This window comes from Coregonus lavaretus (assembly GCF_964263955.1).
Source record: "Coregonus lavaretus genome assembly, contig: HAP1_SCAFFOLD_261, whole genome shotgun sequence".
Classification (NCBI taxonomy): Eukaryota; Metazoa; Chordata; class Actinopteri; order Salmoniformes; family Salmonidae; genus Coregonus; species Coregonus lavaretus.
In genome coordinates, this window is record NW_028164878.1 from 578,414 (window position 1) to 650,082 (window position 71,669).

Sequence of the window (71,669 nt, forward strand, 5' to 3'; positions counted from 1 at the left end):
CTGTCCAGTATTGAGTCTGCCTCGTCTGTCCAGTATTGAGCCTGTCTCCTCTGTCCAGTATTGAGTCTGCCTCGTCTGTCCAGTATTGAGTCTGCCTCCTCAGTCCAGTATTGAGTCTGCCTCCTCAGTCCAGTATTGAGTCTGCCTCGTCTGTCCAGTATTGAGTCTGCCTCCTCAGTCCAGTATTGAGTCTGCCTCGTCTATCCAGTATTGAGTCTGCCTCCTCAGTCCAGTATTGAGTCTGCCTCCTCTGTCCAGTATTGAGTCTGCCTCCTCAGTCCAGTATTGAGTCTGCCTCCTCAGTCCAGTATTGAGTCTGCCTCCTCTATCCAATTTCACTGTAGAACCCCAAGTCCCTCTCAAACTGCCTCAAATAGCTCCTTTGTTCCACCCACAATACACGCGGAGACCAGCTCAATCGGTGCCTCCAGTGATGCTATCTCTTTCATTGTTACCCAACGCTTAGGTTTACCTCCACTGTACTCATATCCTTCCATATCCTTGTCTGTACATAATGCCCTGAATCTATTCTACAACGCCCGGAAATCTGCCCCCTTTATTCTCTGTACCCAACGCACTAGAAGACCAGTTCTTAAAGCCTTTAGCCGTATCCTTATTCTAGTCCTCCTCTGTTCCTCTGGTGATGTAGAGGTTAACCCAGGCCCTGCAGCCCCCAGTATCACTCCTACTCCCCAGGAGCTATCATTCGTTGACTTCTGTAACCGTAGAAGCCACCTCCCTAAGTTTGAGTTATTCACTGCGTTAGCACACTCCGCCAACCCTGATGTTCTAGCAGTGTCCTGGCTTAGGAAATGTCCATCCCCAACTACAACATTTTCTGTCTAGATAGAACTGCCAAAGGGGGTGGAGTTGCAATCTACTGTAGAGATAGCCTGCAGAGCTCTATCATACTATCCAGGTCTGTGCCCAAACAGTTTGAGCTCCTACTTCTAAAAATCCACCTTTCCAGAAATGTCTCTCACTGTTGCCGCTTGCTACAGACCCCCCTCAGCCCCCAGCTGTGCCCTGGACACCATATGTGAATTGATTGCCCACCCATCTATCCTCAGAGTTCGTACTGCTTGGTGACCTAAATTGGGGTATGCTTAACACCCCGGCCATCCTACAATCCAAACTAGATGCCCTCAATCTCACACAAATTATCAAGGAACCTACCAGGTACAACCCTAAATCCGTAAACAACCCTAAATCCGTAAACATGGGCACCCTTATAGATATCATCCTGACTAACTTACCCTCTAAATACACCTCCGCTGTCTTCAACCAGGATCTCAGCGATCACTGCCTTATTGTCTGCGTCCGTAACGGGTCCGCGGTCAAACGACCACCCCTCATTACTGTCAAACGCTCCCTAAAACACTTTAGCGAGCAGGCCTTCCTAATTGACCTGGCCCAGGTATCCTGGATGGATATCGATCTCATTCTGTCAGTAGAGGATACCTGGTTGTTCTTTAAAAGTGCTTTAATAAGCATGCCCCATTCAAAAAATTCAGAACTAAGAACAGATATAGCCCCTGGTTCTCCTCAGACTTGACTGCCCTTGACCAGCACAAAAACATCCTGTGGCGTACTGCATTAGCATCGAATAGCCCCCGCGATATGCAACTGTTCAGGGAAGTTAGGAACCAATATACACAAGCAGTTAGGAAAGCAAAGCAAAGGCTAGCTTTTTCAAACAGAAATTTGCATCCTGTAGCACTAACTCCAAAAAGTTTTGGGACACTGTAAAGTCCATGGAGAATAAGAGCACATCCTCCCAGCTGCCCACTGCACTGAGGCTAGGAAACACTATCACCACCGATAAATCTACAATAATCGAGAACCGCTTCTCCTTCACACAAATTCAGACAGCTGATGTTCTGAAAGAGCTGCAAAATCTGGACCCCTACAAATCATCTGGGCTGGACAATCTGGACCCTTTCTTTCTAAAATTAGCCGCCGAAATTGTCGCAACCCCTATTACTAGCCTGTTCAACATCTCTTTCGTAACGTCTGAGATCCCCAAAGATTGGAAAGCTGCCGCGGTCATCCCCCTCTTCAAAGGGGGTGACACTCTAGATCCAAACTGTTACAGACCTATATCCATCCTGCCCTGCCTTTCGAAAGTATTTGAAAGCCAATATAACAAACAGATCACCGACCATTTCGAATCCCACCGTACCTTCTACGCTATGCAATCCGGTTTCCGAGCTGGTCATGGGTGCACCTCAGCCACGCTCAAGGTCCTAAACGATATTATAACCACGACCGATAATAGACAGTACTGTGCAGCCGTCTTCATCGACCTGGCCAAGGCTTTCGACTCTGTCAACCACCGCATTCTTATTGGCAGACTAAATAGCCTTGGTTTCTCAAATGACTGCCTCGCCTGGTTCACCAACTACTTCTCAGATAGAGTTCAATGTGTCAAATCGGAGGACCTGTTGTCTGGACCTCTGGCAGTCTCTATGGGGGTGCCACAGGGTTCAATTATTGGGTTGACTATTTTCTCTGTGTATATCAATGATGTCGCTATTGCTGCCGGTGATCCACCTCTACGCAGATGACACCATTTTGTATATATCTGGCCCTTCATTGGACACTGTGTTAACAAACCTCCAAACGAGCTTCAATGCCATACAACACTCCTTCTGTAGCCTCCAACTGCTCTTAAACACAAGTAAAACTAAATGCGTGCTCTTCAATCGAACGCTGCTGGCACCCGCCCACCCGACTAGAATCACTACTCTCGAAGGGTCTGACCTAGAGTATGTGGACAACTACAAATACCTAGGTGTCTGGTTAGACTGTAAACTCTCCTTCCAGACTGATATTAAGCATCTCCAATCCAAAGATAAATCTAGAATCGGCTTCCTATTTTCCAACAAAGCCTCCTTCACTCATGCTGCCAAACATGCCCTCGTAAAATTGACTATCCTACCGATCCTTGACTTTGGCGATGTCATTTACAAAATAGCCTCCAATACTCTACTCAGCAAATTGGATGTAGTCTATCACAGTGCCATCTGTTTTGTCACCAAAGCCCCATATACTACCCACCATTGTGACCTGTATGCTCTCGTTGGCTGGCCCTCACTACATATTTGTCGCCAAACCCACTGGCTCCAGGTCATCTATAAATCACTGCTAGGCAAATCTCCGCCTTATCTTAGCTCATTGGTCACCATAGCAACACCCACCTGTAGTATGCGCTCCAGCAGGTATATCTCACTGGTCATCCCCAAAGCCAACACCTCTTTTGGCCGCAATTCCTTCCAATTCTCTGCTGCCAATGACTGGAACAAACTGCAAAAATCTCTGAAGCTGGAGACTCTTATCTCCCTCACTAACTTTAAGCATCAGTTGTCAGAGCACCTTACCGATCACTGCACCTGTACACAGCCATTCTGAAATTAGCCCACCCAACTATCTCATCCCTATATTGTTATTTATTTTGCTAATTTGCACCCCAGTATCTCTATTTGCACATCATCTCTTGCACATCTATCATTCCAGTGTTGATACTAATTGTAATTATTTTTGCACTATGGCCTATTTATTGCCTTACCTCCATAACTTGCTACATTTGCACACACTGTATATATATTTGACTTTATGTTTTGTTTACCCCATATGTAACTCTGTGTTGTTGTTTTTATCGCACTGCTTTGCTTTATCTTGGCCAGGTCGCAGTTGTAAATGAGAACTTGTTCTCAACTGGCTTACCTGGTTAGATAAAGGTGAAATAAATAAATAAAAATTAAAAACTCATCCAGAACTCTTTGACTTCTGGCAGAATGCCATCAGATATCTTATAATGGCTAACATTTAGTAGTTGCTCAGTCCCCTCCTGTACTCCCTGTTCACCCATGACTGCATGGCCAGGCACGACTCCAACACCATCATTCAGTTTGCCAATGACACAACAGTGGTAGGCCTGATCACCGACAACGATGAGACAGCCTATAGGGAGGAGGTCAGAGACCTGGCCGTGTGGTGCCAGGATAACAACCTCTCCCTCAATGTGATCAAGAGAAAGGAGATGATTGTGGACTACAGGAAAAAGAAGAGGACCAAGCACGCCCCCATTCTCATCGACAGAGCTGTAGTGGAACAGGTTGAGAGCTTCAAGTTCCTTGGTGTCCACATCACCAACAAACTATCATGGTCCAACCACACAAAGACAGTTGTGAAGAGGGCACGACAAAGCCTATTCCCCTCAGGAGACTGAAAAGATTTGGCATGGGTCCTCAGATCCTCAAAAATTCTACAGCTGCACCATCGAGAGCATCCTGACTGGTTGCATCACCACCTGGTATGGCAACTGCTCGGCCTCCGACTGCAAGCACTACAGAGGGTAGTGCGTACGGCCCAGTACATCACTGGGGCCAAGCTTCCTGCCATCCAGGACCTCTATACCAGGCAGTGTCAGAGGAAGGCCCTAAAAATGGTCAAAGACTCCAGCCACCCTAGTCATAGACTGTTCTCTCTGCTACTGCACGGCAAGCGGTACCTGAGCGCCAAGTCTAGGTCCAAAAGGCTCCTTAACAGCTTCTACCCCAAGCCATAAGACTCCTGAACAGCTAATCATGGCTACCCAGACTATTTGCATTGTTCCCCCCAACCCACCCCCTCTTTTACGCTGCTGCTACTCTGTTTATTATCTATGCATAGTCACTTTAACTCTACCCACATGTACATATTACCTCAATTACCTCGACAAACCGGTGCCCCCGGACATTGACTCTGTACCGGTACCCCCTGTATATAGCCTCGCTATTGTTATTTTATTTTACTGCTGCTCTTTAATTATTTGTTATTTGTATTTTTTAGTAATCAATTTTTTACTTAACACTTATTTTTCTTAAAACTGCATTGTTGGTTAAGGGCTTGTAAGTAAGCATTTCACTGTAAGTATTCGGCGCATGTGACAAATACAATTTTATTTGATTGGAATTGCATAGAAGTATATAGAACACTATGGACTCACTGATAGATATAGAACACTATGGACTCACCAGCAGAGACTCACTGATATATATAGAACACTATGGACTCACTGATAGATATAGAACACTATGGACTCACCAGCAGAGACTCACTGATAGATATAGAACACTATGGACTCACTGATAGATATAGAACACTATGGACTCACTGATAGATATAGAACACTATGGACTCACTGATAGATATAGAACACTATGGACTCACTGATATATATAGAACACTATGGACTCACTGATAGATATAGAACACTATGGACTCACTGATAGATATAGAACACTATGGACTCAGTGATAGATATAGAACACTATGGACTCACTGATAGATATAGAACACTATGGACTCACTGATAGATATAGAACACTATGGACTCACTGATAGATATAGAACACTATGGACTCACTGATAGATATAGAACACTATGGACTCACTGATAGATATAGAACACTATGGACTCACCAGCAGAGACTCACTGATAGATATAGAACACTATGGACTCACCAACAGAGACTCACTGATAGATATAGAACACTATGGACTCACTGATAGATATAGAACACTATGGACTCACCAGCAGAGACTCACTGATAGATATAGAACACTATGGACTCACCAACAGAGACTCACTGATAGATATAGAACACTATGGACTCACTGATAGATATAGAACGCTATGGACTCACTGATAGATATAGAACACTATGGACACAGTGGTCCTCTGTAGCTCAGCTGGTAGAGCACGGCGCTTGTAACGCCAAGGTAGTGGGTTCGATCCCCGGGACCACCCATACACAAAAATGTATGCACGCATGACTGTAAGTCGCTTTGGATAAAAGCGTCTGCTAAATGGCATATTATTATTATTATAACACTATGGACTCACCAACAGAGACTCACTGATAGATATAGAACACTATGGACTCACCAACAGAGACTCACTGATAGATATAGAACACTATGGACTCACTGATAGATATAGAACACTATGGACTCACCAGCAGAGACTCACTGATAGATATAGAACACTATGGACTCACCAGCAGAGACTCACTGATAGATACAGAACACTATGGACTCACCAGCAGAGACTCACTGATAGATATAGAACACTATGGACTCACCAACAGAGACTCACTGATAGATATAGAACACTATGGACTCACTGATAGATATAGAACACTATGGACTCACTGATAGATATAGAACACTATGGACTCACCAGCAGAGACTCACTGATAGATACAGAACACTATGGACTCACCAGCAGAGACTCACTGATAGATATAGAACACTATGGACTCACTGATAGATATAGAAACACTATGGACTCACCAGCAGAGACTCACTGATAGATATAGAACACTATGGACTCACCAGCAGAGACTCACTGATAGATATAGAACGATATGGACTCACTGATAGATATAGAACACTATGGACTCACTGATAGATATAGAACACTATGGACTCACTGATAGATATAGAACACTATGGACTCACCAGCAGAGACTCACTGATAGATATAGAACACTATGGACTCACTGATAGATATAGAACACTATGGACTCACTGATAGATATAGAACACTATGGACTCTCCAGCAGAGACTCACTGATAGATATAGAACGCTATGGACTCACTGATAGATATAGCACACTATGGACTCACCAGCAGAGACTCACTGATAGATATAGAACACTATGGACTCACCAGCAGAGACTCACTGATAGATATAGAACACTATGGACTCACCAGCAGAGACTCACTGATAGATATAGAACGCTATGGACTCACTGATAGATATAGAACACTATGGACTCACCAGCAGAGACTCACTGATAGATATAGAACACTATGGACTCACTGATAGATATAGAACACTATGGACTCACTGATAGATATAGAACACTATGGACTCTCCAGCAGAGACTCACTGATAAGATATAGAACGCTATGGACTCACTGATAGATATAGAACACTATGGACTCACCAGCAGAGACTCACTGGTAGATATAGAACACTATGGACTCACTGATAGATATAGAACACTATGGACTCACTGATAGATATAGAACACTATGGACTCACTGATAGATATAGAACACTATGGACTCACTGATAGATATAGAACACTATGGACTCACTGATAGATATAGAACGCTATGGACTCACTAATAGATATAGAACGCTATGGACTCACTGATAGATATACAACACTATGGACTCACCAGCAGAGACTCACTGATAGATACAGAACACTATGGACTCACCAGCAGATACTCACTGATAGATATAGAACACTATGGACTCACCAGCAGAGACTCACTGATAGATATAGAACACTATGGACTCACTGATAGATATAGAACGCTATGGACTCACTGATAGATATAGGACACTATGGACTCACTGATAGATATAGAACACTATGGACTCACTGATAGATATAGAACACTATGGACTCACTGATAGATATAGAACACTATGGACTCACCAGCAGAGACTCACTGATAGATACAGAACACTATGGACTCACTGATAGATATAGAACACTATGGACTCACCAGCAGAGACTCACTGATAGATATAGAACGCTATGGACTCACTGATAGATATAGAACACTATGGACTCACTGATAGATATAGAACACTATGGACTCACCAGCAGAGACTCACTGATAGATATAGAACACTATGGACTCACCAGCAGAGACTCACTGATAGATATAGGACACTATGGACTCACTGATAGATATAGAACACTATGGACTCACTGATAGATATAGAACACTATGGACTCACTGATAGATATAGAACACTATGGACTCACTGATAGATATAGAACACTATGGACTCACTGATAGATATAGAACACTATGGAATCACTGATAGATATAGAACACTATGGACTCACTGATAGATATAGAACACTATGGACTCACTGATAGATATAGAACACTATGGACTCACTGATAGATATAGAACACTGTGGACTCACTGATAGATATAGAACACTGTGGACTCAATGATAGATATAGAACACTATGGACTCACTGATAGATATAGAACACTATGGACTCACTGATAGATATAGAACACTATGGACTCACTGATAGATATAGAACACTATGGACTCACTGATAGATATAGAACACTATGGACTCACTGATAGATATAGAACACTATGGACTCACTGATAGATATAGTACACTATGGACTCACTGATAGATATAGAACACTATGGACTCACTGATAGATATAGGACACTATGGACTCACTGATAGATATAGAACACTATGGACTCACTGATAGATATAGAACACTATGGACTCACTGATAGATATAGAACACTATGGACTCACTGATAGATATAGGACACTATGGACTCACTGATAGATATAGAACGCTATGGACTCACTGATAGATATAGAACACTATGGACTCACTGATAGATATAGAACACTATGGACTCACCAGCAGAGACTCACTGATAGATATAGAACACTATGGACTCACCAGCAGAGACTCACTGATAGATACAGAACACTATGGACTCACTGATATATATAGAACACTATGGACTCACTGATAGATATAGACCACTATGGACTCACTGATAGATATAGAACACTATGGACTCACTGATAGATATAGAACACTATGGACTCACTGATAGATATAGAACACTATGGACTCACTGATAGATATAGAACACTGTGGACTCACTGATAGATATAGAACGCTATGGACTCACTGATAGATATAGAACACTATGGACTCACTGATAGATATAGAACGCTATGGACTCACTGATAGATATAGAACACTATGGACTCACTGATAGATATAGAACACTATGGACTCACTGATAGATATAGAACACTATGGACTCACTGATAGATATAGAACGCTATGGACTCACTGATAGATATATCTGATCAGTCCCTACACCCAAACGAGGGCATTGCGCTCATCCACCTCTGGCTTGCTGGCTCCCCTTCCTCTGCGGAAGCATAGTTCCCGCTCAGCCCAGTCAAAACTGTTCGCTGCTCTGGCACCCCAATGGTGGAACAAGCTCCCTCACGACGCCAGGACAGCGGAGTCACTCACCACCTTCCGGAGACATTTGAAACCCCACCTCTTTAAGGAATACCTGGGATAGGATAAAGGAATCCTTCTACCCCCCCCCCCCCCTGATAGATATAGAACACTATGGACTCACTGATAGATACAGAACACTATGGACTCACTGATAGATATAGAACACTATGGACTCACTGATAGATATAGAACACTATGGACTCACTGATAGATATAGAACACTATGGACTCACTGATAGATATAGAACACTATGGACTCACTGATAGATATAGAACACTATGGACTCACTGATAGATATAGAACACTATGGATTCACTGATAGATATAGAACACTATGGACTCACTGATAGATGTAGAACACTGTGGACTCACTGATAGATATAGAACACTATGGACTCACTGATAGATACAGAACACTATGGACTCACTGATAGATATAGAACACTATGGACTCACCAGCAGAGACTCACTGATAGATATAGAACACTATGGACTCACTGATAGATATAGAACACTATGGACTCACTGATAGATATAGAACACTATGGACTCACTGATAGAAATAGAACACTATGGACTCACCAGCAGAGACTCACTGATAGATATAGAACACTATGGACTCACTGATAGATATAGTACACTATGGACTCACTGATAGATATAGAACACTATGGACTCACTGATAGATATAGGACACTATGGACTCACTGATAGATATAGAACACTATGGACTCACTGATAGATATAGAACACTATGGACTCACTAGCAGAGACTCACTGATAGATATAGAACACCATGGACTCACTGATAGATATAGAACACTATGGACTCACCAGCAGAGACTCACTGATAGATATAGAACACTATGGACTCACCAGCAGAGACTCACTGATAGATATAGAACACTATGGACTCACTGATAGATATAGAACGCTATGGACTCACTGATAGATATAGAACAGTATGGACTCACTGATAGATATAGAACACTATGGACTCACTGATAGATATAGAACACTATGGACTCACTGATAGATATAGAACACTATGGACTCACTGATAGATATAGAACACTATGGACTCACTGATAGATATAGAACACTATGGACTCACTGATAGATATAGAACACTATGGACTCACTGATAGATATACAACACTATGGACTCACCAGCAGAGACTCACTGATAGATATAGAACACTATGGACTCACCAGCAGAGACTCACTGATAGATATAGAACACTATGGACTCACCAGCAGAGACTCACTGATAGATATAGATCACTATGGACTCACTGATAGATATAGAACACTATGGACTCACTGATAGATATAGTACACTATGGACTCACTGATAGATATAGAACACTATGGACTCACTGATAGATATAGAACACTATGGACTCACTGATAGATATAGAACACTATGGACTCACTGATAGATATAGTACACTATGGACTCACTGATAGATATAGAACACTATGGACTCACTGATAGATATAGGACACTATGGACTCACTGATAGATATAGAACACTATGGACTCACTGATAGATATAGAACACTATGGACTCACCAGCAGAGACTCACTGATAGATATAGAACACCATGGACTCACTGATAGATATAGAACACTATGGACTCACCAGCAGAGACTCACTGATAGATATAGAACACTATGGACTCACCAGCAGAGACTCACTGATAGATATAGAACACTATGGACTCACTGATAGATATAGAACGCTATGGACTCACTGATAGATATAGAACAGTATGGACTCACTGATAGATATAGAACACTATGGACTCACTGATAGATATAGAACACTATGGACTCACTGATAGATATAGAACACTATGGACTCACTGATAGATATAGAACACTATGGACTCACTGATAGATATAGAACACTATGGACTCACTGATAGATATAGAACACTATGGACTCACTGATAGATATACAACACTATGGACTCACCAGCAGAGACTCACTGATAGATATAGAACACTATGGACTCACCAGCAGAGACTCACTGATAGATATAGAACACTATGGACTCACCAGCAGAGACTCACTGATAGATATAGATCACTATGGACTCACTGATAGATATAGAACACTATGGACTCACTGATAGATATAGTACACTATGGACTCACTGATAGATATAGAACACTATGGACTCACTGATAGATATAGAACACTATGGACTCACTGATAGATATAGAACACTATGGACTCACTGATAGATATAGTACACTATGGACTCACTGATAGATATAGAACACTATGGACTCACTGATAGATATAGAACACTATGGACTCACCAGCAGAGACTCACTGATAGATATAGAACACTATGGACTCACCAGCAGAGACTCACTGATAGATACAGAACACTATGGACTCACTGATATATATAGAACACTATGGACTCACTGATAGATATAGACCACTATGGACTCACTGATAGATATAGAACACTATGGACTCACTGATAGATATAGAACACTATGGACTCACTGATAGATATAGAACACTATGGACTCACTGATAGATATAGAACACTATGGACTCACTGATAGATATAGAACACTGTGGACTCACTGATAGATATAGAACGCTATGGACTCACTGATAGATATAGAACACTATGGACTCACTGATAGATATAGAACGCTATGGACTCACTGATAGATATAGAACACTATGGACTCACTGATAGATATAGAACACTATGGACTCACTGATAGATATAGAACACTATGGACTCACTGATAGATATAGAACGCTATGGACTCACTGATAGATATATCTGATCAGTCCCTACACCCAAACGAGGGCATTGCGCTCATCCACCTCTGGCTTGCTGGCTCCCCTTCCTCTGCGGAAGCATAGTTCCCGCTCAGCCCAGTCAAAACTGTTCGCTGCTCTGGCACCCCAATGGTGGAACAAGCTCCCTCACGACGCCAGGACAGCGGAGTCACTCACCACCTTCCGGAGACATTTGAAACCCCACCTCTTTAAGGAATACCTGGGATAGGATAAAGGAATCCTTCTACCCCCCCCCCCCCCCCCCCTGATAGATATAGAACACTATGGACTCACTGATAGATACAGAACACTATGGACTCACTGATAGATATAGAACACTATGGACTCACTGATAGATATAGAACACTATGGACTCACTGATAGATATAGAACACTATGGACTCACTGATAGATATAGAACACTATGGACTCACTGATAGATATAGAACACTATGGACTCACTGATAGATATAGAACACTATGGATTCACTGATAGATATAGAACACTATGGACTCACTGATAGATGTAGAACACTGTGGACTCACTGATAGATATAGAACACTATGGACTCACTGATAGATACAGAACACTATGGACTCACTGATAGATATAGAACACTATGGACTCACCAGCAGAGACTCACTGATAGATATAGAACACTATGGACTCACTGATAGATATAGAACACTATGGACTCACTGATAGATATAGAACACTATGGACTCACTGATAGATATAGAACACTATGGACTCACCAGCAGAGACTCACTGATAGATATAGAACACTATGGACTCACTGATAGATATAGTACACTATGGACTCACTGATAGATATAGAACACTATGGACTCACTGATAGATATAGGACACTATGGACTCACTGATAGATATAGAACACTATGGACTCACTGATAGATATAGAACACTATGGACTCACCAGCAGAGACTCACTGATAGATATAGAACACCATGGACTCACTGATAGATATAGAACACTATGGACTCACCAGCAGAGACTCACTGATAGATATAGAACACTATGGACTCACCAGCAGAGACTCACTGATAGATATAGAACACTATGGACTCACTGATAGATATAGAACGCTATGGACTCACTGATAGATATAGAACAGTATGGACTCACTGATAGATATAGAACACTATGGACTCACTGATAGATATAGAACACTATGGACTCACTGATAGATATAGAACACTATGGACTCACTGATAGATATAGAACACTATGGACTCACTGATAGATATAGAACACTATGGACTCACTGATAGATATAGAACACTATGGACTCACTGATAGATATACAACACTATGGACTCACCAGCAGAGACTCACTGATAGATATAGAACACTATGGACTCACCAGCAGAGACTCACTGATAGATATAGAACACTATGGACTCACCAGCAGAGACTCACTGATAGATATAGATCACTATGGACTCACTGATAGATATAGAACACTATGGACTCACTGATAGATATAGTACACTATGGACTCACTGATAGATATAGAACACTATGGACTCACTGATAGATATAGAACACTATGGACTCACTGATAGATATAGAACACTATGGACTCACTGATAGATATAGTACACTATGGACTCACTGATAGATATAGAACACTATGGACTCACTGATAGATATAGGACACTATGGACTCACTGATAGATATAGAACACTATGGACTCACTGATAGATATAGAACACTACTGATTCACTGATAGATATAGAACACTATGGACTCACTGATAGATATAGAACACTATGGACTCACTGATAGATATAAGACACTATGGACTCACTGATAGATATAGAACACTATGGACTCACTGATAGATATAGAACACTATGGACTCACCAGCAGAGACTCACTGATAGATATAGAACACTATGGACTCACTGATAGATATAGAACACTATGGACTCACCAGCAGAGACTCACTGATAGATATAGAACACTATGGACTCACCAGCAGAGACTCACTGATAGATATAGAACGCTATGGACTCACTGATATAGGACACTATGGACTCACTGATAGATATAGAACACTATGGACTCACTGATAGATATAGAACACTATGGACTCACTGATAGATATAGAACACTATGGACTCACTGATAGATATAGAACACTATGGACTCACTGATAGATATAGAACACTATGGACTCACTGATAGATATAGAACACTATGGACTCTCCAGCAGAGACTCACTGATAGATATAGAATACTATGGACTCACCAGCAGAGACTCACTGATAGATATAGAACACTATGGACTCACTGATAGATATAGAACACTATGGACTCACTGATAGATATAGAACACTATGGACTCACCAGCAGAGACTCACTGATAGATATAGAACACTATGGACTCACTGATAGATATAGAACACTATGGACTCACTGATAGATATAGAAAACTATGGACTCACTGATAGATATAGAACACTATGGACTCACTGATAGATATAGGACACTATGGACTCACTGATAGATATAGAACACTATGGACTCACTGATAGATATAGAACACTATGGACTCACTGATAGATATAGAACGCTATGGACTCACTGATAGATATAGAACACTATGGACTCACTGATAGATATAGAACACTATGGACTCACTGATAGATACAGAACACTATGGACTCACTGATAGATATAGAACACTATGGACTCTCTGATAGATATAGAACACTATGGACTCACTGATAGATATAGAACGCTATGGACTCACTGATAGATATAGAACACTATGGACTCACTGATAGATATAGAACACTATGGACTCACTGATAGATATAGAACACTATGGACTCACTGATAGATATAGAACACTATGGACTCACTGATAGATATAGAACACTATGGACTCACTGATAGATATAGAACACTATGGACTCACCAGCAGAGACTCACTGATAGATATAGAACACGATGGACTCACTGATAGATATAGAACACTATGGACTCACTGATAGATATAGAACACTATGGACTCACTGATAGATATAGAACACTATGGACTCACTGATAGATATAGAACACTATGGACTCACTGATAGATATAGGACACTATGGACTCACTGATAGATATAGAACACTATGGACTCACTGATAGATATAGGACACTATGGACTCACTGATAGATATAGAACACTATGGACTCACTGATAGATATAGAACACTATGGACTCACTGATAGATATAGAACACTATGGACTCACTGATAGATATAGAACACTATGGACTCACTGATAGATATAGAACACTATGGACTCACTGATAGATATAGAACACTATGGACTCACTCGCTTTCTCCTGTTGTGCTATTTACAAACACATGACTGGCTCAACTGTTCTGGGGAACTACGGTGAGCTTCATAATGTAAATGTGACCAAATGTAATGTGACCAGTGAAATGAAGAACACAATCTGCTTTACCTCCTAACATATTGCACAAGTTGACTGCAGGTGTTAACTTCAAAAGTAGTTGATAATATTGAAAAATCATCCTGTGTCTTTTCCCAAATACCCTGGTATATGGTATACAGCCCAAGCCGATAAAAACACGTGAATTCCCTCTGCATATAGTGGGATCAGCATTTTAGCTTAAAAAACTCCAGGTCGGGAGAACAGTTTTCAACTTCGGTACATCAGGAAATGTTGATGAGGAAACATCCCCCCCCCCCACGCTTTCCAGAAGCCGCCGTTCGATCCAAAAGCCGTCTGGTTGAATAGCAGAGTCAAGTGTTTCGTCCGTAAGCCATGTCTCTGTAAACACAAAGACAGCATTCCCTGATGTCCCTCTGCGATTGAAGCCTTGCTCCGAGTTCACAAAGTTTTCCAGCGATTGGACATTACATTTACATTTACATTTACGTCATTTAGCAGACGCTCTTATCCAGAGCGACTTACAAATTGGTGCATTCACCCTATAACCAGTGGGATAACCACTTTACAATTTTTAGTTTAATTTTAAGAGGGGGGTGGGGGGGGGGGGGGGGGTAGAAGGATTACTTTATCCTATCCCAGGTATTCCTTAAAGAGGTGGGGTTTCAAATGTCTCCGGAAGGTGGTGAGCGACTCCGCTGTCCTGGCGTCGTGAGGGAGCCTGTTCCACCATTGGGGTGCCAGAGCAGCGAACAGTTTTGACTGGGCTGAGCGGGAACTATGCTTCCGCAGAGGAAGGGGAGCCAGCAGGCCAGAGGTGGATGAACGCAATGCCCTCGTTTGGGTGTAGGGACTGATCAGAGCCTGAAGGTACGGAGGTGCCGTTCCCCTCACAGCTCCATAGGCAAGCACCATGGTCTTGTAACAGATGCGAGCTTCAACTGGAAGCCAGTGGAGTGTGCGGAGGAGCGGGGTGACGTGAGAGAACTTGGGAAGGTTGAACACCATTAGCCATCAGGATCTTTTTCCGTCTTTTCAGCCTGGAGTCCCCCTTCCTGTTCTTTGTCGCTGGCGTTGCCTTCGGTCATCATGGTCGGTCGGTTGACTCTTATGACACCAAAAATGTCTCTGAGAACAAAAACAGCTCAACCCTGGAATGTAAATGGAACGTTGAGGAATAGTTGTTCAGAACCAGAACTGGTTACCAGGGTTACAGAAGACGCTAGCTTGGAATTTCAAACCAAACATTTTATGTATTTCAGCTCATCCTGAAGCTAAACTACAACGACGTGTTTGAAGAAGATATTGGACTATTTCAACCTCAAAGTGAGTATCTATGCATTGCATCTCTGAGACCTAGTTTGACGCCTTGTTTTTCCTCTGTTTTTAAACATACAAAAAACACGCACTACTTTAAGCCACCGTGTTGGAAGATAACCTCCATTTTATTTCCACATGCAGATATACCTAATTATTTAGCAGCAGCCTATTGTCTTCAGTGTAGTTGTCAATTCCTTGATCAATCTCAGGTGAAGAGAAGACTTTACTACAATGGCGTCATCAGCAGGTATCCCCAAGGATCTCTCCTAGCTGTATGAGAGGCTGATCTCCAAGCTGGCAGACAAAGTCTTCCGTGATGTCTGGAGCATCGCAGGCGTCGTCGTTGTTTCTCATCTGTACCGTCACCATAACTCTGAGCCTGGCTCTGAACAGCCAGCAAGAGACAGCAGAGTCCACATGAAAGTAGATCCAGCCTCGTCTAAAGAACCAGACAGTGACAGCCCCAAACCTCCAGTCAAAACAGAGGTAGGACCTGAAAATGATTCAGAGATAACACTCCTAGTAGAAGAATCTCTTCTGCAGAAAGCCCAGAAGTCGAACGTCAAAGTTGGGAGGGCGAGAACTCAGTCCAAAGACACCAAACCCCAGACCAGAAACTCATTCAAGAAACATGTTCTATTATTTACCGATTATGAATCCCCTGTTTCTGATATTATTACTTTTGTTATTGTGCTGATGAGGATGTAGATAAACTAAAATATGAAAAACCACAGGAAGATTTTCATTTTATTTTTCACAACATTGAAATGAAGTAACATGATAATGTACTGCAGCCCTACAAGTGGCATTGTTAATTTGTTGTATCTGAAAGAGGATGGTCATTCAGTCTTAACTTTGATGATCAGAGTCCTGGGGAGATCTGTTTTGATGATCAAAGTCCTAGGGATCTGTCGTCTGAGGACTGAGTGGATCGCAGACTGGTGTCTGATCACCTGTAATATGAAGAAGCAGGATCAACTCACCAGAATGCAGTTCTTTACCTTCAGCACAGGTTTAGATCACTTATTCGATATATTGAGCACCATCACTATCTTACCTTCCCCTTCTGTGCTTGTGACACTAGGTGTGTCTGACGTGGATGTGGCCCGCTCAACATGTTCTTGATGGCTCTCTGGACTTCCTGATTCAACATGTTCTTGATGGCTCTCTGGACTTCCTGATTCAACATGTTCTTGATGGCTCTCTGGACTTCCTGATTCAACATGTTCTTGATGGCTCTCTGGACTTCCTGATTCAACATGTTCTTGATGGCTCTCTGGACTTCCTGATTCAACATGTTCTTGATGGCTCTCTGGACTTCCTGATTCAACATGTTCTGTCATTTCTGCAGTTGTACAACCTGATTTGTCTGAAGCCATGAGATCTGCAAAACTATCCTGCTGTTTTCCTGAAAGAAAACATTTGACATGTTTACTGTTGAAAAGGTTGTTCCTTGTTTATCAGTCTTGACATGGTTCATGGAGCCAGATAGACCAGTGGGGATTCAACACTACACTGGCACCTAACAGCTCTCCTGTAGTGGCCCTGTTTTTCATGGTCCTTCTAGTCGGATAGATCTATACTGAAAGAAAATAGAAACGCTACATGCAACAATTTCAAAGATTTTGCTGAGTTACAATTCATATAAGGTAATCACTCAATTGAAATAAATAAATTAGGCCGTAATCTATGGATTTCACATGACTGGGCAGGGGCGCAGCCATTGGTGGGCCTGGGAGGGCATAGGCCCACCCACTTGGGAGCCAAGCCAACCCACTGGGGAGCCAGGCCCAGCCAATGGGGAGCCAAGCCAACCCACTGGGGAGCCAGGCCCAGCCAATGGGGAGCCAGGCCCAGCCAATGGGGAGCCAGGCCCAGCCAATGGGGAGCCAAGCCAACCCAATGGGGAGCCAGGCCCAGCCAATGGGGAGCCAAGCCAACCCACTGGGGAGCCAGGCCCAGCCAATGGGGAGCCAAGCCAACCCACTGGGGAGCCAGGCCCAGCCAATGGGGAGCCAAGCCAACCCACTGGGGAGCCAGGCCCAGCCAATCAGAATGAGTTTTTCCCCACAAAAGGGCTTTATTACAGACATAAATACTCATCCTCTGGCAAAGGAGAAATGCTCATTAACACTAACAGGGATGAACACATTTCTGCTAAAACAATTAAGAGAAATAAGCTTTTTGTGTGTATGGAACATTTCTGGGATCTTTTATTTCAGCTCATAAAACACGGGACCAACACTTTACATGTTGCGTTTTATATTTTTGTTCAGTGTAGTTACTGAACTGTGATTGGTTACCTAGCGGTGTGGGATCCATTTTCCCATTGCTGGTCAGGTCTCTGTCTGAGGTGATGTCACCAAACAGGAAGTGTATCTTCTCCTGGGCATGCTCCTGATTGGAGGAGCCGTGGAGGGCGTTGTGGAGGATGTCTGAGGCGAAGCGGGCCCTCAGGGACCCCGGGGCCGTCACCTTGGCCAGGACAGGGTCTGTGGGGCCCATCATGGACCTCCACTCCTCCACAGTATTTTCCTTGGTCAGCACCAGCAGCATGCAGGGGCCGCTACAGAGACAGGGAGAGAATGTGGGGTTTTAGATTCTTCATCTTCTTCATCTTCTTCCCTGAGCATTACTAACGGTTCCTGTTTAAAGAGGGTGGTGACAATTACAATTGAAGCACATGTTCAGATGATGCTGCATGAGACTGACAGCACAGGAAGCTTCTGACGTTACAGTCTCCATCTTTACCCAGAGCCATAGGCCTGCCCATCTCTCCCCAGAGCCATAGGCCTGCCCATCTCTAGGTCAGTCTTTACCCAGAGCCATAGGCCTGCCCATCTCTAGGTCTGTCTTTACCCAGAGCCATAGGCCTGCCCATCTCTACCCAGAGCCATAGGCCTGCCCATCTCTAGCCCTGTCTTTACCCAGAGCCATAGGCCTGCCCATCTCTAGGTCTGTCTCTGTCTTTACCCAGAGCCATAGGCCTGCCCATCTCTAGCCCTGTCTTTACCCAGAGCCATAGGCCTGCCCATCTCTAGGTCTGTCTTTACCCAGAGCCATAGGCCTGCCCATCTCTAGGTCTGTCTTTACCCAGAGCCATAGGCCTGCCCATCTCTAGCCCTGTCTTTACCCAGAGCCATAGGCCTGCCCATCTCTAGGTCTGTCTTTACCCAGAGCCATAGGCCTGCCCATCTCTAGGTCTGTCTTTACCCAGAGCCATAGGCCTGCCAATCTCTAGGTCTGTCTTTACCCAGAGCCATAGGCCTGCCCATCTCTAGCCCTGTCTTTACCCAGAGCCATAGGCCTGCCCATCTCTAGGTCTGTCTTTACCCAGAGCCATAGGCCTGCCCATCTCTAGCCCTGTCTTTACCCAGAGCCATAGGCCTGCCCATTTCTAGGTCTGTCTTTACCCAGAGCCATAGGCCTGCCCATCTCTAGGTCTGTCTTTACCCAGAGCCATAGGCCTGCCCATCTCTAGCCCTGTCTTTACCCAGAGCCATAGGCCTGCCCATCTCTAGGTCTGTCTTTACCCAGAGCCATAGGCCTGCCCATCTCTAGGTCTGTCTTTACCCAGAGCCATAGGCCTGCCCATCTCTAGCCCTGTCTTTAACCAGAGCCATAGGCCTGCCCATCTCTAGGTCTGTCTCTGTCTTTACCCAGAGCCATAGGCCTGCCCATCTCTAGGTCTGTCTCTGTCTTTACCCAGAGCCATAGGCCTGCCCATCTCTAGGTCTGTCTTTACCCAGAGCCATAGGCCTGCCCATCTCTAGGTCTGTCTCTGTCTTTACCCAGAGCCATAGGCCTGCCCATCTCTAGGTCTGTCTCTGTCTTTACCCAGAGCCATAGGCCTGCCCATCTCTAGGTCTGTCTCTGTCTTTACCCAGAGCCATAGGCCTGCCCATCTCTAGGTCTGTCTTTACCCAGAGCCATAGGCCTGCCCATCTCTAGGTCTGTCTCTGTCTTTACCCAGAGCCATAGGCCTGCCCATCTCTAGGTCTGTCTCCATCTTTACCCAGAGCCATAGGCCTGCCCATCTCTAGGTCTGTCTCTGTCTTTACCCAGAGCCATAGGCCTGCCCATCTCTAGGTCTGTCTCTGTCTTTACCCAGAGCCATAGGCCTGCCCATCTCTAGGTCTGTCTCTGTCTTTACCCAGAGCCATAGGCCTGCCCATCTCTAGGTCTGTCTCTGTCTTTACCCAGAGCCATAGGCCTGCCCATCTCTAGGTCTGTCTTTACCCAGAGCCATAGGCCTGCCCGTCTCTAGGTCTGTCTCTGTCTTTACCCAGAGCCATAGGCCTGCCCATCTCTAGGTCTGTCTCTGTCTTTACCCAGAGCCATAGGCCTGCCCATCTCTAGGTCTGTCTCTGTCTTTACCCAGAGCCATAGGCCTGCCCATCTCTAGGTCTGTCTTTACCCAGAGCCATAGGCCTGCCCATCTCTAGGTCTGTCTTTACCCAGAGCCATAGGCCTGCCCATCTCTAGGTCTGTCTTTACCCAGAGCCATAGGCCTGCCCATCTCTAGGTCTGTCTCTGTCTTTACCCAGAGCCATAGGCCTGCCCATCTCTAGGTCTGTCTCTGTCTTTACCCAGAGCCATAGGCCTGCCCATCTCTAGGTCTGTCTCTGTCTTTACCCAGAGCCATAGGCCTGCCCATCTCTAGGTCTGTCTTTACCCAGAGCCATAGGCCTGCCCATCTCTAGGTCTGTCTTTACCCAGAGCCATAGGCCTGCCCATCTCTAGGTCTGTCTTTACCCAGAGCCATAGGCCTGCCCATCTCTAGGTCTGTCTCTGTCTTTACCCAGAGCCATAGGCCTGCCCATCTCTAGGTCTGTCTCTGTCTTTACCCAGAGCCATAGGCCTGCCCATCTCTAGGTCTGTCTCCGTCTTTACCCAGAGCCATAGGCCTGCCCATCTCTAGGTCTGTCTCCATCTTTACCCAGAGCCATAGGCCTGCCCATCTCTAGGTCTGTCTCCATCTTTACCCAGAGCCATAGGCCTGCCCGTCTCTAGGTCTGTCTCTGTCTTTACCCAGAGCCATAGGCCTGCCCATCTCTAGGTCTGTCTCTGTCTTTACCCAGAGCCATAGGCCTGCCCATCTCTAGGTCTGTCTCTGTCTTTACCCAGAGCCATAGGCCTGCCCATCTCTAGGTCTGTCTCTGTCTTTACCCAGAGCCATAGGCCTGCCCATCTCTAGGTCTGTCTCTGTCTTTACCCAGAGCCATAGGCCTGCCCATCTCTAGGTCTGTCTTTACCCAGAGCCATAGGCCTGCCCATCTCTAGGTCTGTCTTTACCCAGAGCCATAGGCCTGCCCATCTCTAGGTCTGTCTTTACCCAGAGCCATAGGCCTGCCCATCTCTAGGTCTGTCTCTGTCTTTACCCAGAGCCATAGGCCTGCCCATCTCTAGGTCTGTCTCTGTCTTTACCCAGAGCCATAGGCCTGCCCATCTCTAGGTCTGTCTCTGTCTTTACCCAGAGCCATAGGCCTGCCCATCTCTAGGTCTGTCTCTGTCTTTACCCAGAGCCATAGGCCTGCCCATCTCTAGGTCTGTCTCCATCTTTACCCAGAGCCATAGGCCTGCCCATCTCTAGGTCTGTCTCCATCTTTACCCAGAGCCATAGGCCTGCCCATCTCTAGGTCTGTCTCTGTCTTTACCCAGAGCCATAGGCCTGCCCATCTCTAGGTCTGTCTCCATCTTTACCCAGAGCCATAGGCCTGCCCACCTCTAGGTCTGTCTCTGTCTTTACCCAGAGCCATAGGCCTGCCCATCTCTAGGTCTGTCTCTGTCTTTACCCAGAGCCATAGGCCTGCCCATCTCTAGGTCAGTCTCTGTCTTTACCCAGAGCCATAGGCCTGCCCATCTCTAGGTCTGTCTCTGTCTTTACCCAGAGCCATAGGCCTGCCCATCTCTAGGTCAGTCTCCGTCTTTACCCAGAGCCATAGGCCTGCCCATCTCTAGGTCTGTCTCTGTCTTTACCCAGAGCCATAGGCCTGCCCGTCTCTAGGTCTGTCTCTGTCTTTACCCAGAGCCATAGGCCTGCCCATCTCTAGGTCTGTCTCTGTCTTTACCCAGAGCCATAGGCCTGCCCATCTCTAGGTCTGTCTCTGTCTTTACCCAGAGCCATAGGCCTGCCCATCTCTAGGTCTGTCTCTGTCTTTACCCAGAGCCATAGGCCTGCCCATCTCTAGGTCTGTCTCTGTCTGCACCGTCTTTCTGTTTGCTGTGTAATTTGTATTTGTATTTATTATGGATCCCCAATCACAGTTCTACTCTTCCTGGGGTCCAGCAAAATTAAGGCAGTTCATACAATTTTAAAAACATTACAATACATTCACAGATTTCACAACACACTGTGTGCCCTCAGGCCCCTACTCCACTACCACATATCTACAGTACAAATTCCATGTGTACGTGTGTGTATAGTGTGTATGTTATCGTGTGTGTGTATGCATGTGTCTTTGTCTATGTTTGTGTTGCATCACAGTCCCCGCTTTTCCATAACGTGTATTTTTATCTTTTTTTTTTAAAATCTGATTTTACTGCTTGCATCAGTTACTTGATGTCGAATAGAGTTCCATGTAGTCATGGCTCTATGTAGTACTGTGCGCCTCCCATAGTCTGTTCTGGACTTGGGGACTGTGAAGAGACCTCTTGTGGCATGTCTTGTGGGGTATGCATGGGTGACCGAGCTGTACGCCAGTAATTCAAACAGACAGCTCAGTGCACCCAACATGTCAACACCTCTCATAAACACAAGTAGTGATGAAGTCAATATCTCCTCCACTTTGAGCCAGGAGAGATCGACATGCATATTATTAATGTTAGCACTCTGTGTACGTCCAAGGGCCAGCCATGCTGCCCTGTTCTGAGCCAATTGCAAAAGTCCTTTTTTGTGGCACCTGACCACATGACTGAACAGTAGTCCAGGTGCGACAAAACTAGGGCCTGTAGGACCTGCCTTGTTGATAGTGCTGTTAAGAAGGTAGAGTAGCGCTTTATTATGGACAGACTTCTCGCCATCTTAGCTACTGTTGTATCAATATGTTTTGACCATGACAGTTTACAATCCAGGGTTACTCCAAGCAGTTTAGTCACCTCAACTTGCTCAATTTCCACATTATTTATTACAAGATTTAGTTGAAGTTTAGGGTTTAGTGAATGATTTGTCCCAAATACAATGCTTTTAGTTTTGGAAATATTTGGGACTAACTTATTCCTTGCCACCCATTCTGAAACTAACTGCAACTCTTTGTTAAGTGTTGCAGTCATTTCAGTTGCTGTAGTAGCTGACGTGTATATTGTTGAGTCATCCACATACATAGACACTCTGGCTTTACTCAAAGCCAGTGGCATGTCATTAGTAAAGATTGAAAAAATTAAGGGGCCTAGACAGCTGCCCTGGGGAATTCCTGATTCTACCTGGATTATGTTGGAGAGGCTTCCATTAAAGAACACCCTCTGTGTTCTGTTAGACAGGTAACTCTTTATCCACATAATAGCAGGGGGTGTAAAGCCATAACACATACGTTTTTCCAGCAGCAGACTATGATCGATAATATCTAAATCCGCACTGAAGTCTAACAAAACAGCCCCCACAATCTTTTTATCATCAATTTCTCTCAGCCAATCATCAGTCATTTGTGTAAGTGCTGTGCTTGTTGAATGTCCTTCTCTATAAGCATGCTGAAAGTTTGTTGTCAATTTGTTTACTGTAAAATAGCATTGTATCTGGTCAAACACATTTTGACTATCATTCTTTATGTCATTTGTAATAAATCAATGGAGGAGCTCATCTGAGAGGAAGACATGTCTAAATTCTACATGTACAGTACTTTGGCTGAAGATCCTGGCTTGAGTTTGCATGAAGATTTGTGCTAAAAGGTCAACTGCAGCAGCTTTAGAAACAAGCCATGGTTGTGAGTGAGGTCAGCTTGGCTCCAGCACTAACCCAGAGCTGACCTCTAACCCAGAGCTGATCTCTAACCCAGAGCTGATCTCCAACCCAGAGCTGATCTCTAACCCAGAGCTGACCTCCACCTCTAACCCAGAGCTGACCTCTAACCCAGAGCTGATCTCTAACCCAGAGCTGACCTCCAACACTAACCCAGAGCTGACCTCTAACCCAGAGCTGACCTCCAACACTAACCCAGAGCTGACCTCTAACCCAGAGCTGACCTCTAACCCAGAGCTGACCTCCAACCCAGAGCTGATCTCTAACCCAGAGCTGACCTCCAACCCAGAGCTGACCTCTAACCCAGAGCTGATCTCTAACCCAGAGCTGACCTCTAACCCAGAGCTGATCTCTAACCCAGAGCTGACCTCCAACCCAGAGCTGATCTCTAACCCAGAGCTGACCTCCAACCCAGAGCTGATCTCTAACCCAGAGCTGACCTCTAACCCAGAGCTGACCTCCAACCCAGAGCTGATCTCTAACCCAGAGCTGACCTCCAACCCAGAGCTGACCTCCAACCAAGAGCCAGATATATAGGATTCTGTAGCTCTAGTATCTATCAGTACTAACCTGCACATGAAGTCAACCAGCTGTCTGTAGAAAGGTTTGTCTCTGTGCTCTCTGTAGAGCTCCTCAGCCATGTCTCTGGACAACACCGCCTCCTTCAGCTGGGAGATAGAGAAACCTGCAGCACGGATCTCCCCCAGGATCTCCTCTGAGAGGGGGAGGAAGGGAGGTTGAGTAGAGAGTACATGTGCTCACTTTATACCCTGCTGTACAACTGACTAAGGACCGGTTTGGATAACGGGTACATAGTTCATGAACTTACAGTATATTGTGTATTGATTGATTGACTGATTTAGAGAATGTACCTCTATGTTCGGCCATGGCATCAGGCTTAATGATGGCCAGAGTCTGCTGTTTAGGGAAGAAGAAGTGGATCTCCTCCTCTGCCTCCTCCCTGCTGGCACTGCCATGGAGCTGGTTCATCTGGTCCTCCTCACTGGCCACTATGAACTGGGCCCTGAGGCTGAGGGGACAGTGAGCGAGAACAGTGAGAGAGAACAGTGAGAGAGAACAGTGAGAGAGAACAGTGAGAGAGAACAGTGAGAGAGAACAGTGAGCGAGAACAGTGAGCGAGAACAGTGAGCGAGAACAGTGAGAGAGAACAGTGAGAGAGAACAGTGAGAGAGAACAGTGAGCGAGAACAGTGAGATAGAACAGTGAGAGAGAACAGTGAGAGAGAACAGTGAGAGAGAACAGTGAGCGAGAACAGTGAGCGAGAACAGTGAGCGAGAACAGTGAGAGAGAACAGTGAGAGAGAACAGTGAGAGAGAACAGTGAGAGAGAACAGTGAGCGAGAACAGTGAGATAGAACAGTGAGAGAGCACAGTGAGAGAGAACAGTCAGAGAGAACAGTGAGAGAGAACAGTGAGAGAGAACAGTCAGAGAGAACAGTGAGAGAGAACAGTGAGAGAGAACAGTGAGAGAGAACAGTGAGAGAGAACAGTGAGAGAGAACAGTGAGAGAGAACAGTGAGCGAGAACAGTGAGCGAGAACAGTGAGAGAGAACAGTGAGAGAGAACAGTGAGCGAGAACAGTGAGAGAGAACAGTGAGAGAGAACAGTGAGAGAGAACAGTGAGCGAGAACAGTGAGAGAGAACAGTGAGAGAGAACAGTGAGAGAGAACAGTGAGAGAGAACAGTGAGAGAGAACAGTGAGCGAGAACAGTGAGAGAGAACAGTGAGAGAGAACAGTGAGAGAGAACAGTGAGAGAGAACAGTGAGCGAGAACAGTGAGAGAGAACAGTGAGAGAGAACAGTGAGAGAGGCACTACAAAGGAGAGGGGACACAGGCAATGTTTTCAACACAGTATCACATTTAGGGAAACAAGGTTATAATGGCTGAAAAGTGTTTTCTTGTCCAGGGACATGTCTCAAATGGTACCCTGTTCCGTTCTGTAGACACTGAGTGTATAAAACATTCAGAACAGTTGCACCCTTCCCTTTCGCCCTCAGAACAGCCTCAATTCGTTGGGGCATGGACTCTACAAGGTGTCGAAAGTGCTGGCCCATGTTGACTCTAGGGCTGACCCCATTAGTCCACCTCTAAAGCTGACCCCATTAGTCGACCTCTAGGGCTGACCCCATTAGTCGACCTCTAGGGCTGACCCCATTAGTCGACCTCTAGGGCTGACCCCATTAGTCGACTGGTCGATTGTTTGGTCGATAGGCTGTTGGTAGACCAATATCTTTTTAGTTGAGCAGTGGCAAATATATTTAAAATGTTATGGCACATGAGACAGCTGTCTGATCCACGTCTGTCTTAGTAGACTAATAGATTATGGAGGAACACCAGTATCCCCAGTAGTAGTATATTTACTGTTAATTACCATCATTTATCATCTACAATGTTTGTTTTAAATTACTGTCATTTCTGTTTATGCATTGAATATATTATTATTATTAGTCTGACCGTTGTCATGGACACGTTGTTGGCAGAGCGCACAATCTAGGCTACACAGTTTTGGTTTATTTCATTATATTTACAAGTTCTCAACTGATTCATTGTCTTTTGTTTGGAGCGCTCCTTGTCAATCTTGAGTAAGGACACGCACCTGATTACGCATAGAAGTAGGCTACCTGGCCTGTGTGATAATGTAGGCTTATAAATGTGCCCAATTGAGGATCTGATACTATTTCTGATTGTCTTAACTCGCCATCACTGTGGAGCTTCTCAAAGTAATTTTTTCTTCACCTCAAACAGCAAGTAAACAAAGTCTGTTTTTACATCCATTGAGAATAATAGTTCCTTAGCGTAGCCTATTGGAAAAATCTTTCCAGGGCTTTCCCTTTCGATAACCAATCAGCATGAAAAGGGAAAATAATGTCACGCTCTGATCTAGTGGAAACGTCATAAAAAAGGCCTACCTGATTACTTCTTATCCTTGTGCAAATAGCCTACAGCTGTGTCTGTCTGTCCAGAGCTCACTGGCACAGGAAACTCTGAGGGCCCAGAATATGTTGTACAATGTTGCAAGGTTGCTAGCATGAGCTTGGGCCGGACAAAGGTAATAGTTTTAAGTTCCTTGCAGACAGGCCATGCGTAGCCAATGTGATTTACTTATAGGATATTCATTTTTTATCAGGATATTTTCTACCTGCAGGTTGCAATGTTTTTTATTTGTTGGATTTGTATCATTTTCATTTCTATGTAATTTTTATTAACCACGACATTGATTTTAAGATATGAAGACTTTATTATAAATTAAATTAAACTGTTCCACGAAAACGTGCATATGAAAATCATAATTGGCACGCAGATCAGTAGAAATGTTACGATAAATTGGCACTCCAAACGGAAAAGGTTTCCGACCGCTGGTGTAGCCTATTACCGGCAACTTCAGGAGCGTAACGGCCGAATCTGCAACGACCAGAAGCAGCGTGAGGAGGGTCGGGAGGAGGAGGGTCGGGAGGAGGAGGGTCGGGAGGAGGAGGGCCGGGAGGAGGAGGGTCGGGAGGAGGAGGAGGGCCGGGAGGAGGGGGGCCGGGAGGAGGAGGGTCGGGAGGAAGAGGGCCGGGAGGAGGAGGGTCGGGAGGAGGAGGGTCGGGAGGAGAGTCGGGAGGAGGGTCGTCGGGAGGAAGGGGGTCGGGAGGAGGAAGGCCGGGAGGAGGAGGGTCGGGAGGAGGGGGGTCGGGAGGAGGAGGGTCGGGAGGAGAGTCGGGAGGAGGGTCGTCGGGAGGAAGAGGGCCGGGAGGAGGAGGGCCGGGAGGAGGAGGGTCGGGAGGAGGAGGGTCGGGAACAGGTTTTTTTTCTTCTGGTTAGGCTATTTTGATCTCTGGCTCACTCTTTAGTAATTTGTGTGTCTTCATTTTTAATCGCAGTGCTTAAAAGCAATAGACAAGCTCAGTAGCGTACATACATTGCCTTGCAAAAGTATTCATCCCCCTTGGCGTTTTTCCTATTTTGTTGCATTACAACCTGTAATTGAAATTGATTTTTATTTGGATTTCATGTGATGGATATACACAAAATAGTCCAAATTGGTGAAGTGAAATGAAAAAAATAACTTGTTTCAAAAAATTCTACAAAATAAATAACGGAAAAGTGGTGCGTGCATATGTATTCACCCCCTTTGCTATGAAGCCCTTAAATAAGATCTGGTGCAACCAATTACCTTCAGAAGTCACATAATTAGTTAAATAAAGTTCACCTGTGTGCAATCTAAGTGTCACATGATCTCAGTATATATACACCTGTTCTGAAAGGCCCCAGAGTCTGCAACACCCATAAGCAAGGGTCACCACCAAGCAAGTGGCACCATGAAGACCAAGGAGCTCTCCAAACAGGTCAGGGACAAAGTTGTGGAGGAGTACAGATCAGGGTTGGGTTATAAAAAAAATATCCGAAACGTTGAACATCCCACGGAGCACCATTTTTTAAAAATCCATTATTAAAAAATGGAAATTATATTGCACCACAACAAACCTGCCAAGAGAGGGCCGCCCACCAAAACTCACGGACCAGGCAAGGAGGGCATTAATCAGAGAGGCAACAAAGAGACCAAAGATAATCCTGAAGGAGCTGCAAAGCTCTACAGCGGAGATTGGAGTATCTGTCCATAGGACCACTTTAAGCCGTACACTCCACAGAGCTGGGCTTTACGGAAGAGTGGCCAGAAAAAAGCCATTGCTTAAAGAAAGAAATAAGCAAACATGTTTGGTGTTCGCCAAAAGGCATGTGGGAGACTCCCCAAACATATGGAAGAAGGTACCCTGGTCAGATGAGACTAAAATTGAGCTTTTTGACAATCAAGGAAAATGCTATGTCTGGCGCAAACCCAATACCTCTCATCACCCCGAGAACACAATCCCCACAGTGAAGCATGGTGGTGGCAGCATCATGCTGTGGGATGTTTTTCATCGGCAGGGACTGGGAAACTGGTCAGAATTGAAGGAATTATGGATGGCGCTAAATACAGGGAAATTCTTGAGGGAAACCTGTTTCAGTCTTCCAGAGATTTGAGACTGGGACGGAGGTTCACCTTCCAGCAGGACGATGACCCTAAGCATACTGCTAAAGCAACACTCAAGTGGTTTAAGGGGAAACATTGAAATGTATTTGAATTGCCTAGTCAAAGCCCAGACCTCAATCCAATTGAGAATCTGTGGTATGACTTAAAGATTGCTGTACACCAGCGGAACCCATCCAACTTGAAGGAGCTGGAGCAGTTTTGCCTTGAAGAATGGGCAGAAATCCCAGTGGCTAAATGTGCCAAGCTTATAGAGACATACCCCAAGAGACTTGCAGCTGTAATTGCTGCAAAAGATGGCTCTACAAAGTATTGACTTTGGGGGGGTGAATAGTTATGCACGCTCAAATTGTCTGTTTTATTGTCTTATTTCTTGTTTGTTTCACCCAAAAAAATATTTAGCATCTTCAAAGTGGTAGGCTTGTTGTGTAAATCAAATGATACAAACCCCCAGAAAATCCAATTTAATTCCAGGTTGTAAGGCAACAAAATAGGAAAAATGCCAAGGGGGATGAATACTTTGGCAAGCCGCTGTATAGTTGATTTTATTCTAACATTTGGTGTGTCTAAATATGGAACAATACGTTTTAAAATTCAGACCAATTGGTCAAAAGAACAGACGACTCTCGGTCGACTAAGATTTATTTTAGTCCCTAGTTGACTCTGCGTTCCACAGGGATGCTGGCCCATGTTGACTCCATTGCTTCCCACAGTTGTGTCAAGTTTGCTGGATGTCCTTTGGGTGGTGGACCATTGTTGATACACGCTGGAAACTGTTGAGCGTGAAAAAAGGTATTGATACAAACCGGTGCGCCTGGCACCTACTACCAGACCCCTTTCAAAGGCACTTAAATATTTTGTCTTGCCCATTCACCCTCTGGAATGGCACACATACACAATCCATGTCTCAATTGTCTCAAGGCTTAAAAAATCCTTCTTTAAAACTGTCTCCTCCCCTTCATCTACACTGATTGAAGTGGTTTTAACAAGTGACATCAATAAGGGATCATAGCTTTCACCTGGATTCACCTGGTCAGTCTATGTCATGGAAAGAGCAGGTGTTCTTAATGTTTTGTCCACTCAGTGTACATGGTCCAGCACATTGATTCCTCTTGTGGGGCAGGACACATGTTGGGGATATTTTGGGAACATATGTTTTAAACATGCTTGGTTAAAGTCACCAGCGACAATAAAGACTGCTCTTAATGTACACTCAGTGTACATACACACTACTTACGACCAGAGTCCTATGGGACCAGAGTCCTACGGGACCAGAGTCCTACGGGACCAGAGTCATATGGGACCAGATGGGACCAGAGACCTATGGGACCAGATGGGACCAGAGACCTATGGGACCAGAGTCCTATGAGACCAGATCGGACCAGAGTCCTATGGGACCAGATGGGACCAGAGTCCTATGGGACCAGAGCCCTATGGTACCAGAGTCCTATGGGACCAGATGGGACCAGAGTCCTATGGTACCAGAGCCCTATGGGACCAGAGTCCTATGGGACCAGATGGGACCAGAGACCTATGGGACCAGAGTCCTATGGGACCAGAGTCCTATGGTACCAGAGCCATATGGTACCAGAGTCCTATGGGACCAGAGTCCTATGGTACCAGAGTCCTATGGGACCAGAGCCCTATGGGACCAGAGCCCTATGGGACCAGAGTCCTATGGTACCAGAGCCATATGGTACCAGAGTCCTATGGGACCAGAGCCCTATGGTACCAGAGCCCTATGGGACCAGAGCCCTATGGGACCAGATGGGACCAGAGACCTTTGGTACCAGAGTCCTATGGGACCAGAGCCATATGGTACCAGAGTCCTATAGGACCAGAGTCCTATGGTACCAGAGTCCTATGTTACCTAGTCAAAAGTAGTGCACTTTATAAGGGCTAGTGGTACCAGTGGGGTTGCTCCTCCCTGGCCCTGCTGACGTCTTTCGGACCCAGAAGTTGCCTCCAGTGGTCCACAGCTCCTGTCCTGGCCAGGGCCAGAGCCAACAGAGGACCACTGTAACAGAAAAACAGTCAACAGAGCCACACAGGACCACTGTAACAGACATGGGGGGAATAATAGACTAGGGGGAATAATAGACTAGGGGGAATAATAGACTAGGGGGAATAATAGACTAGGGGGAATAATAGACTAGGGGGGGAATAATAGACTAGGGGGAATAATAGACTAGGGGGAATAATAGACTAGGGGGGGAATAATAGACTAGGGGGGGAATAATAGACTAGGGGGAATAATAGACTAGGGGGGGAATAATAGACTAGGGGGGGAATAATAGACTAGGGGGAATAATAGACTATGGGGGGAATAATAGACTAGGGGGGGAATAATAGACTAGGGGGAATAATAGACTAGGGGGGGAATAATAGACTAGGGGGGGAATAATAGACTAGGGGGAATAATAGACTAGGGGGAATAATAGACTAGGGGGGGAATAATAGACTAGGGGGGGAATAATAGACTAGGGGGAATAATAGACTAGGGGGGGAATAATAGACTAGGGGGAATAATAGACTAGGGGGGGAATAATAGACTAGGGGGGGAATAATAGACTAGGGGGAATAATAGACTAGGGGGGGAATAATAGACTAGGGGGAATAATAGACCAGGGGGAATAATAGACTAGGGGGAATAATAGACTAGGGGGAATAATAGACTAGGGGGGGAATAATAGACTAGGGGGGGAATAATAGACTAGGGGGAATAATAGACTAGGGGGAATAATAGACTAGGGGGGATAATAGACTAGGGGGAATAATAGACTAGGGGGGGAATAATAGACTAGGGGGAATAATAGACTGGGGGGGAATAATAGACTAGGGGGGAATAATAGACTAGGGGGGGAATAATAGACTAGGGGGGGAATAATAGACTAGGGGGGAATAATAGACTGGGGGGGAATAATAGACTAGGGGGAATAATAGACTAGGGGGAATAATAGACTAGGGGGAATAATAGACTAGGGGGGGAATAATAGACTACGGGGAATAATAGACTAGGGGGGGAATAATAGACTAGGGGGAATAATAGACTAGGGGGAATAATAGACTAGGGGGAATAATAGACTAGGGGGAATAATAGACTAGGGGGAATAATAGACTAGGGGGGGAATAATAGACTAGGGGGAATAATAGACTAGGGGGAATAATAGACTAGGGGGGGAATAATAGACTAGGGGGGGAATAATAGACTAGGGGGAATAATAGACTAGGGGGAATAATAGACTAGGGGGGGAATAATAGACTAGGAGGAATAATAGACTAGGGGGGGAATAATAGACTAGGGGGAATAATAGACTAGGGGGAATAATAGACTAGGGGGGGAATAATAGACTAGGGGGAATAATAGACTAGGGGGAATAATAGACTAGGGGGGGACTAATAGACTAGGGGGAATAATAGACTAGGGGGGGAATAATAGACTAGGGGGGAATAATAGACTAGGGGGAATAATAGACTAGGGGGGGAATAATAGACTAGGGGGAATAATAGACTAGGGGGAATAATAGACTAGGGGGGGAATAATAGACTAGGGGGAATAATAGACTAGGGGGGGAATAATAGACTAGGGGGAATAATAGACTAGGGGGGGAATAATAGACTAGGGGGAATAATAGACTAGGGGGAATAATAGACTAGGGGGAATAATAGACTAGGGGGGGAATAATAGACTAGGGGGAATAATAGACTAGGGGGGGAATAATAGACTAGGGGGAATAATAGACTAGGGGGGGAATAATAGACTAGGGGGGGGATAATAGACTAGGGGGGGAATAATAGACTAGGGGGGGAATAATAGACTAGGGGGAATATTAGACTGGGGGGGGAATAATAGACTAGGGGGAATAATAGACTAGGGGGGGAATAATAGACTAGGGGGAATATTAGACTGGGGGGGGATAATAGGACCCTGAGTTTCGAGGTCACTGATTCTGTTTGAGTGCCCAGTTGGTAGTTGATTTGTGATCTTGCTTTGATATTGTAGTTCTCTAGTGTTTCATTTGTCAGATGGTTACCTGGTCATGTTGTGCAGTAGGACAGGGAAGTGTCAGATGGTTACCTGGTCATGTTGTGCAGTAGGACAGGGAAGTGTCAGATGGTTACCTGGTCATGTTGTGCAGTAGGACAGGGAAGCAGATGGTTACCTGGTCATGTTGTGCAGTAGGACAGGGAAGCAGATGGTTACCTGGTCATGTTGTGCAGTAGGACAGGGAAGTGTCAGATGGTTACCTGGTCATGTTGTGCAGTAGGACAGGGAAGTGTCAGATGGTTACCTGGTCATGTTGTGCAGTAGGACAGGGAAGTGTCAGATGGTTACCTGGTCATGTTGTGCAGTAGGACAGGGAAGTGTCAGATGGTTACCTGGTCATGTTGTGCAGTAGGACAGGGAAGTGTCAGATGGTTACCTGGTCATGTTGTGCAGTAGGACAGGGAAGTGTCAGATGGTTACCTGGTCATGTTGTGCAGTAGGACAGGGAAGTGTCAGATGGTTACCTGGTCATGTTGTGCAGTAGGACAGGGAAGTGTCAGATGGTTACCTGGTCATGTTGTGCAGTAGGACAGGGAAGTGTCAGATGGTTACCTGGTCATGTTGTGCAGTAGGACAGGGAAGTGTCAGATGGTTACCTGGTCATGTTGTGCAGTAGGACAGGGAAGTGTCAGATGGTTACCTGGTCATGTTGTGCAGTAGGACAGGGAAGTGTCAGATGGTTACCTGGTCATGTTGTGCAGTAGGACAGGGAAGTGTCAGATGGTTACCTGGTCATGTTGTGCAGTAGGACAGGGAAGTGTCAGATGGTTACCTGGTCATGTTGTGCAGTAGGACAGGGAAGTAGTCCTGGTCTACCTGTCGTCTGTAGAACCGTCTGGCCTGTTCCTCTGTTAACATCACCTCTTTCTGGAGAGACACAGTGAAGCCAGCCTCGTGGATACGAGACAAGATCTCATCTGGAAAACACAACAATACTGAAGCCAGCCTCATTGAGACCAGACCAGATCTCATCTGGAACACAATACTTTAGAAAAGGCAAACAAAAGTATGTTTAAATTTGCTTCAGGACTATTTCTGATATTTATTTGTTGAGGAATCGCTAATAAACGGTGTGAGGATGAAACGTTGAATATCTCAGAACGCGAATGACTTCTTCACTAAATACAGGCCTGGCCTGTGATGCTGATGTCCTGGTATTTGTATTTGTGTCCAGTAATTGGCAGGCCCCCACCTCTGCTCTCCCTGGCGAGGTCGGGCCGGATGATAGCCAGTGTCCTCTCCACTCGCCCTTCCTCCTCGTGCTGCTCTGCCCGGGAAGAGGTCCTGAAGCTGGGGAAGAAGAAGGCCAGCTCCCTGCTGGCCTGGTGGCTGTCGTCACTACCGTGGAGCGCGTTGAACAAGGTTTCACTGCCATACTGGGCACGTAGGCTAGGGGAGGGAGGAGGAGAGGGGGAGAGGGGAGAGGAAGGAGAAGGAGGGGGGGAGGGGAGACAGAGGAGGAGGGAGAGGAGGAGGGGAGACAGAGGGGAGAGGAAGGAGAAGGAGTGGGGGAGGGGAGACAGAGGAGGAGGGAGAGGAGGAGGGGAGACAGAGGGGAGAGGAAGGGAGGAGGAGGGGGGAGGGGAGACAGAGGAGGGGAGGAGGAGGAGGAGAGAGGGAGAGAAGAGGGGAATAGGAGGGCAGATGGTTACTCTGCTGGTGACCAGTGAGCATAGTGAGGAGAGAAACGTTACCTTGGGTGTGTCTGTTCTGTTGGAGCAACAATCTGTGTAGATACATTCAGTGAAGTGAATGTCCACACAGGCCTAAAACTAAGCACTTATGTGTTGTACACATATTAAAAGCCATCAAATGTTTGTAATGAATATTGAATTTATGTCCCTTTAATATTATGATCATTGAGCATTGTACCCTTGTGCTGTTTCTGGATTAGGAGTCTGTTTCTGGATTAGGAGTCTGTTTCTGGATTAGGAGTGTGTTTCTGGATTAGGAGTGTGTTTCAGGATTTGGAGTCTGTTTCTGTATTAGGAGTCTGTTTCTGCATTAGGACTGTTTCTGGATTAGGAGTCTGTTTCTGGATTAGGAGTCTGTTTCTGGATTAGGAGTCTGTTTCTGGATTAGGAGTGTTTCTGGATTAGGAGTCTGTTTCTGGATTAGGACTGTGTTTCTGGATTAGGAGTCTGTTTCTGGATTAGGAGTCTGTTTCTGGATTAGGAGTCTGTTTCTGGATTAGGAGTCTGTTTCTGGAATAGGAGTGTGTTTCTGGATTAGGACTGTGTTTCTGGATTAGGAGTGTGTTTCTGGATTAGGAGTCTGTTTCTGGATTAGGAGTCTGTTTCTGGATTAGGACTGTTTCTGGATTAGGAGTCTGTTTCTGGATTAGGACTGTTTCTGGATTAGGACTGTGTTTCTCATTTAGGAATCTGTTTCTGGATTAGGAGTATGTCATGTTTTTAACTGTACCTCTCAGGTTTATCCCTCCTGGCTTCCTCTATGTCTGCTGGACCAATGAACTCCCTCCATGCTGGCACCACATGACCTGACCCCTCACCCTGAGAGATCACCAGGACGTGGGAGGGGCCGCTGGACATGAACTGGATCAGGTCCTCAAAACAGGCCTGGGAATACACAGGTAATAGTGATGGGCATTCTGAATATTTTCAGGTGAGCCAGATCTTTTAGCTCTGTTCACCTAAAAGAGACGTTTGGCTCCCAAACTGCTCTTTGTTCAGTAGTGCTTAAAAATGAATGAAAAACCATGAAAAATAAATAGCAAATTTTTATTATAAAGCCAAAAAAAGTTTCCTATCATGATCTCAGATCGTGAAACGTGAGTTCAAATCTATTTTTTTACCTGACGAATGAAGAATACAAAAATAACACATTGCAAAAATGAGCAGAATGAGTCTCTCTCTCTCCTCACTACATTTACATCTATCCAGAGCGACTTACAGTTAGTGAGTGCATACATTACTTTATTTTTTTCATACTGGCCCCCCGTGGGAATCGTACCCACAACCTTAGCGTTGCAAACGCCATGCTCTACCAACTGAGCTACATCCCTGCCGGCCATTCCCTCCCCTACCCTGGACGACGCTGGGCCACTTGTGCGCCGCCCCATGGGTCTCCCGGTCGCGGCCGGCTATGACAGAGCCTGGATTCAAACTAGGATCTCTAGTGGCACAGCTAGCACTGCGATGCAGTGCCTTAGACCACTGCGCCACTCAGGACTACCTATGGTTCCTGCAGTGAGGAGTTATCATCTTCAGACAATGTTTTTTAAAATAATTTATTTACAGATAATCGTTTCCTGTAGCTCAAAAAGCAGTAATAGCAGTATGCAAATCAGGGTGCCAAATTAACATCTCTTTCACAGATGCGATTCGGTTCCAGACGTACACCAGAAAGATCTGTTCAAAAGGAGCTGTTAGTTTGCGAACGACCCATTACTAACGGGTAACACACAGGCAATGATGACTGAATCTTGAGTTAGGCTAAACATATAAAGCCAGGTTCCCGGACACAGATTAAGCCTAGTCCTAGCCTGGAAAGCATACTCAATGGTAAATTATAAAATGTAAATCTCCATTGAAATAACTTTTTAGTGTATGATTGGGCTTAATCTGGGGCTGGAAAACCAGCTCACAGTGTAATGTACACATGTTGTAGCTCTTCCTATGATTTACAACACATTTTCCACCTATTTCTAAATCTCTTAGCTATAATTGGCTACAGCCATGAACTGCTTGGTGAACGGAAACAGAACCCTTAGTCAGCATGTCTATTTGGGGCATGTTGTATGGAATACTGCATCTACGTGAGAGTGTGATGTCCAACAACATGCTTTGAGAAGGATGTGTATCCACTACTATCGGTGTGATGTTATGTGCTGCTGAGTGAATGTATGTTTGGCTGGGAGGCTGCCAAGATGGTGAATATGTGTACCTCTGTAGGAGCAGCACAGTATCTGTTTTTAACATAACATAACACTCTGACATCTTCAGCAGATTTAAACATTCTCCTCTTTGGTTCTCTGTACTGTACCTCTCCTGCTTTGTTCTGGTAGAAATCTACTGACCTCTCCTGCTTTGATCTGGTAGAAATCTACTGACCTCTCCTGCTTTGTTCTGGCAGAAATCTACTGACCTCTCCTGCTTTGTTCTGGCAGAAATCTACTGACCTCTCCTGCTTTGTTCTGGTAGAAATCTACTGACCTCTCCTGCTTTGTTCTGGTAGAAATCTACTGACCTCTCCTGCTTTGTTCTGGTAGAAATCTCGTGCTTCAGAGTCGCTCAGCGTTCTCTCCTCGTGGGCTAGGATCTCAAACCCGGCATCCTGAATCTTCATGATAATCTCACTAGCTTTGCCGTGACCCACAGCGTTTGGTTTGATGATGGCCACCGTGTATGATTTACTGGCTGGAACTACAGACAGAGAGTTCCTTGGCTGTAAAACACTGGTTAAAGTTGACAGAAAATGATTAAAAGGACCACATAAGGTGTATAAGTAGCTACAGTACCAAGTACATCTTCATCACTCTGATCCTCCTCCTCTTCCTCATCTATCAAACCGTCATCTTTCACCTGAACAACACAAAGCAGAGTGATTTTTTTAACTCTCAAGCAATCAGCATGTTTGAGTGTACCTTGCTGTTTGCAAGTGCATGTGTGTGTTTGTGTCTGTCTGTCTGTCACCACTCTGCGTTCCCCTCCCTCCTCCAGGACAGTCTTCTCCCTGGCCAGTTCCTCCAACACCATCCTCTGGAGAAGAGGTGCGTTAGCCCCCCGCAGCACACACACCATCTCACCCCCCTGAACCAGATACAGAGGTTAGGGTCATCATCCTCTGGAGGAGAGGATCATTAGCCCCCCACAGCACGAGAGAGAGAGAGTGAGAGTGAGAGTGAGAGAGAGAGAGAGAGAGAGAGAGAGAGAGAGAGAGAGAGAGAGAGAGAGAGAGAGAGAGAGAGAGAGAGAGAGAGAGAGAGAGAGAGACTTACCCCATAGAACAGGAAGGTGGGCTCACACTTCCCCCTGTACCTTTCTAGAGCATCAATACTGTCAGATTTTGCCTGCAAGGAAAACCAGTTCAATTTAAACAAAAGCCTTTTTAAATATAATGTTTTCAGAAATGTAATTCTAAATGTAATGATATTTGTCTGTTGTGTTCACCGTGGCAAAATGTAACAGGTCATCTCCCAGTTCATTTTTGATCTTCCTCAGTAAGCTGACAACAGCACGGCATGGACCACACCACTGCTGGTACACATCTACAACTGAAAGGGACAGAGACACAGGACAGGAGTCAGTACTATGTAGGCACATCCTGCAGTAACCAGCATGAACACATGGGGGCAGCAGCATGCAGTGGAAGTCAATCATACATTTCTCTTTGAATAACCGAGTAAGAGGAACGTTTTCATTGCAATAATGAAACAAACAAGTCACAACATACAGCCAGGGAGAAACGGCTACGTGTAAGTAAGTATATGCAAACAAAGCACATCATTCTTACCTGTTAACCCTTTAGTTGCAAGCATCTCATCCCATTGCTCTTGGTTTGCGACAGACGCCTGGAGAAAATAGTACCAAAAAAAGAACAGCAGTGTTAGCTAACGTTACATTCTGATCACAGATTGAGCGGCCCATCACTCCCACCTTGGATATCTGCTAAAAAGGTATGTTTGACCGACCGACCTGCAAGATTACTTCTTTCTTTTTGCCAGCCATCTTAATAATGTACTATCTGAGAACACTATTTGTAACAATAAATCTCCAAACGTTATTTGCAAGAAAAAAAAAAAAAAGTATTTAGAAGTGGAGTGAGAGTGTGTTTGGCTTCCAAACTATTGAACTAGCTAACTCTTGTTTGCCTTCTCGTTGCTAAGCAATGCTCTTCGTTGGGTATCCATTGATTTGCCACTGGGTGGCGCCAGAGCCTGCTATTTGCAGAAAGCTTTTGGTGTCTCCAGTGCGCTATTTATTTTTATTTTAGCTAGCTAGCCAAAATGACATTGCAAACGCCAATAACATTTGCATGCATCTACTGTTGTGCTAGGCTCTGTTCTGTCAAGGCTGACAGCTGTGTTGACATGACAACTGGGTCCGAATTCTGAACCCTTCGAATGGATCATGTGACAAAAGGGTTTGTTTTGATTGGCTGTTGCTTGCAACTAGTTGCACAAAGTTGAAACGTTTCAACTGGATGCAACCACTGTTACAGATGAGTTGCAGGGGGCAGTGATGCCAATTTAGCAATTTTGTTGCTAGATTTAGCAACTTTTCAGACTACCCTGGCAACTTTTTTTTTCAAACAGCACCTAGCAACAAATGTAGCTACTTTTAAAAATGTATTTGGAACTTTTAGCAACTTTTGAAAAGTGACTCAAACGCTAAAATGCATGCATTTTCCTTCTAAATGACACAAAAACAAATTTCTCTGTCACACACTCAGTCACAACACACGTGCCTGGCTGCAAAAGTGTATTGTGAGTGACGTCAGCAGCAGGCCAGCCAAGCAGCACAACAACCTGGAGAGCGCTGGAGAGAGATGCCTAGTGCACACATCATTATTTGAGTTAAGTTGCTTGTTCAATAAGATAGCATATATACCTTGTTATTAGCTTGTACCTATGATTGTTGATCAGTTAGGTAGCATGTTAACTAACTACCAATACACTGCTTAAAACTATAATTGTTCAGAATGTGTAGGTTTAATAGTTAATAAGAAAATAAATAAAATGTAATTGTTCTATAATGTGTAATTGTTCAATAATTCAATGTGTTGTGTTTATAAATAAAAATATCTGATCATATAAAATGTGTTGTGTTTATATTACTTTTACAAATAAAAATGTGTGATAATAAACAAACCCATCTAAACTAACAAATGTGAAATCATATTTGTCGCCGAGATGGCCAGTCAATTTGAGTAACGTTATTGTGTGTTCTACGTAATAACGCAGATTTACGTTATTACGCAATGACGTCATCACGCAATGACATCACAACGTCATTTAGCAACTTTAAGCAACAAATCGACCTGTCTTTAGCAACTCCCCTGAAAATGAGTTGGCAACACTGGCAGGGGGGGTGTTTCACGAAGGAACTCAACTTGCATGCAAGTCGCGTCGTGTAATGGCAACCTTAAACCGATGTCACACGAAGCAATCTGGAAGCAATTTATGTTGCTTGCCAGTATGAAAAATGTATGCACTCACTAACTGTAAGTCGCTTTGGATAAGAGCGTCTGCTAAATGACTAAAATGTAAATGTAATGTTGCATCTGGGTTGCCACGTTACAATTGCATGCAACTTAGTTGCATTGCATCGCTAGACATAGGGCAGTGTTTGTTTGAGGATTTCTTGTCAAATTATGCTACTTTGAAAATGATGTCGCTGGTGAAAATGTATTGGTCGCGAGTTACGGGTTTTTGGGCTATTTCAAAGTTGCACCGCGGCCTCCATGGCATTTCTCTTAAAAAATATATATTTCACTGTGACCTGTTGCTGACTGTCAAGCAGTGAGGCAGGCTGTTGATGAGTGAGTGAGTTGTGGGGAGGAGGACCGGAGGAGGACCGGAGGAGTGTGTGTGTGTTGAGATAGCACTACAGTTATTGGCTGAGTGACATGAGCGAGAGCAGCACGCGCACGCCATCTTGTTACCAGTTGCAGGTTGGCTATTTAACTTGTCATAATGGAGACACCTATTTTCAAACCTTGTTCCATAAAACATATTAATACGCTAGAACTGATGCACATCAATAAATAATGCAGACAAAGCACCGGAAAACGACTTTGGGCGCACTCGAGCGCATTACATAAATCCGCTCGGAAGAGGTTATAATGTTGACTGCTTAAAGAAAACGGTATCAAGCGAAGTGCTTTATGCATGCTCAGTTCTTGGGTCTCAGGGGCTGAATGTGGAATGTGCTAAATGTGGAGAGTTATACAAGGGCCTCTGTTGGCCATCAAGTAGCCTATTAATGTCTATGCCATCGTAGGCTACCATTTGATACAATTAATGTTGAAATGAAGATATCGCTGGAGTCATTGCAAATCAGTTTGTGCCACTTGTGTAGCCTACCTGGAGCTGGCAAACCAATTAAATAAATAGCCTGTAACTTCAGTGTATTGTTGTTGTAGCCTTGTGTTATTATGAATTAGATTGACAGTAGTCCGATTAGGCTACAGGTAAAACACATTCCAAAAAAATAAACACTGGCTGTTGTTGACAAGCATATTCAGTTCATATTTATTGTATTTATTTAACCTTTATTTAACCAGGTAAACCAGTTGAGAACAAGTTCTCATTTACAACTGCGACCTGGCCAAGATAAAGCAAAGCAGTGCGATAAAAACAACAACACAGAGTTACATATGGGGTAAAACAAAACATAAAGTCAAAAATACAACAGAAAATCTATATACAGTGTGTGCAAATGTAGCAAGTTATGGAGGTAAGGCAATAAATAGGCCATAGTGCAAAATAATTACAATTGAGTAGTAACACTGGAATGATAGATGTGCAAGAGATGATGTGAAAATAGAGATACTGGGGTGCAAATGAGCAAAATAAATAACAATATAGGGATGAGGTAGTTGGGTGGGCTATACATATTATTCATATTTAATTCAGTGATTGAAATGATGACCCCATTCTCAGTAGCCTATTCCAGCAGGCTATTGGGAAACACAAGCACTTCGAATTGCGAAATCGCCTCGCTATTCATGTTGAATAAATTAGTCTGTTAATTTGAATTTAAGCAAGCTGCTAAATCGTTCAGTTTACATAATGCCTCCATCTTGTCTAGGCTACTGTAGACTATATGAAATATGATGTAGGACTATCAGGAGCTATAGGCTACCTGCCTTTATCTAAGCAAACTATGGCAACATTTAGAGTCATAAACCCAGATTTGAGTCTGTAGCCTGTGTCTATTGAAATGACAAGTCAATCTCTTAAATGGACCATTTATAACGGTTTGCAGTCTTAACATCTGGCACATAATAACAGCACAATTGCCAGAAAATAGCCTAACATTAGTTTTTTATGTTCATCCAAGTGTTTCTTGCTCAGAGATTTCGAGATCCTCTGTTCAACTTTCATCACTCAAACTCTCCTGTCGGATTTATCTATAGTTATGCACAAAATATATTTATTTACAATTATAAATCTGGTTCGAGCCCTGAATGCTGATTGGCTGAAAGCCGTGGTATATCAGATCATATACCACGGGTATGACAAAATATAAAGCATGTTCTGTTCTAATTACGTTGGTAACCAGTTTTATAATAGCAATAAAGCACCCCGGGAGTTTGTGGTATATGGCCAATATACCACGGCTAACTGCTGTATCCAGGCACTCCCTGTTGCGTCGTGCATAAGAACAGCCCTTAGCCGTGGTATATTGGCCATATACCACACCCCCTTGTGTCTTATTGCTTAATCATAGCAGTCAAATGAGTTAAATCGACATCCATTGATGGACAATTATCTGGCGAATTATCCTTTCTCTTGCCACATATTCAAATTCCTTTATTATGTCATGTCATGTCAAAGCTTAGAATATTTATTATTTTGAGGAAACTGTTGATAACTGGATATGAGAAGGGAGAGTCGGCCAAGGATCGACTCAGACTAGGTGGTAAATTGTATGACAAGCGGCAGTTTATTCAGAGTAAAAATGTCTGGTACAAAACGTGCACGGTCTCGTTCTTTCAGCTCATAGGGAACCTCCAGAAAAAGCCCCAAAAAACAGTTCACATATGTTTTATACTATTTGTAAAGTAGGTTGAATCTAGCAGATCTGATCTTCTGGTTGGTCCATGCTGCTCGGGCGTCGTCCTCTGTGATTGGGTCTAGGAGATCTATACATTATAACTCAGGTCCTTTGTTCCGAATGTTTCAGCAGAGTAAAGATTTGGTGTGTGCGTTTAGTTATCTCTTATCTTGAGTGAGTCTGTGTGTGTGAGTGCATTTGTGGCAAGAGTGTGTGTGTTGGTCAAAGCTTGTCTTGGAAAAAGGAATTAGTTATAGCAATTTAATGGCAATAAGCTGTTTATAAAAATAGCATTTATTACAAAACCCAAATTTTGCTTCTAACGTCATTACAAGTTACTATGATATTCCTTCTTAATTGGCTCGATAACGTTATGGAAAAAGGTTTATTGTATAGATAAGGCAAATCCTCTCTTGCTGTAAACAAAAAAAATGGGGCTAGTTTTCAGGCCTTTTGGGCTGGTTTTGAGTGGTCATTGTGCTAGACATTTTTGCTTAAATTCACTCTGTTATTCTGCGTTCTGGCACACAGACGAGAGTGCTCTGAAATCAGAGTAGATAGCCAGAGTGAATTTACGAACTTGCCCATAGAAATCAAGCCTATTTTGTGCAACTGATTGTATGGAATGTCCGTTGTTCCGGTCAGAACTCCAACCAGTTGTCATGTCAACACAGCGGTCAGTGCTGCTGCAAACCGCTAAAGAAAATGGGGAAAATATAACAATTCTAGACATTATGGCTAGTCGTGGGTTATGTACATGGTCTGGCAGACAATACATGTCATTTTAAAAGTGAACCCAGATCTTTCTCTGTCCAGTTTCAACTGAAATTGTCCAACATGAACTGCACTAACTAGCTAGCTTAGCTCATCCCTAGCTTGGTTAGCTAGCTAGCTAAATTGTACAGCCAACATTTTGTCCATATTGATGCTGTTACAATTACCAAACATATGGATAAACAAATCATTTATGAAACCATGATGTGATGTATGACAGGATTGGGTGTTGCATGCAATTTCAATTGCGTTTGAATTGCTTCGCGTATCAGCAAAGTTGGTTTAGATGATGTCACTTGCATCTACAACAGAAATTGCGTCCAAATTGCTTAGTGTGACACAGGCTTTATGCCCAAATCAAACGAGATGCGTTTTTTTTTTTTACACTTGTGTGTTCACGCTGGAAATAGAGTGCATGAGAGTGACCGAGAGAAAACAGACCGGTTGCAAGTGTCACCAGCGTAAAGCGCGTCAAAGTACAAAGCAAGTCTTTGTGCAATGTTACTTCTGGAACATGTATAGTTAAAACTTCTTCTTCTTCGGTGGGGTTTATCGGCGGTTGGTATCCAACGTTATGGTGCATTACCGCCACCTACTGTACTGGAGTGTGGGCCAGAGACAGGGAGAAACAAAATTTACATTTTACATTTTAGTCATTTAGCAGACGCTCTTATCCAGAGCGACTTACAGTCAGTGAGTGCATTTTTTATTTTTTTTTCATACTGGCCCCCCGTGGGAATCAAACCCACAACCCTGCCGTTGCAAGCACCATAATATAATAATAATATAATAATAAGCCATTTAGCAGACGCTTTTATCCAAAGCGACTTACAGTCATGCGTGCATACATTTTTTTGTGTATGGGTGGTCCCGGGGATCGAACCCACTACCTTGGTGTTACAAGCGCCGTGCTCTACCAGCTGAGCTACAGAGGACCACTGTAGCTCAGCTGGTATACTCTGCCAACTGAGCTACACAGGACTAAATACTACCTGCCAGGCCCATTGCTCTTAAAAAAGATAACAAAATATTTGAGACTATATCTAATGAAGTTCTACTCAATATGCTCTTTAAACTATTTTCCTGTATCCCCTTCTCCCTCATACTAGATCTCATCCTCTCTCTTTCCCTCTGATACTGCCCACACTGTAGCAATACATGCTCCACTGTCTCTGTTTCCTGGCAATAATCACACTTTCCTGTTGGATGCTTTCCTACCACATTTAAAGTCTTATTCAACTGGCTGTGTCCCACCCTTAATCTTGTAAAAATAGCCTCCTCTCTTCCGTCCCTTCCTGCCGTCCTCCCCTCCCCGACTTTCCTCTGTACTTGAAATAAATGCCTTCCCTTATTATCTCTATTCCACTGCTCCTGCCATCTCTGCACCATCACTGTATACAGTGGGGAGAACAAGTATTTGATACACTGCCGATTTCGCAGGTTTTCCTACTTACAAAGCTTGTAGAGGTCTGTAATTTTTATCATAGGTACACTTCAACTGTGAGAGACGGAATCTAAAATCCAGAAAAAATCCAGAAAAACACATTGTTTGATTTTTAAGTAATTAATTTGCATTTTATTGCATGACATAAGTATTTGATCACCTACCAACCAGTAAGAATTCCGGCTCTCACAGACCTGTTAGTTTTTCTTTAAGAAGCCCTCCTGTTCTCCACTCATTACCTGTATTAACTGCACCTGTTTGAACTCGTTACCTGTATAAAAGACACCTGTCCACACACTCAATCAAACAGACTCCAACCTCTTCACAATGGCCAAGACCAGAGAGCTGTGTAAGGACATCAGGTGAGAAGGCAACAACTGTTGGCACAATTATAAGAAAATGGAAGAAGTTCAAGATGACGGTCAATCACCCTCGGTCTGGGGCTCCATGCAAGATCTCACCTTGTGGGGCATCAATGATCATGAGGAAGGTGAGGGATCAGCCCAGAACTACACGGCAGGACCTGGTCAATGACCTGAAGAGAGCTGGGACCACAGTCTCAAAGAAAACATTTTACATTACATTTTAGTCATTTAGCAGACGCTCTTATCCAGAGCGACTTACAGTTAGTGAATACATTTTTTTTTTATACTGGCCCCCCGTGGGAATCGAACCCACAACCCTGGCATTGCAAACGCCATGCTCTATCAACTGAGCTACATCCCTGCCGACTATTCCCTCCCCTACCCTGGACGACGCTGGGCCAATTGTGCGCCGCCCATGAGTCTCCCGGTCGCGGCCGGCTGCGACAGAGCCTGGATTAGTAACACACTACGCCGTCATGGATTAAAATCCTGCAGCGCACGCAAGGTCCCCCTGCTCAAGCCAGCGCATGTACAGGCCCGTCTGAAGTTTGCCAATGACCATCTGGATGATCCAGAGGAGGAATGGGAGAAGGTCATGTGGTCTGATGAGACAAAAATAGAGCTTTTTGGTCTAAAATCCACTCGCCGTGTTTGGAGGTAGAAGAAGGATGAGTACAACCCCAAGAACACCATCCCAACCGTGAAGCATGGAGGTGAAAACATCATTCTTTGGGGATGCTTATCTGCAAAGGGGACAGGACGGCTGCACCGTATTGAGGGGAGGATGGATGGGGCCATGTATCGCGAGATCTTGGCCAACAACTTCCTTCCCTCAGTAAGAGCATTGAAGATGGGTCGTGGCTGGGTCTTCCAGCATGACAACGACCCTGTCACGCCCTGGCCCTGGGGACTCTTGTATGTTGAGCCAGGGTGTTCGTTTCTTTGTGTAGTGTCTATGTTTCGTTTTCTATGTTCTGTTCTAGGTTATGTGTTTCTATGTTGGCCGGGGTGGTTCTCAATCAGAGGCAACGAGAATCAGCTGTTGCTTGTTGTCTCTGATTGGGAACCATACTTAGGCAGCCTGTTGTGCACTTGTGTTTTGTGGGATCTTGTTCCGTGTAGGTTTGTGTATATGACCGAGGACTTCACGTATCGTTTTGTTGTTTTGTGTATTATTGAAAAGTACCTATTAAAGTCATATCACGCTGCGCCTTGGTCCACTCATTATGACGATCGTGACAGATCCGAAACACACAGCCAGGGCAACTAAGGAGTGGCTCTGTAAGAAGCATCTCAAGGCCCTGGAGTGGCCTAGCCAGTCTCCAGACCTGAACCCAATAGAAAATCTTTGGAGGGAGCTTAAAGTCCGTATTGCCCAGCGACAGCCCCAAAACCTGAAGGATCTGGAGAAGGTTTGTATGGAGGAGTGGGCCAAAATCCCTGCTGCAGTGTGTGCAAACCTGGTCAAGACCTACAGGAAACATATGATCTCTGTAATTGCAAACAAAGGTTTCTGTACCAAATATTAAGTTCTGCTTTTCTGATGTATCAAATACTTATGTCATGCAATAAAATGCAAATTAATTACTTAAAGATCATACAATGTGATTTTCTGGATTTTTGTTTTAGATTCCGTCTCTCACAGTTGAAGTGTACCTATGATACAAATTACTGTCACGCCCTGGCTCTGGGGACTATGTTATGTTGAGCCAGGGTGTGTAAGTCTATGTTTGTATATCTATGTTGGCCTGAGTGACTCCCAATCAGAGGCAACGAGTGTCAGCTGGTTGTCTCTGATTGGGAGCCATATTTAACTATCGGTCTTTTCACTTTGTGTTGTGGTTTCTTGTTCCGTTAAGGTTTGTTCGTGTTGTAACCTTAGACGTCACGCATCGTTGGTTATTGTTTTGATCGTGTGATCATTTAATAAATATATATTATGTTCACCTTCAACGCTGCGCATTGGTCCTCTCTCGTAGACGATTGTGACAGAAGAAACCACCAGAACTGGACCAAGCAGCCTAGTGAGGAGCAGAGAGGGTGGACTTGGGAGCAGTGGAGTAGGAGTCTCGACTGGGCCAAGCCAAGAGAAGAGGAGAGAGGTTGGACTTTGGAGCAGTGGGGTGAGAGTCTGGCGAGAACCATGGAGGCCTGGCCCACGGGGAGGAGAGACCCCCAGAATTTTTTTAGGGGGGGGCTCATGACGTCGGGGCAGCAGGAGGCCGCGATAGAGCGGTCCAGCGGGTTGGCAGAGGAGGCCGCCAGGTTACGGGAGTCACTGGTCACCAGGGGGAAGGAGGTTGTAGAGGCACGGCGAGAGGTACTGGCGTGTGTTGCCAGTCCGGTCCGGCCTGATCCAGATCCCCACGTAGGGCCAGTGGTGTGTGTTCCCAGTACGGGCCGGCCTGTTCCTGCCACTCGCACCAAGTCTACGGTGCGCGTCGCCAGCCCAGTCCGGCCCATCCAAGCTCTCCGCACCAAGTCGGTGGTGCGCGTCGCCAGCCCAGTCCGGCCCATTCCTGCTCCCCGCACCAAGTCTGTGGTGCGTTTCGTCAGCCCTGTCCGGCCCGTTCCTGCTCCCCGCACCAAGTCTGTGGTGCGTTTCGTCAGCCCTGTCCGGCCCGTTCCTGCTCTCCGCACCAAGTCGGTGGTGCGCGTCGCCAGCCCAGTCCGGCCCATCCAAGCTCCCCGCACCAAGTCTGTGGTGCGCGTCGTCAGCCCGGTCCGGCTCATTCCTGCTCCCCGCTCCAAGTCAGGGGTGCGCTTCGTCAGCCCGGTCCGGCCCGTTCCTGCTCCCCGCACCAAGTCAGTGGTGTGCTTCGTCAGCCCAGTCCAGCCTGTCCCTGCTCCACGCACCAAGCCTACGGTGTGCGTCGTCAGCCTGGTAAGGCCCGTTCCTCCTCCACGCACCAAGCCAGGGGTGCGCGTCGTCAGTCCAGCACAACCCGTGCCTGGGTCATGTCCGGAGCCGGATCCGCCGCCGAGGCGGAGTGCCCACCCGGTCCCTCCCCTGTTGTGGTTGTTTGGCGCGGTCGGAGTCTGCGCCTTTGGTGGGGGGTACTGTCACGCCCTGGCTCTGGGGACTATGTTATGTTGAGCCAGGGTGTGTAAGTCTATGTTTGTATATCTATGTTGGCCTGAGTGACTCCCAATCAGAGGCAACGAGTGTCAGCTGGTTGTCTCTGATTGGGAGCCATATTTAACTATCGGTCTTTTCACTTTGTGTTGTGGTTTCTTGTTCCGTTAAGGTTTGTTCGTGTTGTAACCTTAGACGTCACGCATCGTTGGTTATTGTTTTGATCGTGTGATCATTTAATAAATATATATTATGTTCACCTTCAACGCTGCGCATTGGTCCTCTCTCGTAGACGATCGTGACAATTACAGACCTCTACATGCTTTGTAAGTAGGAAAACCTGCAAAATCGGCAGTGTATCAAATACTTGTTCTCCCCACTGTATATCAGTATTTTTGCCTCTGCCTTGCTCATTGAAACTTCAACATCAACATCCCCACTACTAAGTGCTTGTTTAGCCAGTTCATCTACAGCCTCGTTCCCCTCCACCCCCACATGGGCTGGGACCCAAGTAAATCTAATCTGTATGCCCATCTGTCTAATCCTGCCATGGGTTTGTAGCACCTCATAAAGCAGGTCTTGTCTGCCTCGTGAGCTAAAGGACTGGAGACTCATCAACACTGCACACTCTGTCTGGCTTAGCTGTCTCCACCCACTGCAAGGCCAACAGTATGGCCATCAGCTCCGCCGTATATACAGCCAGATGATCTGTAATACATTTCCTGACTGCCACCCCACATTTCTGCACTACAAATGCTGACCCAGTGCGTCCTGTCCTTGGATCCTTTGAACAATTTGTGTAAATGGCCACAAAATCCTGATACACAGTATCCAGACGTCTCTTAAACAAATCAGATGGATCAACACCCTCCCTATCTTTCTGTAGTCTCTCCAACACTTCTAGATCAACTACTGGAGGCGGGAGTAGCCATGTTGGATTTACAGGAATAGCTACCGTTGGACTAAACTCCCTTCCATACAGTCCCATCTTCCTCGCCTGGGTATTACCCACCCACCCAAAGCTTGTGTTCTGTCCTCGCTCATGTTCCCAGCATGCCTGTAAAATGCCTGTACACATTCCCACCACTCTCTCAATGTGTTCTGCCCAGGTCAGTCTGGTGTCAAAGTATACCCCAAGGAACCTGAAGGCCCCCACCCTCTCCAAGTTTCTCCCATATAACCTCAAGCATACCTCATCTCCAACCTTCCTCCTGGTAAAGAACAGAGAGTTTTCTCTACAGAGAACCTGAATCCCCATATTAATGCCCACTGCTGCACCTCATCAATTGCTTCCTGTGTCTTCCTGACTATGTATGGCACATTTCTTCCCCTCTTCCATAAGGCCCCATCATCTGCAAATAATGACCTCCCTATATCCGGCTTTACCTGAGAGTTAACATCATTGATCATGATTGAGAACAACAGAGGACTAATCACACTCCCCTGTGGTGTACCATTATCCACCAGGTAGCTGCCTGATAGAGACTTCCCCACCCTCACCTGGATAGACCTTCAAAACAGGAAATCCTTTATCCAGTTGTACGTTCTTCCTCCTACCCCCATAATATCAATCTTGATTAACAACCCAATCATGTCATACGCCTTCTCCACATCAGAAAAGACAGCTACAACAGTCCCCTTGTTCACCTGAGCCTTCCTGACCTCTGTTTCTAAGCAGAGCACTGGATCCATAGTTCCCCTACCCTTCCTGACCTCTGCTTCTAAGCAGAGCACTGGATCCATAGTTCCCCTACCCTTCCTGACCTCTGCTTCTAAGCAGAGCACTGGATCCATAGTTCCCCTACCCTTCCTGACCTCTGCTTCTAAGCAGAGCACTGGATCCATAGTTCCCCTACCCTTCCTGGACCCACTCTGATGTGGCGTTACTAGCCCTCTGCTCTCCAGGAAGTAAGTTAGCCTCTCCGTAATCATACGTTCCATAATCTTACATACATGTAATGTTAAAGCTGTTGGCTGAAAGTTTGTTGGCCTCGTTGGGTCCTTCCCGGGCTTCCGGATTGGTCCCACTACTGCCTCCTTCCAACTGCCTGGTAGTTCCCCCTCCTCCCACACTCTGTTGTACAACACCAATACCTTATCCAGTGCCTCATCACTAAGATGGGCCAACATAACATAGCACACCTCATCTTTCCCAGGTGAAGTTAACCCAGCCTTACCTATTGCCCTTTTCACCTCTGCCCTGGTAAATACATCCTCCCTCCTCTCCAGCACTCCAGGATGCTCCTCTCTCGTTCTCTCTCTCCCCCTGTATAGATAAAATGGGTCTATTTAGTGTTGATCATTTTTAAAAACAATAACGTTATTTCTACCTTTGTTGATTTCGAACACAGGCACATAGCCTAGGCAGGCTACGGCTGGGAACTCGAGAAATTCAGATTTCAAGAGAAAATACTGTTATGTAGAAAGAACACGACTAGCTAAATTCTAGAACTCTCCACACTTTGGTGAGCTAACATACCAAGTGTTTAGAGCAGGCAGGTATGGTGGCTCCCGTAGGACAATACCTATAAAGTGTCACAAGGGCTACATGGCGAACATAACAAATACAACTGTTTATATGGATTCTCATGACATTAAGTTAGCGTAGCTACGCAGTGTATGGATTGTCATGACATTAAGTTAGCATATCTACGCAGTGTATGGATTCTCATGACATTAAGTTAGCGTAGCTATGCAGTGTATGGATTCTCATGACATTAAGTTAGCGTAGCTACGCAGTGTATGGATTCTCATGACATTAAGTTAGCGTAGCTATGCAGTGTATGGATTCTCATGACATTAAGATAGCATAGCTACACAGTGTATGGATTCTCATGACATTAAGTTAGCGTAGCTACGCAGTGTATGGATTCTCATGACATTAAGTTAGCGTAGCTACGCAGTGTATGGATTCTCATTACATTAAGTTAGTGACCCACAACCCTGGCGTTGCAAACGCCATGCTCTATCAACTGAGCTACATCCCTGCCGGCCATTCCCTCCCCTACCCTGGACGACGCTGGGCCAATTGTGCACCGCCCCATGGGTCTCCCGGTCGCTGCCAGCTACGACAGAGCCTGGATCAGTTATGTGGGTGTGTGAAAACAGTTCATATACTGTATGAAAAAGAACCTGATTTAATCAAACCAATTTTATGAAACCCTTGACTAAGACTGTTGAATCCCTGAATATCTTGTTCCTTCAAAGACCGATTGCTTTGTGAGGTTCAACTAACCTTTTGTTGGTGTCTCCATATTCTCAGAAAGGGGGACATTGGCGAACCTGAATAGATAAGGCCTGACAAATTACTAACTCTATATCCTGGTGGTCAACATCCTGGGGTTTACCAAGGACCTCCTCCCGTGTTACTGCCATCACCACAGAAGCAGCTGGGTAACTGCCAATGCAAGACTCCAAGCCAAACATACTGCAAGCCAAACATACTGCAAGCCAAACATACTGCAAGCCAAACATACTGCAAGCCAAACATACTGCAAGCCAAACATACTGCAAGCCAAACATACTACAAGCCAAACATACTCCAAGCCAAACATACTACAAGCCAAACATACTGCAAGCCAAACATACTGCAAGCCAAACATACTGCAAGCCAAACATACTGCAAGCCAAACATACTGCAAGCCAAACATACTCCAAGCCAAACATACTGCAAGCCAAACATACTGCAAGCCAAACAAAGGCTAAATTTAATCCATTTTAGAATAAGGCTGTAACGTAACAAAATGTGGAAAAAGTCAAGGAGTCTGAATACTTTCCGAAGGCACTGTATTACACATTATGACCCAGACAGACCGACCGACAGACGAACCGACAGACCGACCGACCGAAGGCAACTCACTGCCTTCCTGAAGACAAATAGTCTATACGAAACGCTTCAGTCTGGTTTTAGACCCCATCATAGCACTGAGACTGCACTCGTGAAGGTGGTAAATTACCTTTTAATGGCATCAGACCAAGGCTCTGCATCTGTCCTCGTGCTCCTAGACCTTAGTGCTGCTTTTAGGACACCATCGATCACCAGATTCTTTTGGAGAGATTAGAGACCCTAATTGGTCTACACGGACAAGTTCTTTCCTGGTTTAGATCTTATCTGTCGGAAAGATATCAGTTCGTCTCTGTGGATGGTTTGTCCTCTGACAAATTAATCGTACGTTTCGGTGTTCCTCAAGGTTCCGTTTTAGGACCACTATTGTTTTCACTATATATTCTACCTCTTGATGATGTCATTCGGAAACACAATGTCAACTTTCACTTAGACTGTGCTAAGCTGGCAGGCTGGCTAACAGCCTGCTGCCTGGCCTGCACCCTGTCTCATTGTGGAGCTAGAGGAGTTCAAATCAAATCAAATTTTATTTGTCACATGTGCCGAATACAACGTGTAAACCTTACCGTGAAATGCTTACTTACAAGCCCTCTGAAATAGAGTTAACTTTCTATAACTAAACATTATGTTCAGCATTAACTTTCTATAACTTAACACTATGTTCTGCATTAACTTTCTATAATTAAACACTATGTTCTGCATTAACTTTCTATAACTAAACACTATGTTCTGCATTGAGGAAGGTTGTATGATCTCTCTCTTCACCTGTATCCAGTCCATGGAGGAAGGTTGTATGATCAGTTCTCATTTCCTCTGGCCTAGTAAGCATTGCTTTGTTAATGCTTTGTCTCGTAAGTTAACCTTAGGATCTATATGCTTGGAATAACGCCTTGTAATGCTTGTTAATGCTTTTGTAATTTAAGATTTATGCCTTGCATGCGAATCCGTTTATTTTACAAGGTAATGAAATATACTTGTATTTAGAATTCCATTCTCAGACATTTCTTCATGGCCTACTGCTGTAACTCAACTATAGTGTTGTTGCGTATTGCTAAATAATATTTATGGAGTCAGATAATTAAGTTAATAGGCTAATTCCATAGTCTGATTACGAGTCTCATGTGAGGTGTGTGTATATATAATATATTGTATATACACATATCAAATATGACTGGCCACTACACTAGTATGACTGTAGTCAGCCTTACAATAGAGCCTCTCTCCCATGCTGAGGAGCATCAGTGTTCTGGCAGCATGTCTTGCTTCTCCTATAGAGCTCACATCTCCATTATATTATATTAATCTCTCATAGTTTATCACAGCTTATCCCAAAACACAGAGCGATAATGTCTTGCTGTCAGTCACGGTTGATTATGTGCGACTGCAGTTACCATATTAATCATGGTGTTGCTATAGGAACAGACCCTCCATCTGTTTCTCAGGGAATTAGCATGAAAAATTAATCTGTCAGTTTAAGCTAAATATGTGGTGGAAGGTGGCCGAGCTACAGCGGTGTTTTACAGACCATGAGGCATCACGAAAATAGGTCTTCCCACGATAATAGGTCTTCCCACGAAAACGTCTGTCGCATCTGAGCCGTTTGGCCTAGAAGCTATTATGACCCCTCTCTATGGTGTTCTCTGTTTCGCTTTACGACCCCCACAAGTCATTTGGTGTTCTCTGTTTCGCTTTACGACCCCCACAAGTCATTTGGTATTTATTTGTATTTATCAGGGATCCCCATTAGCTGATGCCAAGGCTGCCAAGGCAGCAGCTACTCTTCCTGGGGTCCAAACATATTAAAACACTTATATTACATATAAAACAAAATATAAATCATACAGTGAGGGAAGAAAGTATTTCATCCCCTGCTGATTTTGTACGTTTGCCCACTGACAAAGACATGATCAGTCTATAATTTTAATGGTAGGTTTATTTGAACAGTGAGAGACAGAATAACAACAAAACAATCCAGAAAAACGCATGTCAAAAATGTTATAAATTGATTTGCATTTTAATGAGGGAAATAAGTATTTGACCCCCTCTCAATCAGAAAGATTTCTGGCTCCCAGGTGTCTTTTATACAGGTAACGAGCTGAGATTAGGAGCACACGCTTAAAGGGAATGCTCCTAATCTCAGCTTGTTACCTGTATAAAAGACACCTGTCCACAGAAGCAATCAATCAATCCGATTCCAAACTCTCCACCATGGTCAAGACCAAAGAGCTCTCCAAGGATGTCAGGGACAAGATTGTAGAAGAAACACAAAAGGAAGAAACACAAAAGAACACAAAAGAACTGTCAATCTCCCTCGGCCTGGGGCTCCATGCAAGATCTCACCTCCAGGTGAGGCAGTCATTAGAGAAACCAAGGCTATTTAGTCTGCCAATAAGAATGCGATGATTGACAAAGTCGAAAGCCTTAGCCAGGTCGATGAAGACGGCTGCACAGTACTGTCTTTTATCGATCGCGGTTATAATATCGTTTAGGACCTTGAGCTTGGCTGAGGTGCACCCATGACCAGCTCGGAAACCAGATTGCATAGCGGAGAAGGTACAGTGGGATTCGAAATGGTCGGTGATCTGTTTGTTAACATGGCTTTCAAATACTTTCGAAAGGCAGGGCAGGATGGATATAGATCTGTAACAGTTTGGATCTAGAGTGTCACCCCCTTTGAAGAGGGGGATGACCGCGGCAGCTTTCCAATCTCTGGGGATCTCAGACGTTACGAAAGAGAGGTTGAACAGGCTGGTAATAGGGGTTGCGACAATTTTTTTTTAGTAATCTAGAGACATATGTTGCTATAGGCTGAGAGGTAACATTTACATTTATGTCATTTAGCAGATGCTCTTATCCAGAGTGACATACAAATTGGTGCATTCACCTTATAGCCAGTGGAATAACCACTTTACAACATGTTTCTTTCTTATAATTTTTTTTGGGGGGGTGGGGTAAGGGGGGGGGGTAGAAGGATTACTTTATCCTATTCCAGGTATTCCTTAAAGAGGTGGGGTTTCAAGTGTCTCCGGAAGGTGGTGAGTGACTCCGCTGTCCTGGCGTCGTGAGGGAGCTTGTTCCACCAATGGGGTGCCAGAGCAGCGAACAGTTTTGACTGGGCTGAGCGGAAACTGTGCTTCCGCAGAGGTAGGGGGGCCAGCAGGCCAGAGGTGGATGTACGCAATGCCCTCATTTGGGTGTAGGGACTGATCAGAGCCTGAAGGTACGGAGGTGCCGTTCCCTCACAGCTCTGTAGGCAAGCACCATGGTCTTGTAGCAGATGCAAGCTTCAACTGGAAGCCAGTGGAGTGTGCGGAGGAGCAGGGTGACGTGAGAGAACTTGGGAAGGTTGAACACCAGACGGGCTGCGGCATTCTGGATGAGTTGTAGTGGTTTAATGGCACAGGCAGGGAGCCCAGTCATCAGCGAGTTGCAGTAATCCAGACGGGAGATGACAAGTGCCTGGATTAGGACCTGTGCCGTTTCCTGTGTAAGGCAGGGTCGTACTCTCCGAATGTTGTAGAGCATGAACCTACAGGATCGGGTCACCGCCTTGATGTTAGCGGAGAATGACAGGGTGTTGTCCAGGGTCACGCCTAGGCTCTTTGCACTCTGGGAGGAGGACACAACGGAGTTGTCAACCGTGATGGCGAGATCATGGAACGGGCAGTCCTTCCCCGGGAGGAAGAGCAGCTCCGTCTTGCCGAGGTTCAGCTTGAGGTGGTGATCCGTCATCCACACTGATATGTCTGCCAGACATGCAGAGATGCGATTCGCCACCTGGTTATCAGAAGGGGGAAAGGAGAAGATGAGTTGTGTGTCGTCTGCGTAGCAATGATAAGAGAGGCCATGTGAGGATATGACAGAGGATATTACAGAGCCAAGTGACTTGGTGTATAGCGAGAATAGGAGAGGGCCTAGAACTGAGCCCTGGGGGACACCAGTGGTGAGAGCACGTGGTGCGGAGACAGATTCTCGCCACGCCACTTGGTAGGAGCGACCTGTCAGGTAGGACGCAATCCAAGAGTGAGCCGCGCCGGAGATGCCCAACTCGGAGAGGGTGGAGAGGAGGATCTGATGGTTCACAGTATATATTTTAAATAAAATTTAAAAAAAGAACAAAAAAAAGAAATAAATAAATAAAAACATTGTAAAGTGGTGATCCCACTGGCTATAAGGTGAATGCACCTATTTGTAAGTCCCTCTGGAGGGGGTCATTCCCGCGTCTGCTAAATGACGTAAATGTAAATGGGCCGAGCCCGAACCATGAAAAAAACAGCCCCAGACCATTATTCCTCCTCCACCAAACTTGACAGGTGACACTATGCATTGGGGCAGATAGCATTCTCCTGGCATCCGCCAAACCCAGATTTGTCCATCGGACTGCCAGATGGTGAAGCGTGATTCATCACTACAGAGAATGCGTTTCCACTGCTCCAGAGTCCAAAGGCGGCGAGCTTTACACCACTCCAGCCAATGCTTGGAACGCCGACTGCAAGCCAGGCCTAATCGCCCAACGTCAGTGCCCGATGTCACTATGACACACTGAGACACACAATGACACACTGAGACACGCTATGACACACTGAGACACGCTATGACACACAGAGACACGCTATGATACACTGAGACACGCTATGACACACTGAGACACGCTATGATACACTGAGACACGCAATGATACACTGAGACACACTATGACACACTGAGACACGCTATGATACACTGAGACACACTATGATACACTGAGACACACAATGATACACTGAGACACGCAATGATACACTGAGACACGCAATGATACACTGAGACACGCTATGATACACTATGATACACTGAGACACGCTATGATACACTGAGACACGCTATGATACACTGAGACACACTATGACACACTGAGACACGCTATGATACACTGAGACACGCTATGATACACTGAGACACACTATGACACACTGAGACACGCTATGATACACTGAGACACACTATGATACACTGAGACACACTGAGACACGCTATGACACACAGAGACACGCTATGATACACTGAGACACGCTATGACACACTGAGACACGCTATGACACACTGAGACACGCTATGATACACTATGATACACTGAGACACGCTATGACACACTGAGACACGCAATGATACACTGAGACACACTATGACACACTGAGACAAGCTATAACACACTGAGACACGCTATGATACACTGAGACACGCTATGACACACTGAGACACGCTATGACACACTGAGACACGCAATGACACACTGAGACACACTGAGACACACTATGACACACTGAGACACGCAATGACACACTGAGACACGCTATGATACACAATGACACACTGAGAAACGCTATGATACACTGAGACATGCTATGATACACTATGACACACTGAGACACACTATGACACACTGAGACACGCAATGACACACTGAGACACGCTATGATACACTGAGACACGCTATGACACACTATGATACACTGAGACACGCTATGACACACTGAGACACGCTATGACACACTGAGACACACTGAGACACGCAATGATACACTATGACACACTGAGACACGCTATGATACACTATGACACACTGAGACACACTATGACACACTGAGACACGCTATGACACACTGAGACACGCAATGATACACTGAGACACGCTATGATACACTATGATACACTGAGACACGCTATGACACACAGAGACACGCTATGATACACTGAGACACACTATGACACACTGAGACACGCAATGACACACTGAGACACGCTATGACACACAGAGACACGCTATGATACACTGAGACACACTATGATACACTGAGACACACTATGACACACTGAGACACGCAATGACACACTGAGACACGCTATGACACACAGAGACACGCTATGATACACTGAGACACACTGAGACACACTGAGACACACTATGACACACTGAGACACACTGAGACACACTGAGACACACTATGACACACTGAGACACACTATGATACACTGAGACACACTATGATAGACTGAGACACGCTATGACACACTGAGACACACTATGATACACTGAGACACGCCATGACACACTGAGACACACTATGACACACTGAGACACACTGAGACACACTGAGACACACTATGACACACTGAGACACACTATGATACACTGAGACACACTGAGACACACTGAGACACACTATGACACACTGAGACACACTATGATACACTGAGACACACTGAGACACACTGAGACACACTATGACACACTGAGACACACTATGATACACTGAGACACACTATGATAGACTGAGACACGCTATGACACACTGAGACACACTATGATACACTGAGACACGCCATGACACACTGAGACACACTATGACACACTGAGACACACTATGATACACTGAGACACGCCATGACACACTGAGACACGCAATGATACACTATGACACACTATGATACACTGAGACACACTATGATACACTGAGACACACTATGATACACTGAGACACACTGAGACACACTATGATACACTGAGACACGCCATGACACACTGAGACACGCAATGATACACTATGACACACTATGATACACTGAGACACGCCATGACACACTGAGACACGCAATGATACACTATGACACGCTATGATACACTGAGACACGCAATGACACACTGAGACATGCTATGATACACTGAGACACACTATGATACACTGAGACACACTATGATACACTGAGACACACTGAGACACGCTATGATACACTGAGACACGTTATGATACACTGAGACACGCAATGACACACTGAGACATGCTATGATACACTGAGACACACTATGATACACTGAGACACACTATGATACACTGAGACACACTGAGACACGCTATGATACACTGAGACACGCTATGATACACTGAGACACACTATGACACACAGAGACACGCTATGATACACTGAGACACACTATGATACACTGAGACACACTATGATACACTGAGACACGCTATGACACACAGAGACACGCTATGATACACTGAGACACACTATGATACACTGAGACACACTATGACACACTGAGACACGCAATGACACACTGAGACACGCTATGACACACAGAGACACGCTATGATACACTGAGACACACTATGATACACTGAGACACGCTATGATAGACTGAGACACGCTATGACACACTGAGACACACTATGATACACTGAGACACGCCATGACACACTGAGACACACTATGACACACTGAGACACACTATGATACACTGAGACACGCCATGACACACTGAGACACGCAATGATACACTATGACACACTATGATACACTGAGACACACTATGATACACTGAGACACACTATGATACACTGAGACACACTGAGACACGCTATGATACACTGAGACACGCTATGATACACTGAGACACACTATGATACACTGAGACACGCTATGACACACTGAGACACACTATGATACACTGAGACACACTATGATACACTGAGACACACTATGATACACTGAGACACACTATGATACACTATGATACACTGAGACACACTGAGACACGCTATGACACACTGAGACATGCTATGACACACTGAGATACGCTATGACACACTGAGACATGCTATGACACACTGAGACACACTATGACACACTGAGACACACTATGATACACTGAGACACACTATGACACACTGAGACACACTATGATACACTGAGACACACTATGATACACTATGATACACTGAGACACACTGAGACACGCTATGACACACTGAGACATGCTATGACACACTGAGATACGCTATGACACACTGAGACATGCTATGACACACTGAGACACGCAATGATACACTGAGACACACTATGATACACTGAGACACGCTATGACACACTGAGACACACTATGACACACTGAGACACGCTATGATACACTGAGACACACTATGACACACTGAGACACGCTATGACACACTGAGACACGCTATGATACACTGAGACACGCTATGATACACTGAGACACACTATGATACACTGAGACACGCTATGATACACTGAGACACGCTATGACACACTGAGACACGCTATGATACACTATGATACACTGAGACACGCTATGATACACTGAGACACACTATGACACACTGAGACACACTGAGACACACTATGACACACTGAGACACACTATGACACACTGAGACACACTATGATACACTGAGACACACTGAGACACGCTATGATACACTGAGACACGCAATGATACACTGAGACACACTATGACACACTGAGACACACTATGACACACTGAGACACACTATGACACACTGAGACACGCAATGATACACTGAGACACACTATGACACACTGAGACACACTATGACACACTGAGACACACTATGATACACTGAGACACACTGAGACACGCTATGATACACTGAGACACGCAATGATACACTGAGACACACTATGATACACTGAGACACACTATGACACACTGAGACACACTATGATACACTGAGACACACTGAGACACGCTATGATACACTGAGACACGCAATGATACACTGAGACACACTATGACACACTGAGACACACTATGATACACTGAGACACACTGAGACACGCTATGATACACTGAGACACGCAATGATACACTGAGACACGCTATGGTGTAACTGTCACTGCTTTCTAAAACAGCACTGAGCTACAGTGACCTGGCAGGCTCCACTGAATGAGACATGAGGGGAATCCTGTGTCTAGGAGATGAAAGAAAAACCATATAAATAGAAATGATGCTCTCTGCGTAACCAGAGATATGACCCAGAACATCCTGATGATGCTGTCTGCGTAACCAGAGATATGACCCAGAACATCTTGATGATGCTGTCTGCGTAACCAGAGATATGACCCAGAACATCCTGATGATGCTGTCTGAGTAACCAGAGATATGACCCAGAACATCCTGATGATGCTGTCTGCGTAACCAGAGATATGATCCAGAACATCCTGATGCTGCTGTCTGCGTAACCAGAGATATGACCCAGAACATCCTGATGATGCTGTCTGCGTAACCAGAGATATGACCCAGAACATCTTGATGATGCTGTCTGAGTAACCAGAGATATGACCCAGAACATCCTGATGATGCTGTCTGAGTAACCAGAGATATGACCCAGAACATCCTGATGATGCTGTCTGAGTAACCAGAGATATGACCCAGAACATCCTGATGATGCTGTCTGCGTAACCAGAGATATGACCCAGAACATCCTGATGATGCTGTCTGAGTAACCAGAGATATAACCCAGAACATCCTGATGATGCTGTCTGAGTAACCAGAGATATGACCCAGAACATCCTGATGATGCTGTCTGCGTAACCAGAGATATGACCCAGAACATCCTGATGATGCTGTCTGAGTAACCAGAGATATGACCCAGAACATCCTGATGATGCTGTCTGCGTAACCAGAGATATGATCCAGAACATCCTGATGATGCTGTCTGAGTAACCAGAGATATGACCCAGAACATCCTGATGATGCTGTCTGAGTAACCAGAGATATGACCCAGAACATCCTGATGATGCTGTCTGCGTAACCAGAGATATGACCCAGAACATCCTGATGATGCTGTCTGAGTAACCAGAGATATGACCCAGAACATCCTGATGATGCTGTCTGCGTAACCAGAGATATGATCCAGAACATCCTGATGCTGCTGTCTGCGTAACCAGAGATATGACCCAGAACATCCTGATGATGCTGTCTGCGTAACCAGAGATATGACCCAGAACATCTTGATGATGCTGTCTGCGTAACCAGAGATATGACCCAGAACATCCTGATGATGCTGTCTGAGTAACCAGAGATATGACCCAGAACATCCTGATGATGCTGTCTGAGTAACCAGAGATATGACCCAGAACATCCTGATGATGCTGTCTGCGTAACCAGAGATATGACCCAGAACATCCTGATGATGCTGTCTGCGTAACCAGAGATATGACCCAGAACATCCTGATGATGCTGTCTGCGTAACCAGAGATATGACCCAGAACATCCTGATGATGCTGTCTGCGTAACCAGAGATATGACCCAGAACATCCTGATGATGCTGTCTGCGTAACCAGAGATATGACCCAGAACATCCTGATGATGCTGTCTGCGTAACCAGAGATATGACCCAGAACATCCTGATGATGCTGTCTGCGTAACCAGAGATATGACCCAGAACATCCTGATGATGCTGTCTGCGTAACCAGAGATATGACCCAGAACATCCTGATGATGCTCTCTGCGTAACCAGAGATATGACCCAGAACATCCTGATGATGCTGTCTGCGTAACCAGAGATATGATCCAGAACATCCTGATGATGCTGTCTGCGTAACCAGAGATATGACCCAGAACATCCTGATGATGCTGTCTGCGTAACCAGAGATATGACCCAGAACATCCTGATGATGCTGTCTGCGTAACCAGAGATATGACCCAGAACATCCTGATAATGCTGTCTGCGTAACCAGAGATATGACCCAGAACATCCTGATGATGCTGTCTGCGTAACCAGAGATATGACCCAGAACATCCTGATGATGCTGTCTGCGTAACCAGAGATATGACCCAGAACATCCTGATGATGCTGTCTGCGTAACCAGAGATATGACCCAGAACATCCTGATGATGCTGTCTGCGTAACCAGAGATATGACCCAGAACATCCTGATGATGCTGTCTGCGTAACCAGAGATATGACCCAGAACATCCTGATGATGCTGTCTGCGTAACCAGAGATATGACCCAGAACATCCTGATGCTGCTGTCTGCGTAACCAGAGATATGACCCAGAACATCCTGATGATGCTGTCTGAGTAACCAGAGATATGACCCAGAACATCCTGATGATGCTGTCTGCGTAACCAGAGATATGACCCAGAACATCCTGATGATGCTGTCTGCGTAACCAGAGATATGACCCAGAACATCCTGATGATGCTGTCTGCGTAACCAGAGATATGACCCAGAACATCCTGATGATGCTGTCTGCGTAACCAGAGATATGACCCAGAACATAATCTCTCACCCTGTGCCACCTCTAACCCTCTCAGTTTGGGGTCAAGCATCAGTTGTGCAGTAGATAGGACATCTCAACCATGATAGATGTGACCATGTGTGTTTGCGTGATGCTGTTGAAACACACCCACGTTACTCTGAAGGGTTTTGTGGTGCTATTGCACAATAAGGCCTTCTGCCAAGGGATCACAGCTCTTCCGGATTATGATTTGTTGTCATTTTGTTTATATATCAATGGTCACAATCCGATTTCAGATGAACAGAATGAAAAGATTAGCAGATTTTATGTAATTCGTCATCTAATTCAATTAATCTAATTTAAAACAATGTACACAACAAAATAAAATAGAATTGATGAATGCAACAGGGGTTCTAGAGTAGTGGGTAGTAGGCGGCAGGTAGCTTAGTGGTTAAGAGCGTTGTGCCAGTAACCGAAAGGTCGCTGGTTCTAATCCCCGAGCCGACTAGGTGACAAATCTGTCGATGTGCCCTTGAGCAAGGCACTTAACCCTAATTGCTCCTGTAAGTCGCTCTGGATAAGAGCGTCTGCTAAATTACTAAAAAAAAAAAAAAAAAAAAGTAGTGTGTTGATGGAACATTTCCAGTAGAGCAACCTGGTCTCAGAGCATTTCGTATTATTCTGTATGTAAACCGGAAAACGCTCCACTGTGATATCTTACGTTTCAAATGGTAGGCATTAATTTGTGCATGTCCATCACCCATTTCGTATGAATGCTACAAATTACAATTTGTATTATATGTTAGGAATTTGCTAAATGTACAATATGTTACGAATTTGCGAAACGTGTTATATTTTACCAATTTGCAGAATGTACAATTTGTTACAAATTTGCTAAACGTATGATATGTTACGAAGTTGCTGTTACGAATTCTAGTTAGGTGGTTAATGTTTGCTAGCTCACTAACGTTAGCTAGGCTAGGGGTTAGGGGTTAGGGTTAAGTTTAGGAGTTAGGTTAAAGGGTTAAGGTTATGGATATGGGAAGGTTTAGCTAAAAGTGTTAGGGTTAGGTGAAGGGTTAGCTAAAAGGGTTAAAGTTAGGGTTAGGGGAAGGGTTAACTAACATGCATGAGTGGAGTATTCCCCAACAGGGGTTCTGAGACCAGGTTGAGGAGAGTATTCCCCAACAGGGGTTCTGAGACCAGGTTGAGGAGAGTATTCCCCAACAGGGGTTCTGAGACCAGGTTGAGGAGAGTATTCCCCAACAGGGGTTCTGAGACCAGGTTGAGGAGAGTATTCCCCAACAGGGGTTCTGAGACCAGGTTGAGGAGAGGATTCCCCAACAGGGGTTCTGAGACCAGGTTGAGGAGAGTATTCCCCAACAGGGGTTCTGAGACCAGGTTGAGTGGAGTATTCCCCAACAGGGGTTCTGAGACCAGGTTGAGGAGAGGATTCCCCAACAGGGGTTCTGAGACCAGGTTGAGGAGAGTATTCCCCAACAGGGGTTCTGAGACCAGGTTGAGTGGAGTATTCCCCAACAGGGGTTCTAGACCAGGTTGAGTGGAGGATTCCCTAACAGGGGTTCTAGAGTAGTGTGTTGATAGAACATGTTCCCATGTTCCTCCCTGCTTCATTACTATTGGCCCAGCTGCTCTGACTTTATGATGAATGTTGTTTTAATTGGTTGGTGACTGGGGGGCCTGATCGCCTGCAGTCTGGCTATGAGGAGATGTACTCCATGATTGGTTGGTGACTGGGGGGCCTGATCGCCTGCAGTCTGGCTGTGAGGAGATGTACTCCATGATTGGTTGGTGACTGGGGGGCCTGATCGCCTGCAGTCTGGCTGTGAGGAGATGTACTCCATGATTGGTTGGTGACTGGGGGGCCTGATCGCCTGCAGTCTGATTGGCTGTGAGGATATGTACTCCATGATTGGTTGGTCACTGCAGGGCTATGCTGCTTCACTGTGCTCCTCCCTATAGGCTGTCTCGTCGTTGTCGGTGATCAGGCCTACCACTGTTGTGTCGTCAGCAAACTTAATGATGGTGTTGGAGTCGTGCATGGCCACGCAGTCATGGGTGAACAGGGAGTACAGGAGGGGACTGAGCACGCACCCCTGTGGGGCCAGCGTGGCAAATGTGTTGTTACCTACCCTTACCAGTTGGGGGCGGCCCGTCAGGAAGTCCAGGATCCAGTTGCAGAGGGATAAAAACGTTAAATGGCTTATTATTATTATTATTATTATTATTATTATTATTAATATGATTATTATTATTATTATTATTATTATTATTATTGTTATTGTTATTGTTATTGTTATTATTATTATAGGCAACGCTGCAGTTGGTTGGTGGACCATGACTATACTAGAGGACCAACGGGTCGGCTGATTGGCTGATTGTCTGTGCTTCAGTGAATAGTAACTAAAAGCTTTTCCATGGGAAGTGGATGCACCAGAGACAGTCGCTGTCCACCGTTCTGTGGTGCTGAACTTTAGAGAATAGTAACTAAAAGCTTTTCCATGGGAAGTGGATGCACCAGAGACAGTCGCTGTCCACCGTTCTGTGGTGCTGAACTTTAGAGAATAGTAACTAAAAGCTTTTCCATGGGAAGTGGATGCACCAGAGACAGTCGCTGTCCACCGTTCTGTGGTGCTGAACTTTAGAGAATAGTAACTAAAAGCTTTTCCATGGGAAGTGGATGCACCAGAGACAGTCGCTGTCCACCGTTCTGTGGTGCTGAACTTTAGAATTCGGATTAGCGTTGGACCTTTTACTCTACTGACAGTGAGTGTGTTTACTCTAGTGACAGTGAGTGTGTTTACTCTAGTGACAGTGAGTGTGTTTACTCTAGTGACAGTGAGTGTGTTTACTCTACTGACAGTGAGTGTGTTTACTCTAGTGACAGTGAGTGTGTTTACTCTAGTGACAGTGAGTGTGTTTACTCTAGTGACAGTGAGTGTGTTTACTCTACTGACAGTGAGTGTGTTTACTCTAGTGACAGTGAGTGTGTTTACTCTAGTGACAGTGAGTGTGTTTACTCTAGTGACAGTGAGTGTGTTTACTCTAGTGACAGTGAGTGTGTTTATTCTAGTGACAGTGAGTGTGTTTACTCTAGTGACAGTGAGTGTGTTTACTTTGGTGACAGTAAGTTTTTGTATTCTAGTGACAGTGAGTGTACCCCCAGAGAAGAGTGGTCCTCTGTAGCTCAGCTGGTAGAGCATGGCGCTTGTAACGCCAGGGTAGTGGGTTCGATCCCCGGGACCACCCATACGTAAAAATGTATGCACAAATGACTGTAAGTCACTTTGGATAAAAGCGTCTGCTAAATGGCATATTATTATTAGAAGATGACCTTGGATGATGTTTATTGTGAGAAAATAAAATGTTCTTGATTATTGATTGTTAGATTGTTTCACTCTTCCTTGCCATGTAATGTGTGTATATATGACTCATGAGCCAGTCAGCGTCACCAACAGTAGCCCTTCCTATTGCGTCCACCATGCTGAATGGAGGTCACCAACAGTAGCCCTTCCTATTGCGTCCACCATGCTGAATGGAGGTCACCAACAGTAGCCCTTCCTATTGCGTCCACCATGCTGAATGGAGGTCACCAACAGTAGCCCTTCCTATTGCGTCCACCATGCTGAATGGAGGTCACCAACAGTAGCCCTTCCTATTGCGTCCACCATGCTAAATGGAGGTCACCAACAGTAGCCCTTCCTATTACGTCCACCATGCTGAATGGAGGTCACCAACAGTAGCCCTTCCTATTACGTCCACCATGCTGAATGCAGGTCACCAACAGTAGCCCTTCCTATTGCGTCCACCATGCTGAATGGAGTAGCTATGAGGATTAGATTTCAGGCTGTTGACTTCAGCAGTTTGTTGGGCTGTCAGAGCAGAGACTTTCTGGTGTCTGTCACCTTCTATGAGTTGTAGAGTTCTAAATAACTCAGAACATTCTCTAATGTAACCTGTCCTTAACCAAGCTTTAACCTTCAACGACTGATTAATGATTGATCTGTGAGCTTCAGGGGTCATTTTAAGACGCATCCTATGGGCCATGATCAAAAGTAGCGCACTATAGAGGGAATAAGGGTGCCATTTGGGACGACACAGTCTCAGCTTTAGGCAGGTTAACAGGTCATAGATACTGTCAGGCCATGTCCAAACTCTGTCCCCAAAATAGGAAATATGAAGTCATAGATACTGTCAGGCCATGTCCAAACTCTGTCCTCAAACTAGGATATACAGTACCAGTCAAAAGTTTGGACACACCTACTCATTCAAGGGTTTTTCTTTATTTTTACTATTTTCTAAATTGTAGAATAATACTGAAGACATCAAAACTATGAAATAACACATAAGGAATCATGTAGTAACCAAAAAAGTGTTAAACAAATCAAAATATATTTTAGATTCTTCAAATAGCCACCCTTTGCCTTGATGACAGCTTTGCACACTCTTGGCATTCTCTCAACCAGCTTCATGAGGAATGTTTTTCCAACAGTCTTGAAGGAGTTCCCACATATGCTGAGCACTTGTTGGCTGCTTTTCCTTCACTCTGCGGTCCAACTCATCCCAAACCATCTCAATTGGGTTGAGGTCAGGTGATTGTGTAGGCCAGGTCATCTGATGCAGCACTCCATCACTCTCCTTGGTTAAATAGCCCTTACACAGCCTGGAGGTGTGTTTTGGGTCATTGTTCTGTTGAAAAACAAATGATAGTCCCACTAAGCGCAAACCAGATGGGATGGCTTATTGCTGCAGAATGCTGTGGTAGCCATGCTGGTTAAGTGTGCCTTGAATTCTAAATAAATCACAGACAGTGTCCCCAGCAAAGCACGCCCACACCATCACACCTCCTCCTCCATGCTTCACGGTGGGAACCACACATGCGGAGATCATTCGTTCACCCACACCGCGTCTCACAAAGACAAGGCGGTTGGAACCAAAAATCTCAAATTTGGACTCATCAGGCCAAAGGACAGATTTCCACCAGTCTAATGTCCATTGCTCATGTTTCTTGGCCCAAGCAGGTCTCTTCTTCTTATTGGTGTCTTTAGTAATGTTTTCATTGCAGCAATTTGACCATGAAGGCCTGATTCACGCAGTCCTCTGAACAGTTGATGTTTAGATGTGTCTGTTACTTGAACTCTGTGAAGCATTTATTTGGGCTGCAATCTGAGGTGCAGTTAACTCTAATGAATGTATCCTCTGCAGCAGAGGTAACTCTGGGTCTTCCTTTCCAGTGGTGGTCCTCATGAGAGCCTTGATGGTTTTTGCGACTGCACTTGAAGAAACTTTCAAAGTTCTTTACATTTTCGGTATTGACTGACCTTCATGTCTTAAAGTGATGATGGACTGTTGTTTCTCTTTGCTTATTTGAGCTGTTCTTGCCATAATATGGAATTGGTCTTTTACCAAATAGGGCTATCTTCTGTATACCACCCCTACCTTGTCACAACACAACTGATTGGCTCAAACGCATTAAGAACGAAAGAAATTCCACAAATTAACTTTTAACAAGGCACACCTGTTAATTGAAATGCATTCCAGGTGACTACCTCATGAAGCTGGTTGAGAGAATGCCAAGAATGTGCAAAGCTGTCATAAAGGCAAGGGAGGCTATTTGAAGAATCTCAAATATATTTGTATTTCTTTAACACTTTTTTGGTTATTACATGATTCCATATGTGTTATTTCATAGTTTTGATGTCTTCACTATTATTCTACAATGTAGAAAACAGTAAAAATAAAGAAAAACCCTTGAATGAGTAGGTGTGTCCAAACTTTTGACTTGTAGTGTACATGAACATGATATACACATCTTGCCTTTGTCTCATATAGATGATATTAATCATAGATAATGGTAAGACAAGGGGTGGCGGTCTATGTATATTTGCAAACAACAGCTGGTGCACGATATCTAAGGAAGTCTCAAGGTTTTGCTCGCCTGAGGTAGAGTATTTCATGATAAGTTGTAGACCACACTATTTACCAAGAGAGTTTTCATCTATATTCTTCGTAGCCATCTATTTACCACCACAAACCGATGCTGGCACTAAGACCGCACTTAATGAACTGTATACGGCCATAAGCAAACAGGAAAACGCTCATCCAGTGGCGCCACACCTAGTGGCCGGGGACTTTAATGCAGGGAAACTTAAATCTGTTTTACCTCATTTCTACCAGCATGTTAAATGTGCAACCAGAGGGGAAAAAAAACTCTAGAACACCTTTACTCCACACACAGAGACGCATACAAAGCTCTCCCTCGCCCTCCATTTGGCAAATCTGGCCATAATTATATCCTCCTGATTCCTGCTTACAAGCACAAACTAAAGCAGGAAGCACCAGTGACTCGGTCAATAAAAAAGTGGTCAGATGAAGCAGATGCTAAGCTACAGGACTGTTTTGCTAGCACAGACAGGAATATGTTCCGGGATTCTTCAGATAGCATTGAGGAGTACACCACATCAGTCACTGGCTTCATCAATAAGTGCATCGATGACGTCGTCCCCACAGTGACAGTACGTACATACCCCAACCAGAAGCCATGGATTACAGGCAACATCCGCACTGAGCTAAAGGGTAGAGCTGCCGCTTTCAAGGAGCGGGACTCTAACCCGGAATCTTATAAGAAATATCGCTATCAAACAGGCAATAAGTCAATACAGGACAAAGATTGAATCATACTACACCGGCTCTGACGCTCGTCGGATGTGGCAGGGCTTGAAAACTATTACAGACTACAAAGGGAAGCATAGCCGCGAGCTGCCCAGTGACACAAGCCTACCAGACGAGTTAAACCACTTCTATGCTCGCTTCGAGGCAAGCAACACTGAAGCATGCATGAGAGCACCAGCTGTTCCGGACGACTGTGTGATCATGCTCTCCTTAGCCGATGTGAGTAAGACCTTTAAACAGGTCAACATTCACAAGGCCGCAGGGCCAGACGGATTACCAGGACGTGTACTCCGAGCATGTGCTGACCAACTGGCAACTGACATTTTCAACATGTCCCTGACTGAGTCTGTAATACCAACATGTTTCAAGCAGACCACCATAGTCCTTTTGCCCAATAACACTAAGGTAACCTGCCTAAATGACTACCGACCCATAGCACTGACGTCTGTAGCCATGAAGTGCTTTGAAAGGCTGGTCATGGCTCACATCAACACCATTATCCCAGAAACCCTAGACCCACTCTAATTTGCATACCGCCCCAACAGATCCACAGATGATGCAATCTCTATTGCGCTCCACACTGTCCTTCACACCTGGACAAAAGGAACACCTATGTGAGAATGCTATTCATTGACTACAGCTCAGCGTTCAACACCATAGTGCCCTCAAAGCTCATCACTAAGCTAAGGACCCTGGGACTAAACACCTCCCTCTGCAACTGGATCCTGGACTTCCTGACGGGACGCCCCCAGGTGGTAAGGGTAGGTAACAACACATCTGCCATGTTGATCCTCAAAACGGGGGCCCCTCAGGGGTGCGTGCTCAGTCCCCTCCTGTACTCCCTGTTCACTCTTGACTGCATGGCCAGGCACGACTCCAACACCATCATTAAGTTTGCCGATGACACAACAGTGGTAGGCCTGATCACCGACAACGACGAGACAGCCTATAGGGAGGAG

At 44.9% G+C, this 71,669-nt stretch overlaps 1 protein-coding gene across 1 annotated transcript; it reads right to left on the reverse strand.

Moving 5' to 3' along the window:
- Positions 1 to 16,927: 16,927 nt before the first annotated feature.
- LOC311116489 (thioredoxin domain-containing protein 6-like) lies at positions 16,928 to 39,254 on the reverse strand (the record flags this gene model as incomplete). The annotated part of the gene is made up of 15 exons (XM_084191568.1): positions 39,197 to 39,254; positions 38,854 to 38,957; positions 38,682 to 38,753; positions 38,377 to 38,493; positions 38,202 to 38,265; positions 37,931 to 38,100; positions 36,146 to 36,300; positions 34,914 to 35,110; positions 34,494 to 34,638; positions 31,583 to 31,690; positions 25,514 to 25,671; positions 25,212 to 25,356; positions 18,991 to 19,253; positions 17,783 to 18,095; positions 16,928 to 17,180 (listed from the first exon to the last, which is right to left on the reverse strand). Exons 1-15 carry the CDS (start codon positions 39,219 to 39,221, stop codon positions 16,928 to 16,930), a joined length of 2,289 nt encoding a protein of 762 aa, XP_084047694.1. The 5' UTR covers positions 39,222 to 39,254.
- Between the last annotated feature and the right edge of the window lie 32,415 nt (positions 39,255 to 71,669).